The 60,948-nt window shown below is 42.5% G+C and overlaps 1 protein-coding gene across 1 annotated transcript; it reads left to right on the forward strand.

The window, feature by feature from the left end:
• The first annotated feature begins 26,982 nt into the window (after positions 1 to 26,982).
• KDR (kinase insert domain receptor) lies at positions 26,983 to 59,271 on the forward strand. Its single transcript, XM_082050412.1, has 30 exons — positions 26,983 to 27,168; positions 28,465 to 28,555; positions 29,051 to 29,247; positions 30,400 to 30,524; positions 30,852 to 31,020; positions 32,309 to 32,448; positions 32,637 to 32,805; positions 34,201 to 34,312; positions 34,406 to 34,569; positions 35,374 to 35,530; positions 36,772 to 36,892; positions 37,487 to 37,595; positions 38,326 to 38,670; positions 39,594 to 39,740; positions 39,893 to 40,024; positions 41,653 to 41,759; positions 42,159 to 42,294; positions 42,567 to 42,671; positions 43,886 to 43,999; positions 45,198 to 45,286; positions 47,014 to 47,170; positions 48,646 to 48,746; positions 50,069 to 50,191; positions 50,327 to 50,438; positions 50,834 to 50,933; positions 51,050 to 51,155; positions 52,945 to 53,096; positions 56,462 to 56,558; positions 56,675 to 56,763; positions 57,662 to 59,271. Exons 1-30 carry the CDS (start codon positions 27,117 to 27,119, stop codon positions 57,879 to 57,881), a joined length of 4,038 nt encoding a protein of 1,345 aa, XP_081906538.1. The 5' UTR covers positions 26,983 to 27,116; the 3' UTR covers positions 57,882 to 59,271.
• Positions 59,272 to 60,948: the final 1,677 nt, after the last annotated feature.

The following is a 60,948-nucleotide window of genomic DNA, read 5'->3' on the forward strand; positions in this document are numbered from 1 at the left end:
ACATGTGAATTGAAATGAACCTGTCTAGCTCTGTTACCATCCCATTGTTTTAGGAGCAGCTAGGTAAGAAAAGTCTCATTCTCAACTGTCTTTTTTCATTGCCAGATACTTTGCAAGTGAAGGCACTTTTTCAAGTATAACCTGATATAAGTATTTCTTTTCTACTTACTAAGTTAAAAAGAGTCCACCTGTCTATTATGAAGCTGATAAAATTTCACATTTAGTATTACACATGAGTATTATCTGTAAAGAAGGCAGATAGATCAGGAATGCATCCCAAAGAACCATTAAGTCTTTTACTGGCTCTATGCAGAATGAGGAGGTAATAGGGAACTTTTTTATTGGGCAGGAACCTGTTAAACAGGGTGTTGCAAAGTATCTTTTTGTAAGAGCACATACGTTTTCTTGATCGCTTTAGACCAGCTTTCTTGCAGATGCTTTCTCCTACTCTCCTCCATTAGCAAGTGCCGGGTTGGCAAGTGGTGTCGGTTTTTCTTATTTTCTGAAAATCCCCATTGTTCCTGCCAGTCAAATCACCAATCATTTCTTCAATCCATTGGGAGAAAAAACAACCACAACCAAAACAAACAAACAAACAAACAGCTCCCCAAACCCCAAGCAAACAGATGTAGCTTAACAAATTCATGTTATATTGTGTTTTGAAATGAAATGTTCATGTTTTAAAACTGATGTGTCTATTTTTTTTTTTTTTCATTTTTTCCTCTTCAGTTTTGTATGTGAGAGAGAATAAAAGTGTAGTGTTTGTCTTTTTCCATTCATTGTGATTCATGAGCCTCTGATGGGCTGGATTTCATGTTCAACCTGTGATCTCCATAGGTGATCACTTCCCCACAGTTCCTTCATTCTCTTCTGCCTTGATAAAATTAGGCTTTTATGATCTTCTGAACTGACACATATTAAGGATTCTGAATGCTCCTGGTGCCCCAGCCTGCCCAAGCTAACTTGCCCTGCTTCTGGGGAAGTTAAAAGAAAAAAAACGTTGAGAAAACTGTTCTTGATTCTGCTCTTTTTGATTGAAGAAATGAGTAAAGGCCAACCATGGGCTGCTCTGCAGGAGCTGCTGTTGCCCATCTATGTCTCTGCAGTGAACAGGAATGACATGCCCCATTTTGAAGCTGCCACAGGGACAGAGCATAATCCTGTGGTGTGACAGGTCAAAACTCTGCCTTGGCAGCATTTTAGAGTTAAATTTGCTTTGTCTATGTCAGACCTTGCTTGGGAGTACACACGTACCTTGAGTGTGTTGCTGGCAATAGTCAGGGTATCTAGATAACTTTCTCCATCAGGAAAACCTACTGGTTTAAAAAAGTATTGGACTTGTCCTTTATAAAAAATACCAATGGTAGTTTAAGATTGGTGCCAAATGATAATGAACATGAAGGGAGTGTTCAGTCCAGCTACCTGCCAGAGCTGCGATATCTGCAACAGTTCTTCCTAGTGCAAACAGCTGAAATACCTTCTCTGAGACAACTTCTCTCCCTCACAACAGCTGTATGGTCTATAATTCCTTTCTGGATGTGTGAAAGGTTTGTGTGTCTGACTTAGTTCAAGGTCAGTGGATGTTAAAGCTCATTGAGAGGGTGAGGGAGAAACTTTGAGCAATTTTATCTTTCCCACTGTCTTGCTGCTCATTTTTCGTTTGTCTCCATTCTGCAAGGCAGAACCTCTCGGCACCTCCCAGGGAGGTCTGCATCCAGGCCGTCTCCTCTACAGTCCTGATGGCCCACTGGCTTCAAGTGGACAATGAGAGTCATGTTAACTTGCCATTGGGTTGGAGACCAGTGCAATTCATTTTTGTGGTAGTCTCTGCAAAGATGATATAGAAACATCTGAAGTAAATCAGAGTAGCACGATGCACAGAGTCAATGTATACGGTATAATCACTGTGGTTCTCCAAGGTTATCCCATTTACCTAGAATAAACATTTACATCTGAGCAAATAAAGTGCATAATGATGCTAATAATAAATAAATAAAAGGCAGCATGGTTCTGGGCTCCTTGACTTCTATTACAAAGGCTCATTTGAAGTGTATCTCCAAATCAAGATCAATGCACCGAACAAAATCACATCCAGAATCTAAAAGCTTATTATCTGGTTTCAGTGAAGAAAACTTCCTCCTGCTAAGCCTTCACAGAAGCTGCATCCACAAAAACAGAGCTGATTTGAGTGTGCTTTGCATTGGGTCATTCAGAGAGACATTTGCTGCAAGCTGCTCCCAGTTAGTCTTCAAGTCACTTATTTCCATTGCTGAGACACCTTCAGAAAGCTTTTTTAGGTAACAATGCCACTTCCCTGCCCATCTTTAATTGTGATAGTCCTTCTGTTATAGTGTTTACACACTTCATACACTTTGTACTCTGACACTGAATATAATTTTCAAGTCTTTCAAAGATTCGTAGTTGTTAAAGCCAAAAGATCCTGATGACTTTTAAGCTCTGTCCCACTTTACACAATGCAACCATGCATCTAGCTGTAGTGACAGGGTTAGAAACCCCTGCAAATTATAATTCTAGCACCTCATGACTTTACAGAGAATACGCTCACTCACTTCAACCTGACATTCATGGAGACAGAGGTATTATCTTACTCAGCACCTAGGCATGTATTTTATCACCCAAAACCACAGGTGATGCTTTCAGTTTAAAGGAATTAAAGCTCTATGTTAACTTCCAAAGCCTCTTTGAGGATATATAATAGATCATTAGCAATTTAGAGGTGTAAGAAATTTACTGTCATATCACTGTTCTGTCCTATGAGTTAGGCACTTAATGAGCAGCTGGTTCTTCCTGTTGCCACAGATATATTTATCTGTCTGTATCTTTACAGTTAGTTACTTTTAACAGGCATTTCTGATTGAATAATATCAAGATTATTAAAGAAAATCCTTTACAAATTAAAGGTGGCATAATCACTTTGCAAGAACTTGAAATATTAAAAGCTAATTGCTTTTTAGTGCGACAGAAGCTCTTTCCAACTGCATTGATTCTAGGTCTATTCAGATCTGAAGCCCACAGCTCCACACAGCTCTACAAACTTGTCTAGCATTTTTATCTACCTAGTTCAGGGGTGCTTTTTTTTCAAAGCCAAATGGTTCAATCCCTCCAGATTTGGCATTTTTCTGTGTGCAAAGCCAGCAGTGACTCCTGGGACACATGTAGGTGATTTTGTGTTTGCGTGCATCTTAGTGTGTGCACGTACGTATAATATGCATAGGTTATCAGTTAAATATGTATTGACAGACAGTGTAGGCAATAAAAACTAAGACCAGAGCTTAAATCTTGTCCCTGTATTTCTCTTTCCTCTCCTGTGTTCTGGTCCCTGCTAGTAGTTTACTGCAGGAAGTTATATACTAATCAGCCTGTAAAATCCTGCTCTGGGGGAGATGGTGATCCCAGCCACAGGCTGGGGCAGATAGTAGACTTGCCTCACTTGACCAAAAGATAAAAGAGTGCATTTTGTTCCTCATTATTTCGCTGTTTTTGGGAGGCAGGTTCTTTCTCTCTTTTGTTTAAATGACATAAACAACACCAAGTGTCATGACAGGAGTGGGAGACTGTCAATGCAGCCCTATAATTAGAAAATTTCCATGCACGAGGCAAAATGGGTGTCTTCAGGCCACTTCCTGACCCACTCATCCACAGATCAAAAACCCAAGTAAGATACAGATAAGAAAATGCCCAGGAAATGAAACATCCTCCATACTGCTCATTTGGACTGCCTTATTTTTTTGCTGCAGCCAGGGGCTGCCTCATGCTGCAGTTCTGCCCAGGCACGTCATTGTGTCGTCACCGAATTTGAAAGGGTAGCAAAGCAAAAGGCTGCTGTCCTGTTGCAGCCAAGCATTTTTTCTCCCTACTTTTGTTCCACTTTCTTAGCCAGCGTGTAACTCTATGGACACTACATAACACCATGGGAAACAACAGGCTTGTACTCATATCGCAAAGTCCAGCAATGCCTCTCCTCTCCCTCTCCCTCCCCCTCTCCCTCTCCCTCTCCCTCCCCCTCTCCCTCTCCCTCCCCCTCTCCCTCTCCCTCTCCCTCTCCCTCTCCCTCTCCCTCTCCCACTCCCTTTCCCTCTCCCTCTCCTCTCCCTCTCCTCTCCCTCTCCCTCTCCTCTCCCTCTCCCTCTCCTCTCCCTCTCCCTCTCCCTCTCCCTCTCCCTCTCCCTCTCCCTCTCCCTCTCCCTCTCCCTCTCCCTCTCCCTCTCCCTCTCCCACTCCCTCTCCCTCTCCCTCTCCCTCTCCCTCTCCCTCTCCCTCTCCCTCTCCCTCTCCCTCTCCTCTCCCTCTCCCTCTCCCTCTCCCTCTCCCTCTCCCTCTCCCTCTCCCTCTCCCTCTCCTCTCCCGCTCCCGCTCCCGCTCCCTCTCCCTCTCCTCTCCGCTCCTCTCCCTCTCCTCTCCCTCTTCTCACCTCTAACAATTATTCTTCTGCAATTAATAGCAGCAGAAAAATCTGCCAACCAACTCCAATGAAATATTATCCCTGTTTCACTTTTTTATTCAACTATAATACTTGCTTCCTGGCACAATGCCACCAAATAAGCACCTCGCTTTTTGCAAATGCCAGTTCTGTACTCTCCAACCTGTGCCCATATGCTACAAATGTACAGCACTCAAACACAAATAGCAGCCAGCAATATCAATCATGTAGCCACTTTTTTGGTATTAAAGGCAAATTAATACCAGATTCTTTTAAAGTCTGGCTGCTTGGGGCTAGAGGAAGGCAGAGTGGTTCACTGCTGCTGTTTATAGGTACCCAGGGAGGATAGGGCAGGGAAGTTTTACTGGCATTGGCTTCTGATCTGATCTGACTGATGAGCCTGACGTCTTAATGCTTGTGAAAATTGCTAAGGACTCTTCAGTGAGAGTGTGAGGCCAAGACCTGGGTGCTGCAGCTCAGCTGAGTGTATGTACAAACTTCTCACAAGCACGAGAGTTAAGATCATCTGTCAACAGCTCAGTCCCATAATGTGCTGAGAAGTCTGGCCCAGCTCCAAGGCTAATTTTAAGCATATGGTTAGCTTATTTCAGGTCAATGAAAGCAGCAGAGTAAGCTACTGGCTCCAGGAGAAGGATGCTTGGGCACTGGTATGGCTGGACCACGAGGAGGCAGGGACAGTGCCACCCCAAAGTATGAGCTTATGGGGTGGCAACTCAAGCTCAGCCATCACCGTCGCTACACACACAGTCCCAAAGCCCTTCAGCTAGTGCCAGGGTTGCAGGGCTGCTTGTACTGCATAGGATTTCCTGTACAGCATGGTCAAAGCCCATGCACTGTATGACAAGCATATGGGATACATATTTTCCTGTGTTTTTTGCAGTAAACAGCCACAGTACCGGATGCTTGGGAGTCCAGGCTGGTGGTTGGTGGGAAAAAAGGCTATTTCAGACTCGTAGAAAAATTGCACTGCATTTACCTTACCGTGCCTGCCCTGTGCTAATGTGGGTGTGCACAGGCCTGAACAGGTGCAAGTGTGTCTGTTTGAGAGGAAAATACAGTCAGAACCATGACCAGAGTCTCTAAAAGCCTTATATAATTAACCTGGCCAATAGTAACATCTTCACTTCTGCAGTAAACTCTTAACCTTTACCAATGAAAACAGCCAAAGCAATCAAAAAATTTTTTATATTATTGCCTCTTTTTGCTTGCATATGAGTCTGTAATTTTATGCAGATTTCATGTAGATCACATTTTTAGCCGATAAAAAGTGTAAGAGATTTCAGCTGTTACTGTTGCACTTATCTATTGAAATGTTCGTGGAGACGTACAATTATTAGAAAAGTAATTTAGTTTCAGTTTGCAGACTTTCCTCATGAAGATTGTATCTTCAAAGTCGATACACTATGCCCGTCTTCTATCCAAATCACTCATTATCTCAGGGAAGAGCATGTCTATTAGAGAGCAGCACTTACATGCGAAACTCTTGTTATCTGAACACGTTTAGCTCATTAAATTCCATGTCTCCAGCGTCAGCCAGATAAAGAAAGCTACTGTATATTTAGGACACAGCCTGCAGAAAAATTCTTACTAAAACACAGCATCACATTGGACTCTGCTTTATTAGAAATGACTTGTTCTTACCCAGCCTTTTCAGATTCCCACATAATATAGTGATTTTTTTTTTGATTTTTTTTTTTTAGTTTTAGAGTGATGTCTCAACAGCTTTCTATCTAACGTTTGCTTTTCTTCTCCTGACTCATTTACAGAAGATGTAGTCTTTTCCCCTTCCTAGCTGAACAGCAATATTTGTGTGAAATATACCAGAAGGGTACTGGCAAAGGACAGAATGATTTGTGCCCTATACTATGCTGAATCAGCCAACTATTGTGTTTATCAACTCAGTTAATTAAAATGATCCATTTTTGTTAATTTTCCTTTCCTGTGAACTAACCTGAGAAGTATGTTGGTAACACTGAAAATACCCTTCAAGAAGCACCTTGCTCTCTTCACCCAAACACCAAATGAAGGGCTGAGCATCTTGCAAAACTGAAGGGTCCTCCAGACAGTTGCATGGGTTGTGCTGGTTTTGTTGTGGTTTTCTTCCAAGGTGCACTGTAACCCTGCCCGAAGAGGTTTTCTTACATTCTTCTTGCTGCTTTGGATGCTGTGAGTTAAAAAATCAAACCAATCCATACCAATTATAGTCAGAAGACACTGACAGTTAAGAATAAAAAAAAAAAAATGCTTTCTTCAGAGGTGTTTTCTTTAATTTGCAACAAGTAGAAACTCAAGAACTTCTGTTATTGATGAGGAAGCCCAGGAACAATAGTGCATTCCTGTGAGTATCAGTAAAGTGATGACTAAACAGGTGCTACATAGCCTGATGTTAAGCAAGGCCACCTCCAGTGGGCAGGCACTGAAGTTAAGGATGGTTGCTGAGAAAGTTGGTGAAATTATACCCTATTTGTTAAAATTTCCTGCCATATTTCAAGAAGGGGAAAGTGACTACAAATCTTACAAGACACAGTAACTGCTGGTAAAGTGCAGTGAGGTTATTTGGTAATAAATTCTACCCCCACATGGTCCAACCCTCTTGTGCAGCTGTATCGCAGCTGCATTTCAAATTATGGTCAGGAAAAACAACCGTCACCTTCCGCACTGGTCTTGTGGACAGACGGATACACCAGTTTTCTGGTTCACCCACACCCTTTCTTGGCCTACCAGTTCACCTCCTCATATTGTCACATCAGCCATCATATCATCCCAGGCTTCAAGGACATGATTCTGGTTTCCCTACTAGAGGTGCCCTGCACCATGAGCGTGAAAGCATCAGTTGCTTTCACTTAGTAAAATGAATGCAAGATTACGAGGAGTACACCTGGAGAATATAGTCTTGCTAAATGCTTAATGGGCTCATGCCGAAGCTTGAAGGCCTCTTTCTCTCCAGGTGGGAGCAGATATGGATTGTTACTGCAGGATGGAGACAGCGCTGTCGCGTCTCTTGTGCAGAAAGCAAATGTCAAGGCCATGTGAGCTGCTCAGCAAGGATCCAGCTAGCATGAAAAGGAAAGCAGGACCTCTGGGCTGCGGTGTGGGTGGTGTTTGTCAGAAGCGACATGACATGATCTTGGGGAAGCCTGTGTTCGTACACTTCTGGGGAGGATTTTAGTAGAATATGTGTTATAGTAAGAGCCTAGTTAGAATAACTACAGTTAGTTCAGTCAAGGTCAACTGAATGGTGGCAGAAAAGGTGGGATAGTTAAAGTAAGAAAACCCAAGTTTATTTCACCCTTTCAAGACTCGCCTTCTTATCATGACTTTTCTCAGTTTGTGATGATTTCGTTGATGATTAAATCTTTCCTCAGATTCTGGTGATCTCCTTTGGGCCTAGCCCATGCTTCTGGTTCTGCCCAATCTTGCGTGTGCCTGCTCCAGGCACTGTCCTGACATTCCCAGCATGACAGCAAGCAGCTTTTGCTCAGAACAAAGCTGGATGAATTAATTTGAAATAATTGTTCAACTTAGCCTCTTGTTCCCCAGAGAAATGACTGGTAAATAGATTTATTTGTCATAAATTTTTGGCTGAGTAATTTCTGCAGATGACTTTTAGCTGCAGACCATTTGCAAATAGCTTGCAATTAATATTGGAGATTTGAGATTATTTGCTGTAGGTTCCATGAGAAATTTCTGCTCTCTTGGCTGCATGAATATAGCTCCTAGAATCAGGTTTCTTGCAGAAATTCTTTTGTGTATAAAATCCATATTTACTTTCTACAGATTCTTTGTAGTGTGTGGGTGATCCTGCCAGGGGCTTAGCATGCTGTCTCTGCTCCAAAAAAACACTTATACGTGTGCTTAGCTTTAAGGACAAGATTAGTTCCCCAGAAATCAAGCCGAAGTTAATTTGAGCATGTGTAAGAGGAAAAGCAGTGAAGTTGGTTTAGGATTATATGATTGTGAAAAAATGTGCTTCCCTCTTTGTCCTGAAAATGATGCTCAGCACTAGTTGTGCTCCCTGCCTGGCCTCATGCTCGCGGAACCTCTACCCCTGCCCGACCACCTCCTGCCCCGGTGTTGCCTGAAACTTCTCTGCTCAGCACCAAACCCACAGTGGCTCTGGGAAGGCTGTGCTCCCCACTCCCTGAGGCCTCTTCACCTTCTCCAACACTCCCAAAACACTGTGCCCCACTTCTACCCTCAGTCAGCACAAGACAACCATTCTCCTGGTTGTGACAAGCACAGCAATTTTGAGATGTGTGAGACAGAACTTCAGTCTCGTACCAAGTTAAAGGAAAGGGCCCTCTATTTGTAATAGCCTTTTCCTGAGTTTTTTCTTCTCTGGGTGCAGGATCACACCACACAGCAGCCATCTTTTTCATAGCATGAAACTTGACTTTTTCTGGAGCTGTCAGATAAAATTATCAACGCCACAGCCTGTTCTGAAAGGGGCTATGGTTTGTCTTAAGGACAATGACATTATGAAGAGCTTAAGGCCTGAGGCATTCAAGGAGTCGAGATTATCAATTTGAAATGCCAAATATTTACAAAACCTCAATGAGAACTTCTGCAATTCTCTGGAATGAACAAGCCATACCTTTCAGAAATGCTTCTTGCTTTGCAAAAGTCCTGTAGCAGAAAGGAGCCTGTGTAGATGGCAGAGCTCTCCAGGGCCTGCTTCACATTGCAAACACCAGCATTTACTTCTTCTCTCTGTGTTATAGCATAACTAGGGACAAGGGTAATATTTATTGACACTGTTGCCTTATTTCTCATTAATGTTTGAGAATTATTGGGAGAATTTATTACAAAAACGTCATCCCATATACAGGTAACTAAAACTGATTACCTCAGGAAGTCATCTGATGATGGACATTATAAAACCGTATAGGAGCACACTGTGCTCTGAATCCTAGTATAGAAATACCTGGGGTAGGTGTGACCAACCTGGGAAGGAAGGTGCATCTGCAATCTAGCTAGAAGCTCTCTCTGAGGGCGGCACACACAGACATGCTAATCGGGAGGCAGTCTGGAGCATTTTGCATCTTATTTAATCCATCACACAGTCTTGAGATACTGAGTTCCGCCTAACTACCATTTGTGGCTCCCAATTCCAGAGATGTAGGCTGAACACTTGCACAAATTTCTAGAAATCTAACTTCCTACACCTGGGCAAAACTCCCTGCTCCAGTGATTCATTGTTCAGCCATTCTTTGGGGGAATGATGGTCACACATAGTGATGCAGTGCATTCATGGATCTGCTTCCCATTCCCACAGGATAGATGGCCACAAATCCTGCTGTGATGGCTACTGTAGCAAGAGACTGTGTTGGTCCATTTTGGCTGAGTCTGGGAGACCAGATGTCCTGCATTGATGTAGATAGTCCTGATGTGCAGGAACTGTCTTAACCCTTCAACAAAAGGCTTTGCACATCTATCTTGCCTTCATGACTCCCAGAGATGCGGGATTTTCCTGGTCTCTCTCTTTTGAGCTGTAGCCCTGGGAACCCATCATTCATCATGCCACCACAGGGAGGTGGGAAACAGGGGCTGCCCTGCTCCTGCCTAGTGTGCTGGGGTGGAACAACCCAGCAGGGGCACGGCTTGGTGCAGGAGAGATCTCCATTTTTTGTTTGTCCCCTTTTTGGAGAGAAACCTAATCCAACAGCAAAGAAAAACCCTCTTGCTGAGACCTTTAGACTTAGGACTGAGTTAACACTCAAGCAGAACTTAATCTTCCCTTTCCAAATGCGGTCACCTGGATGATGACCGAAAATACTGGTGTTACAACACAGAAAGACTGCCTTTTTCTCTGTTAGAAATCAGAGGGCTTTAGACTTCACACTTCAAGAGTGTTAGCCTACCCCCTTCTGCAATAAGCTATTTCTATTAATAAATACACAAAATTAAGAAAGACCTTGGGGTCCCATCACTCCCCCTCAGTGTGCAACAACAGTTGTGGGTAAGCCCCATGTGAGAAATAAGTCCTCACAGCTGCTATCGTGTTAACTTTAGCTATTTTGTTATTTTGGCTAAGTTGTCAAAACGTTCATTTCCTGATGTCTGGGAAACTGGCTGAGCAGCATCTATAGTGCTGGGCTCTGCTTCTTGCTTGTGAGATAGAGGAGGCTGGATATGAGAATGCAGACGTTCAGCAAGTGGTAATGCAAAGAAAGGACTGCTCTTAATTCCTCAGCAGCAATTTTATCTTATCTGTGCACATTGCTCTTTCCAAATCAAGACCAGCCTTTTCATTATTATAAACAACTGGAGAGTGGGAAAATATTCCCTGAGGCAAGAAGCAGCACTTGAACTAAAGCACTGTAATGGAAGCTGCAGCACACAGCAAAATTAATCACTCCTTAAGACACACTCCTGCTCTCAGTAGAAAAGTCACTTTTGCCCCAAATGATACACAGCCTAATGTCAACTCTGTGAGTCCAGTGACACATAGGAGAAGAACGACATGTTAAGTCTCAGCTTTTAATCATGTAAGGCTCAATCTCACGAGATGCTGCAGCTGAGTGTCCCAGCTGCCGTCCCATAGTGCATGTCAACATAGCACATGTCAGCCTTAAAACACTTTCCCTGTTTGTGGAAGGCACGGAAGCCACAGACATGCCTAAAACTGAGCACACATGCCCGAACCTCTTCAGGAATAGTGAGGGCAGGACCTTGCAAGACCAAGCAGAAACAAACCATGAGTAAATGGACTTGCATGGGATCAGAGCACAACTCTTGTTAGAGGTGATGTCCAAACTCAATTCTCTTCTTTAGGGAAGAGAGTTGCTTATTTAAAAACAAAGCTTTTTGTCAATGAATCCTATTAAATTTTATGACCTCTCACACCTCTTCTTCCTGCACTGTGGTGCTGCTGCTTTTATAAGTTGTTATGAACATCCTCATTGTTACTACTTTTTCTGTGGATCTGCTTGTCGCTAGCTGTTGTATGTGGAGTGCCTGGGTGTTTTGGCATGGCGGTGTATCATTTCACCCAGTATTTTCTCCAGTGAAGTGACTGAGTCTGCCTGTAATCGGAAGACTGTTTGTGAGAGTGTGGTCAAAGTGCACCGCACAGCACAGGATGACAGCCTCAAAGTCAGCCCTGCAGCTGTTGTGCTTCTTTGAAAAGGCCTCAGTCAGCTTTTACAAATTTGCTGATGTTATTTCATTTCCATCAAACACGCCAGGAGCCCCAGAGCTGTTTCTTTGCCCATCTGCTCCAGCCTTCCTTGCATACCTCGCTGAGAGCTTGCTGGAAAGGTTTCCTCTTCATTTCAAAGCCTGCTGGCACTCTGAACCAGGTCACTCTACTGAAGTGCTTGCAAATAGTCAAAACTTAGTAGTAGTCAATCACGTTCTTGAAACGTGATTGTATCAGAGCAGGACTTGGCTTTTTAGTGGTGTATGAACTTATCTTTATCAATAGCTTGCAAAAGAAGAAAGAAAAGCAAAACTTGCATGAAGTCAAGGTTGATGGAAGCTGTTTGCAGAGCAGTTGTCCAGACTCTGTGCCCTCAGGAAGGGAAAAGAGAGCACAAAAAGGGAATCATGAATGTGATTCAGCCTACAAAGGCAAGTGACACTGATGCTTATGACAGTTCTGGAGATGATTTTTTTGGAAAACAGGAAGCTTTGCAGAGAACATAAACCACTAGACTCAGCTGAGATAGCAGCAATACGGTGCAATTATATGATTTAGCAAAACTGACCTAACTGCTCACTGTTAACAAGAAGGTGATCTCTGCTTCCCAGTTTTTATCACGCATTCACAACTCTTTAGCAATTGCATGATTATGGGTTGCATTGGTCCGTTGAGCTGATCTGATGGAAAACTGTTTCTTGGAAGTGGGTTTGTTTTCTGCCAGGTGAGATCAATGGACCGATTCCCTCTAACTGTGCAGTTACGGCTATAGAGAGACAATTTATGCTTGGGGCTGTAGGAAGGTATTTATCCCTTTCATTTCAGTCTGGATCATGCTGGAATAGGTGAAATATTCAGTTTCATTTTCAGAGGCCATGTCTGAGCCATCAGCTGGCCGCTGGTGGTCAGATTTGCCCTAAAGTCAGGACTGGGAAGACCAGCGTTGAGGGCAGGAGGGAGCTGTGTTTCTTCTAGGGCTGTAGCACTAATGCTAGCCCTAAAAAAGCAACAGAGATGCATGTCTGAGGCTAGCGGGGAGGCTGGGACCATCTTTCTCAGAAGCAGTTTCATCTCACCCCACTTGTGAAGCCACAAGATCAGGGCTTGAACCTGCTGCTGCTTGTGAGAAATGTAGGTGAAAGCATCTGTGTCCAGTTGAGATGAATACTACTAGTAAAACACAATTCCTAAATCAATGTTGTTCTATTAGTGTCAGTACATGTATGTCATGGTGAATGATTCAATCACAAGATTTTGAAACCTGACCATCTAGCAGATTTGGCTATTACTGCAGCTACACAGTCAAAAATCTGTTTAGCTGCCAAATACATAATTTCACACTCATTGGCAGTTCCCTTTTCCAGAGCAGGGAGCACAGTTACACTTTTTACACAGAAGGAAGATGAAGGGCCAAGCCATGGCATCAACAGCACACCTGTGAGTGAATGCAGAGGTCTTGTGTCCATGTTGGCAGTAACTGATTTTTGACTATTTTTTGTTGGCAAATGATGAGCATGACCTGGTTTCAGCAACATATAAGAAAGTGGCAGGGGAAGCTCTAAAACCACTTCTGTGTTGAGTGATCCTTCATCTTTCTCCAGGGGTGTTTATCTGGATGTGACAACCATATGGCTAGAGGGTCTTTGGAAAGACCTCAGGAGCAGGATACATACCTGGTAAAACATGGTGGATTTAGGTGTCCAGGTCCCTATCTGTTCAGTCTTCTCTTTTCCTGAAGGCTCTTGCCCTTACCAAACTATGGCAGTTTATAGTCTTTTCGCAAAATAGGCACTCATTCTGAGATATTATGCTGGATTGTAAACCACAAGGATTTAAAAGCTGTCACAGGAGCTGGTGAGATGTCCTACAACAAAATCAGCAGCTTCTGAGAAACAGGTGGCAGAAATCACTAGTTTTTCCAGCCTGTGAAGCAAACCTTATTTCAAAGAAAAAACACCATTTCCCTGTCTTCTTAAACAGTAACTTTTATTTTAAAACAAGAGACTATTCAAATAAATTTGCATATCTGTGGACTTATTTCCCCCAAGTAAAGGTACTGAAAGAAGCTTGTTAAAAAGGAATTAGGTGTTTAGAGATATACAGGTTCCTCTCATGCTTTTTTCTCTTAGTGAATACTTGGGCAGCAGACAAAATGAAGGAAGGAATAACTTTAAAATTTGGGGAAAAAAAAGGGGCTTTGTGCATAATTTCTGCCCAGACTGAGCATCAGGAATGTACAGAACCATTGAAAAAAAAAAAGGTAAGATTTCAGCTTGTTTCACCATCAAAAGAATTTAGCTCCAAAATGCAATAGACTGGCAACTCTTAATGAAAATCCAGCTGTAGGAAATTTGTATGAGTCTTCCTGGATTTTTCTTTCTTTGTTCAGAGTTGATAAGTTCCGAAATTTCACCATAATTTATGTTTTCACTTTCCCCTTACTTAATCTTTAGTCTTAAAAGCCCAGTATGCTTTAGGTGATAATGGAGAAATGTATTGTAATATTCATTGGGCCGGGATATTGAACAGTCACTTATTTAAAATATGGTATAGGAAGTACAAACTGGTGTAACTCTGCATTCAAAATAAAGGCTCTGCTTCCTGGCAGTTTATTTCCCATCATTTTGTTTTATCTAGGTCAGGGTGTGCTTGCCACTTTCACTGGAAATCCATGTTCGGCTCTGAGTTTTAAGAAAGGATTCAAGAAGTAAAAATCAAATGGAAATATCCCCTGTAATGAAGGGGGCTATCAGAGCCTTTTGCTACAAGATCCCTTTTATGTGTGAAATATTTATTAGTCCTTGCCTGTTCATTATTTGAAGGGATATCTGAACTGGTGTATCCTTAGGGAATCATGAGAGGAGCAGAAAGAATGTTTACAGTGAAAATGGTGCCTAATCTCCACGAATGACAGGAAAAGATTAAGCAAACTACAGATAAACCATCTTATCATTCAAAAGTATACACGTTGAATGCATTGTAAAATAAATACACAGCTGCACTTTAAATCCTTTGTGCATCAAAGGACCAGAAGCACAAAAAGGACTTACCTCAAACAGGATTTATGTGGACCCTCCACCCAAAACTAAGATTTAAAAGAATTTCCACTGAACAAATAGCTCAGTCTAGCATCTGAGTTTGCTTGGAGGTCCCTGTTGGACCTGGACATCAAACCTGTATGTTGTGCTGCCCCAACAGCCAGAGTGATGCTGGCTTTAGCACCTCCATGCCCCTCTCCTCCACTGTGATTCGGAAACCGGGCACAGTGCTTCCTGTTCCTATGCTGGCTTCACTGGGCCATTACATGACTATATAGCCTTTATTTTAGGAAAGGCTGTTCATGATAGCTCATTTTATATATAACACAGTAGTCAACTCACATATCCAATAAGTGGGTAGCTTGGGTTTTATGCCCTTTCTGTTTAATATAATTAAAAACTGTAGTTGCTGACATTGCATGATGGCTGTCAGACTCCAACTGGACCTTTGAAAAACCTAAATATTTAGACAACACAACGTCTTGATTGACAAATGGCATTTTGAGAAGTGTTTCATAGATGGAAAATTATCTGTGCCTATAAGACTTTTATTGATAAGGTGAGAACTCATGAGATATTTTTCTCACTAACATGTTCAGAAGATAATCTAAGTGTTCAGATGCTTTGTCATTGTCCCACCATACAATTCTCTCTCATAACTAGAGCATTTTTCTACCCCTAAAGTTAATGTAACAAACCCAGAGATTTCCAGCCTTCATAAAATTTCATTTTGCAGAGACTTTCCTGGCATCTGACACCGAGATGAAAACTCTTCCTCATGCAGTCCATTACAATTCCTCTGGGGCTTGAAGGCTGCATTTCCAAAGTGCCATATGGCTACCACTAAAGTAAATGGCAGTGACTGAACTAAAGACAGGAGCAGTTTCATCTACTCCTGGAAGAGGACAACATACAAAACATTCCGTGGGATGGATAAAGTGTGGAGCTGCCTGATCTGCTGTTGTGCCATGTCACCTTCTAAAGTAAATTCCTTCCAGGTTAAGGCTGTCACCAAATATTATCTCCAAAATTCCATACAGATTTTCCTGTATCAGAAACTCACCTATCTGTCACTGGGTATTGATGTTTGTAAGAAAATGAGTTTTCTGTTCCTACTGCATAAAAAGCCCTGCCACACTAACAGTGGAAGATTGAATCTTTCTCGTCTCCAACTGATAAAAGTAATGACTTTAGGTAGATGCTTGATAAAACCCAACCATTAAGAATTAAATCTGACCTGTTCATACTGAAGAAATCTAGATTAACTCTACTGGTGGAAATAACCTCACCAAATATTCAAACCAATTGTAACTGAACTTCTGCCCTGAGAACACAACCTTTTAAGTTCTGGTTTTTCTTTTTACAAAAACAACAGGTTTCTACAGGCAATGCAAACACTTCATGATAGATGAAAGTCAGTGTCCTTCTTTGCATAGGTCCCTTCTCACATATAACAGTGACTGTTGCTTTTTAAGAAAATAAGTCGAGTGACAGTTTTTTTACTAGCTGGTGGAAGTGTCTGTGTGGGGACTCCAGATACTGCAACCAGAGGATGATATTTCAGATGAAGAATTACTTGACATTTCTTCCTTCATCAGTCTGAGGCAAATTCATTATTGACTTCAGAGAAATTAAGGGTTACTGAATTTGGGTTACTGTCAAAAGGAAAATTTCTTCACGGAAAGGGTTGTCAGGCATTGGAACAGGCTGCCCAGGGATATGGTTGGGTCGCCATCCCTGGAGGTGTTTGAAAGACATACAGATGAGGCTCTTAGGGATATGGTTTAGTAACAATGTGAAGTTAATGGTTGGACTTGACGACCTTGAGAGTCTCTTCCAACCAAAATGATTCTATGATTCCTTTTTACTGTTTAGCTATCCCTGCTGCACATCAGAGTGAAGAAACACTGCTTTGTTTTCCAATTGCAAGGATGGTTTGAACCTAAATATGTTCCCATCACACAGCTATCACCCAGGCTGATTAAAATAATGAACCCTGGACCCGAGGAAGGTACAGGATGTGGTTGTGCTAGCAGGTGGCAAGTCCTTTCAGCATAGGAGCCAAGGGTCAGGAAACACGTGGAGCTAAAGGGGCGGAAGAGAAAGTAGTAAGCCCGTACTCGATTTTCCTGGTGACAGGCACATCCAAGAGGAAGGCTGGAGGCTACAGAAAGTGACTTTCGCTGACTGCACCCAGCGAGCGTGGTAAACCTCCCTACTTACCTTTGTTCTCCTGGTTGGTTGGGGCCAGCTCGGTAGGTCAAAAGAATCAAGGAAAAATACCAGAATGCAAAGTTCTTTAACAGCTTTTAATCAGGACATGTCATTTTTTTTCACCTACTAGCTAGAAATGATACACCTATATTTTCCCACTTGTTTCCTTTAATAACTGGGTAATGTTATTATACATTAGTAGGTGTGTTATTCTCCTAGCGTATTTTGACATTCATACCATGGATTTGCCTGAAATATTTTTGCACCAGTTCAATCAAAATATTTTCACAGGTTCACATGGAAAAAAATCTAGTGTATGAAACATTGACAGGAGGGTTACAAATGCACAGTTAAACTGTGTGAATAAAGTAAGTGGCTTTATGGGTGAGGCAGGGGGTAATGAATGAAGAGACAGAGAGTATTATTCAATATAGTGAATGTTCATACATCTGTGGATGTTCAAGAGCTTCATTCTTCACTGAATCCGGTTACTACATTTTCTGGGTTAAAAAAAAAAAAAATAGTGAGATTTTTAAGAATTTAGAAATTGCCTAGATGATATGCCTAGATGATAACCCTTTATAAAACAAATATTCCTATATTTCTAAGTCATCTAAAATGAAGTAGGTCTTGTTGGCAGGTATCAGTGACCCTGAGTTCAATGCCTTCCTTCCTTGAAGTGCTCAGTTACCTTTTTCTTGGCACACAACAGTTAGCAGATGTCAAAGAATAAGGAGGTATGTGGTGCCAACATTTCAGTGCTGGCATAGTGTTTCCTGCAATAAAGAGTCTAATTTCAGGCTAGTGGAGAATTCCTGCTGACTCTTGTCCTGTGGCATTTTGTGGAAAAAAGTCCAAAACCATATTATCTGAGGTCCATGACAATCCTATAAGGCTTTTGCCCTAAATGGCTGCTTGCATAATAAATTCTAAAGGTGATAGTTGTGACTTCTGGAGAAAGCCCTTCCTACTAATTTAAGCCTGGATATTTGGCGTTGTTGTCTACTTTAGCACCTGTGTAGCTTGTGCCATGTAATTCTTGGACTCACAATTTCCATATCGCCTCTTCTCCATTGCCCAGCCTTACTCTGTTTGGTCTCAGCTGGAAATGCTCCAGCTGAAGCATAACCTCTGCAGAGAAAACAACACACTGGAGGACATCCTGGCAGCACTCCACCACGTGGCCTCCTGCGTATCGTTTTTCCTGGTCTGTGGTGGAAGGTCTCGCCTGGAAAATGTGATCCTGAGGATGGAAAGGAACAGACCTGGGTGCTCTCCCAGGCTGCTTCCTTGGCTGCAGGATGGGTCTCTAGGAAACCCTCCAGCCCCTCCCAAGGGTCTGGGCTTTCCTTAGACCTTCCTTGGCCTTGTTAGCTTTAAACAGCCCATTCTGAGTCTGGGCAGGAGGAAAGGAGTGTCCTCAATGCTTGCTATGAGTGTTACAGGGAGGGTCACCTTTTTTATTCGCACAACTGAAAGGATGGGGATGATAATGCATTTCTTGCAAGCACTGAAACAGAAATTCAGTGAAATGAAATAATTTCAAAATGCTTATCAGCCATGTTTGCTGTGTAGTTAATAAATGCTACACTAGTAGAAATCTAAAACTATTCCTGACCTCCCACAAAGTATAGATAAATGTGTATATTTACATACAGGTATATGTATATATTATAGCCTCCATATATAAGGAGTGTACAGTTATTGTTTGTCTTTTTAGAATAATTTCAACACAGTGCTAAGGTAGCTATTACATAGGATCCTAAAATCCTCCTGGATAACACGGAGGCTCTGAGCCCTTCACAAACTATTTGCTGCCAGGCTCTAACTTCAGTCAGGCTGCTAGTAGACAGGCTTCTTCTAACAGCATTTGCACTTAAATAATGGAGAACATTGCTCCAGTGGTCTCCCTGTATTGCCTGCAGTTTTCAAAGGTCAGACTACATGTCCTAACATTTCCTTTTGGCCTTAATGATTATTCTATAAATTTTGTGCACAGCTTGTTTGGGCGTCCCCCTCCAGAAAACAGAGTGGAATGTATTTTTTAACCTTTGGTTGGTGACAACCTTTGGTGAGACAAAGCCATTGGGGAATACAGCCAGTGCCTGGTCACTTCCTTTTCTTTCCTGTTGATGCTTTTCTTCTGGAAGCCACCCTGCCCTCACATCAGCTACTAAATGTTCAGAAGGTTCATTTAGCTACAGCCACAGCAGAAAACAGCAGGCAGGTGTTATGATATTTGCTATGATGTTTCTGCTTGGATAAGACTTGCCAGAAAACAGTGTAATCAATCAGTCAGCTTGTTCACAAAGGCATACATATAAAATATGTAGAAAACAGATTTCTGGGTTAGGGTTTTTTGTTTTGGGGTGAAGACTCTGGTTGCAAGAACTGAGGGAGTTTGCTTTCACTGACTGCAGAAAGTTGATTTGCATCCTTGTAAACAGAGGAATTAGACCAGCAAATAAGCTGAGATATTTTACCTGTTCCTTTTCAAATCTTTTCAAATTAAGTTGTACCCTGGAAGATGAGTCTGAATAGAAGCAGAACTTGCCACTAGTGGAACAGTTCTTTTATTTGGGACAAACGATGGCCAGTGTCTCATAAAAGTGGACATGAAGTAAAACAAGACAAAGATTAACAGGCAAATAGACAATAATTTGTGGTGAACTTCTATACTTTGTAAGAAAAAGCTTTTGGGACATGAGTGTTAAAAATCAACTTCTTTATTACAACTTTAAAGTGATTAATCACATTTAAGTTATCAGCTGTGCAAATAAATTTTGACTGTACCATACTTGAAACAAAGCTTCCTCCATGCTGAGATAAAAATAGTTCTTCAGAGAGACTGTGAGAGCCAGGTCAGTAGCTGTCTGTAGCAGCCCTTAGCCCTTGCTGTGCCCTTTCCTGGATCTTACAGTTCTTCATGTTCTTATGTCCCTCCATTGTGGGGACCCTGCATAGTGTCCCACAAGATTCTTCAGTTACCATCCAGTTCTCCTGGCTGTGAAAATATTTGTGAAGAAAATTATTTACCTGGAAGGAACCAGTTTGAATGTTTCCCCAACTGCTGTTTAAATGGACTGGCAAGCATTAGTTGAGAAAGGAGTCACTTGCTATCAACACATGCTCTGTAACTGTTATTTGCACTGATTTGGGAAAGTCGATTTTACATCATTTCAAACCATCACCATAAAGCACTTCTTGTACTTTGGCAACTATTGATACACTTCAGAAGTCCCTATCAGCTTGTGCCCTGAAGTCTCTCCCAGGAGTTCCTAGCTGGGACCAGGGCTGTGTGAATAATGGTTTGAAGCTGGTGAGATTCTTTTGGTTTAGTTGCTGAACACAAAAAATGACAACAAATCCACACTCTCTAAGATACCTTCCAAAAAAAAAAAAGAAGTGGAAAAGGTATCGGCTCAACCTGAGCATATTATTTCTCCCTGCTGAAAAAAAATACTGAGGTGGTGTTGTTGTAGTCTGGACGAGATGTTACACTTGAGCCAAGAAAGAAATGCTTAATTTTTGAGCTGTGTTATTAAAGAACAGGAAAACATAAATTGTATTCTTATCAATCATGAATATGTGGGACTTGAATAAACCTGAGAAGACTATCTAATACCTGCCTCTATTGTAAACCAGAATTAAATTTAATCCCTGACAGAGATCTGTCATACCCAATCTTAAATACCTCAATTGATGCCAGTCCCAGACTCCCAAGACAACTTTATTCAATGCTTAACTGCCCTGAGAGTCAGAAAATGTTCCACATTATCTGAGATAAATCTCCTGTCCAGAAAATTAGACTGATTATTTCCTCTCTTACCCTTGATGGCTACAAGGATAATTGATCAGGGACCTCGAGCCTTTCCCCACTGGAAGGCTGTTATCACACCTGTCTGTCTGATCTCTTCCTCTAGATTGAACAGTCTCAAGTCTTTCAGCTTTTCTTTGTAGGCTGGATTTTCACAATTTCTGACAAGGCTTTGCTCTCCTTTGAGTAGCCTCCAGTTTCAACTTCTATAAAGTGCTGGCAGTTTTTTCCAGTTGGTGTGACCTGTAAATTTTAGGCTGGATTCCTAGGGAAACAGGATTTACCTAATCACATTTTATGCCTGTCTGTTTATTTTTTCTGTCTTCTTGACTCATAATTTTTTAACCCTTCTGCCAGTTTCAAGCAAACATGCCAGTGGTCAAATATCTCTAAGATATTGAGTCCATATATGTATTTCATTTAAAAAATGGTAGGATGTAGGAGAGACATCTTATTAGAGCTCTCACCAGTGAAAGTCCGCAGTGTGATAAAATCCTTAGCAGACAGTAAGGCACCTCCATGACAGAAAGGTGCTGCAAACAACCCAAAAACCTTCAGATGGAGATTGTTCCTTATGACATATGGGGGACACAACACCCCCAGGAGCTGGGGTGCATTGCTTCTACTAATGCAACAACTTGTAAGAATACGTTAGCTAGGCTGTCTCCCTGTCAGATATGTTCATAATTTTGATTTCTTTCATATCAAACCAATAACATATATTTTGGCAGACTGTTTCCCAAGCAATTAGACTTCTACCACAGTAGAAATTCACCTGTAGGAGGCCTGGCTTCAAGTCAGTATAAAACATAAGGCACCACATTATAACGGATGGGCATTTCAGGTTTCCTCATGGCACTGTTCCATGCTGAACAAAATCCTTAAATATTTGCAGGTGCGAGGACCAGAATCCAGGTCTGTCCTCCAGGACCCTATTTGTGAATTGTGTGATTCCTGCTCACTTGTTCTCCTTCTTCAGTGAATATTAAGTGAATCCACATAAAAAGGCAGCTGTGTGGACAAAATGACTGAGGATGCTGTTTTCCAAACCAGCAGCATGGAGGTGAGGGTACTCTTGTGAGATGCAGATCTCTTTACAGGAGGGAAGGAGGGAATGCAGTGAGATCGTGCAGAGCTAGTGAGCTATTGGGGAAAAAGGATTCTGTCCTTCTCCAGCAGTTCTGTTAGCCTAGGCTTTGAGATTTTTGTCACAGACTATCAACTTTCAGCCCGCTCTTCTGTGTAAGAATCTGTCCCTGTCACCCATCAGTTGCCAATTCATTAGCCTGACTGACCACACATCCAGGGGCTCAGATACTGAATTGCCCTCTGCTTCCTGCTCAGAAAGTGACGCTTCAGAGCTGCTTCCTGCTGCAAGTGGGAGAGAAATTTCCAGAGACTTCAGCCATAGAAACAAGTAAAGGCATTTTTTCCATTCCCCACAAACCCTTGGCCCTCACAAAGGGTTTGGTGGGGAAAACCAGCTTGGTGGGGAAAAAAATGAACAGCTCCTTGAATGAAGGGTGCATAAGACACTCTTGTCCTGGCATGAGCAGTTATACAGCAATTTAGGACGTGATGGGGACAAGCAAATAAACAGTGAAAGAAACTGAATTTTTTAAAGGTGTGTCCCTAAAATTCCACATGCCTCCAGTCATAATTAGGTGCCTAGGAATGGGGAGATGTATCCAAGGCAAGTTAGACTAGTTTGAGCCTTGAGAGCAACGAACCTGCTCCTCCAGTTCTGTTACCATCAACATCCAGTCAAGCTAGAATAAAGCTGCTTTGGGGATGTCCACACAGGCTGATCTCACATCTCCTGTTTATAGCTGGACATAACCAAATACAAGTGACATGCTCACAGATTCCAACAAAGGTGTCAACATTTTTTGTCATACTCTGAAAACAGGGTAATTCAAACCTCTACCTTTAGGCAAGTCTGTCTGAAAATGAGTGGGTTTATGCTTTCTCATTCCTACTTCCATGCCCATTCTCACCTGGGACAGTTATAATTTAATTTCTAGCTGGCACATTAGATTTTGTCCTTTGCAATGTCACTTGCAAACCAGCATGTTTTCTGGGGTCTGCACATGGAGTATGTGTCATGCTAAATGCATTTCTGCTTTTGCATGTGGTTTATATGAAAAATGATGGCATTCAATATTAAATGGATGCCTTCTCATTTTCTTCTTGTAGCAGCATCTTGAATATACCTCACATCTGCCTTGGCAAGGTATATGGGTGTACTGCTGAAACATACCTGATGAAAGCCACAGCAAAGCCATACTGCCTGGCTCCAGTGATTGTTGCAAGGATACAGGTTGTTCCAACAGTGCAATCTGCAGTGCAGACAGAGCTGAAGGTAGCTTCCATCCTTGCATTAGATTCTGAGGTGCTTGCAGCCTGAGATGGGGCACAGAGGTGTGACAGCTAGCTGGTCTGGCTGCTGCATCTCAGATGTATTCTGCATGGGACACTGACCACTTGCAAACTTTTCCAGCTACAAGAGCAAGGAAGCACGTAATCAGTGTGAGCCCTTATCTCCCTCCAGGTTTTTCTTTGAATAATTAGGCAAACAAAAGGCAGCCTGTCTGCTCCTGGGGCCGCAGTTGCTCTGGCCGGGCTTCTCGGGATGCGCTGACGGAGGCAGCGAGCCTGGGGGAATCGTGACAGGTCGTGGAGGAGAGCGGAGGCGGGGGGTGTCCGGTTCCTCTGCTGCTTCTTTGTGTCTTGTTTTTAATGAGCTTTTGGCGACCAGAGGAGCAGATGCATAAACAAAAGCTTGTGGGCCCTGTTTGGCCAAGCTGAGTCTTCGTGCCCCATCAGACCATTCCCAGGGACCGTCCTCAGACACAGTTTTTCTCACATGCAAACTGCAGTAGAAAGGGGCTGCAGGGAAGAGGGGAAATAACTGCAGAAACACACTGATTTCAAGGTGAGAGCTGCTCAGTGAGGGGCTCTGGGAGATGCTGTGTGAGCAGGGAAATGATCTGATGAGACATGGAGTGATGCACATGGTCTGATTGCACCCCATCTGTCAGCTACCAGATCTCCTGCAAATCTCTGGGTCTGGTCTCACACTGGGCTGAGGTCTGTGCAGTGTGGCACGAGGGCTGAACATTCATGGAGCTCCTTCCAGACCCCCATTTCTTTACTGGTACTGTCTGGCCAAGGCAGGGGCAGTCATTTCTGAACTAAGCCAGATTTGAAATGTCTTGATGATATGACCTGTCATTTAAAGCAGAGTGCTGAGACAGAGGGTGTAATAGCCTCAGCAGCCATTTCATGTTATTTTCAGGACCCTGGGAAGTTTCCCACATTGAAACTTGTTTCACTCAATTACATGAATATATTTGGCTTCTCTTGCTGTCTCCCCATGGTTCAGCACAGATAGTCTCTGGTGCAAGCTGGGCTGTGTCAGATTCTCCTCAAGGGTGAAGGATGGCACAAAGGTTGTGCAGAGACTACAGCCTAAAAGGCTGGATAAGACAGCTGCCATCACTTGTATCACTGGGGTTCTGGTTTTGTAACCGGATCTCTGTTGTCTCTTAGCTATCACAGTAACAGTGTATTTAGATGAATCTTTCATTTGGACTTTAAGGGACTGTCTTCTGTGCTCAGGTCAGTTTTTCTCTCAGAGCTTCTCCATGGCATCTTCCAGTGACAATCCACTTGAAAAATCAACATCAAAGCTCAAAACATAAAAATTAGTGTATCAAAGCACATATTATGCAATACACCATGTGTCAGTGAAGGCATCTCACACCTTTTCCAGCTCTCACTTTCCCCAGATGCCCACAATTTCCAGTGATTCTTTGCTATAGTTTTTACTTGATATTACTAGATTATTAGTCCCACAAGCTCCACGTAGGTAAGTAATTTGATTCAGATGAAAGGCCCTGAATCTGTATAATGACTCTCCAGAGTAAAGTAACTCTTGTGCTTAAATGTTTACAGGGTCAGGGCCACATTCAAGCATCTGGAGTGTAAAGAAGTTATCTTCTAGTTTGCTGATTGGTATCACTAGTGTCCCTAGTACTATAGGGATGGCAGTTCATACAGTGAAACAGCAGTTCCTGTAGCATTATTCTAGTTAACAAGATTATACTGACAGCCAGGCAAAGTACCAGAGGATTGTGTCCCATTTAGGAAGTACAGTCTAAAACTGAGATCTCAAAGGGATCACTCATGGAGATAAAAACACTTTGTGCTTTCAAAATGTGCTCTTCTCTGTGGATGCCCAACATTCACAATGTACAAACTCCTCGTTGGTGGCTACTCAGTTCAGTGTGTGCACTAACCAGCCAGAAGGTTTATGTGTTCGGGGAGTCAGCCCCTCTCCTTTCCTTCTATTTCCTTCCTCATGATGCTGCAGGGGAGAAGGAGGTGGGGAACATGGTAAATGACAAAGGGTCTGAAGGGGTGCTAGCATTCATTTCTCTTTGCTTAGATATGCTCAGGGAAAACAGTGGGTATTTGATCCTATAAAGCTCAGGCACCAAAATAATTTTCAACAATGAAACCAACCCTTCCAAACCACTGACTCAATAGCAACAACTGTGCATGAAAACAGAGCATCAATGGAATTGCAGAGAGCTCTGGTTGAACATCATCTGACTAAATTTTGGGAAAGTCACTTGTTAGAATCAATATAGTGGCATGTTTTCTACAGATTGTATTTTTGAAGCACAGGTAGGAGTGCAGAAAGCACTGAAGTGAGCTACCAGTGATTCCCCTGTATTCTATGGATCCTGTAGCACTTTCGTGTGAACATTTTTCAGCTTACTCCTATAGTTTAATTTGCTTTGTTGAGTGCTTTGGAAGCAAATAGTTCTTGCAGTTTTACCATCCCCTATAAAAATTTTTTTCTTTGTAGTCAACAAAACCAACATCACCACAAATAAAGTTGTCAAAAGTGGCTCTTTAGCAGTAGGTACCCTTGGTTCTCACTAGGCATTTATCACTAACACACAAACCTCATGTGCAGCATACTCTCAGCAAGCATCAGTTGTTTGGTGATCACTGCCAGCTCCCTAAATAATTTAAAAACACCAATGACCTGACCTGCAATATGATGGAGGTGGGGGTATTAAGGTGGACTACCAATTTTCTGGTTTAAAAGCTCAAAAGAATGGCAAGAATACATTTCATTTGCATGGTGCCAACTTGCTGTTTCTTGAACCACATGAGTCTTCTTTAACTTTGCGTGGACTTTATTGGACTTCTGGGAAAAATTAGCATAGAAATTTGGCTTCTCCCACTCACTGTATCTTTCTTTGAGCAACAGAGGTGTAATTTCAAAGCAAATTACACTCATCCCCCGGTACAGTAAAATGGCTGAAACTGCATAGCATGTGAAAGAAAATCACTGCTTCATTAACTTAGTCATTTGTGTACACGCTCACACGCAGATTAGCAGGGAAAGAGAAAAATGAAGCATGTAGAATTACATATATGTATATGCATGCAGTTATGTACATAGCTATGTGTTTCTATCTACCTGATTATCTACCTACTTATCTATGTATCTGTCTACCCAGATGTATTTACTACCTGCAGAGGGTTTATGGTCACGTGTGTAGGTAAAGCAGTAAAAACCACACGCTTATTTTTCCCAAAGGACTACCTCACAAACTTCCAACAGTCACCGGTTTATAATTTTGATTAAAAGGTACATTAGTAGTTGAGGGTACGTTTTTGGAAGAAATCAAACCTTTGCTGTCAGAGGGGAATGGGCACTGCCAGTGGGCAGCATGCCACAGAGGGTGGGATGGGGCTGGCTCTCACAGGCAGCTCTTGAATCCAGTTAGATGGAATGTGGCCAGTTGGGCTGGGGGGTACATTCAACACGATTCGGGGACTCCCACCTTGTGAACTCAGCACTGATACCACCAGACACTTCAAATCCGGCAGGATGAAGCTGCTGTCGGCATGAAGATGTCTGTGTCTCTCTGCATGTACCCTATAGGGCAGGTATTTGGGGTCATTTCTGTTGAGGGGACTCTAAGAAGCCCCAAACACGCACGACGAAATGCCACGCGAGGTTGAATTTCACTGCTGACTGCCGCTCTGGCTGTGGCCCTCCTGTCACCGGGCAGGGGGGGCACGTCCCGGGGTTGCCCCCCAAACCAGAGCAGCCCCGCCGCGATCCGCCGCCGGGCCGTGGGGCGGGGCCTAGGCGGGGTGGGCGGGGCCTCAGAGGCAAGGCTCGCCCCCACCGGCACAAGAGGGGCGGTGCTGCTCGCCGGGGTCCCGCATCCCCGCCGGGCAGTGCGGCGCGGCTCGGCTCGGCTCGGCTCGGCTCGGCTCGGCTCAGCTCAGCTCAGCTCGGCTCGGCTCGGGGCGGCGCGGTGTTGCTCGCCTCGGCTCTGCTCGGCTGTCGCCCCGACGACGCCGTCGGGCAGAGGGTTCGCTTCGCGCCCCGTAGCACCCGGCGGCCGCGGGATGGAGCTCGGTGCGGCGCGGCTGCTGGCGGTCCTGCTGTGCCTGGCTCCCGGTAAGCCCTGGGGGAGCCCCGGGTCCGCCCTGTCGGGGATCCGCCGGGGTCCGGCAGCCCCACGGGGCCCCGAGGAGAAGGGACGCGGGGATGATCTGGTGTCAGGAACGACGCGGGTGGGGGTTTCCTTCGGGGTTGTCAGGGCTGGTAGAGCGGGTGAGGCAGCGCGAGCCCCCGCTGCGGGCATCCTCTCCTCTCCTCTCCTCTCCTCTCCTCTCCTCTCCTCTCCTCTCCTCTCCTCTCCTCTCCTCTCCTCTCCTCTCCTCTCCTCTCCTCTCCTCTCCTCTCCTCTCCGGACGGTGCTGGCCTGTCGGGGAGGGCTGCCTGCCTCGGCACAGTGTCCTGCTCGCTTGGCTCCAGCATCAGCCGTCGTTTCCGAGAGCAAAATGTCCCTGGAGCCAAATGCGGGAAGCCCGTCATCAGCGAAGAACCTGCTCAGAATGACAGTGACTAAAGCGTGGGGAAATACTAAGGAAACAGGGAAGGTCCCTGTTTGGCCTCACTTTCTTGTTGCCTGTCGTAGCTGTCCGAGCTGTCCCAGTCGGGGCTGCTGGTTCGCCCCGGTGAGGCAGGATTCCTGATGGTGATGGGAGCAGCCAGGGCAGACAGAAAATCTCTCCCATCGTCCTTGTAAATGTTGCACAAGCTGGGCTGTTGCCTCAGAGCAAGCGCTGACACCCAGATCACAGCCCTCAGGAAGGTGGGTGGCTCAGGGTGGGCACAATGCAACCCCTCTCATGAGTAAAATCTGGTAGAAATGCATTGTTGCTTAACTGCTTAGGAGGAAAGAGATAACCTTAGAAAATCATGGGGTACAATAAATTAATGGGATCTTGAATTTGTAAACAAACTGTGTAAAATAGTTTCTTCATGTAATTAATTGATCAGCAGTCTTGAAGAACATAAGTGTATTGAATTTGTTATAAGAAAACTTGGTAGTCCTTTTCCCCAGGGAGTGAGATCATCGGATGAAGGTTCACTTGATTTCAATGTCCCACATCCTCTTAGACCTTGAAATTGGCAACACAAGAAAACAGGAACTCCACCCTGGCTGGCTGAATTGTAGTGCTCTGCAGCTAGCTCCTGACCATCTGCCTTTGCTTCCTGTTATGACAGAGTTTTTGAACTTTCTGGGATGTGTGAAAAGTCATTATTTGCCCTTCACTGCTGAATAGGTGATGTGAAAGTGTCCACTTAAAACATGCTGCATATTCCTGTATATGAGGCTTTTCCCATTGAGTAGCATTTACTTTGTTTGTTGCATTGATTTGAGGTTTTTTATATGTGTTTTCATAGGTTTATTTAATTCTCTGGATCAGCCAACCCTTAGCATCCAAAAAGATGTCCTCACAATAACTGCAAATAACACCCTAAATATTACTTGCAGGTAAGGGCAAATCTGTCCAGCATTATTTTGATGGGGGTAATTTATGTAGTGAGTTTTTGTACAGAATTGTGGTTGACTTCATCTCTCCCTTGTCATCGCTTCTGTTTCTCCCTGCTCCCTTAGTCCCCCCCCTCTCTGACCGACTGTAGAAACAATTTTAAAGGGTGGGAGAAGGGAGACCTGGGAAGTACCGGGTCTGGTTGGTCGAGTGTTTGTTGGCTCATCGTCGAGCCTACCGGTGAGCTCTTGACTTTCCCTTTTGGATGCTGTGTCACTTAGACTGAGCAGAAAGTAATTCTCAGGAAGCTTCCTTGCAGATATTAACAACAGGTCAATTTATGTGAATTTATCCTACGTGTCTTGAAGCTCCATGTGCCGGGACGATGCCTTTTCCTCTCCATAGCCATAGAGACTAGCAGGGCTGGGGTTCAACTGTTTGGCATTGACACCAGTGCCTGTTGTATGCTCACACTCCTCTAACGTTTGCTTTTCCAGCGGTCAGAGACCACTGGAGTGGTCCTGGCCAAACAACCAGAGCAGCGCTGAGAAGCGTATCTCTGTGACAGACTGCAGCGATGGCCCCTACTGCAAGACACTAATTCTCCTCAAAGTCATCGGCAATGACACAGGGGACTATAGATGCCTTTACAGGGACAACCAGGCAGCTACAACCATTTATGTCTACGTTCAAGGTAAGGGCTTACAAAGTTCTTAGGTAGGTCTTCCCCTAGCATCAAGAGCAAAAAGGGATATCAGCTATCTCAAAACAGTTTTGACATGAAAATTTCTTAATCCTAAATTTTTTGATCTTGCGAAGCTGTTATTTTTCTTGTTTTACATGTTGAGTCATTACTTGCCAGTATGCTAGTTGCCATCAACAGAAAAGCCTTTGTACCTCTGGGTTTTGAACTAATCTGCAATTTGCAATACCTGGTCTGCTATTCACCTCCATGCAGAACTTAGCGTATGTATCTCTGCTGTGCTCTGAGCCTGTCAGAGCTATTACTCACCTCAGCAGGAGTTTCAGACAGACAGATCTAATCCCTTTTACAATGTGTACTACCTGATACCTACTATTAAAAACAAACAAACAAAAACAAAACAAAAAAACACCAAACCACAACATAAACTTCCATACATCTGCTGGCCATAATAGTAAAATCTTTTTAGGCTTTAAGAGCTAAGTTTTCAAATTCAGGTTGTCAGTTTTATTGGTAGGAATGCAACTGAGCATCGCAGACACCCCTAAGCCTCCAGCGATACACTCAGCTTAGGTAAGCGCATTCATGGAGGCATCTGCCTTTTTGCACTGATGGTTTGATATCCTCTTTCTGGTACACCTTGTTTCCTTTTTATTTTTAACTTACAGTTACCATTTTGAAAAAATGGGATGTTATTATATAGATGGGTTAGCTTGTTTTATAAGATCACAAACTATTTTTTTTTTGTTTGTTTGACTTTGAAAAGGATGCTGCCATTGGGGGAGCCAATATAGCATGTCACTACTTTTAACTGATATTTCCTGTAATACTTATGCAAGGAAAGTCATACTAGGGTAAATCAAATTTTTGTCAGCACAAAGACTGCAGTGGCAGGAAACTATTCTCCAGAGTGCGCAATCCTGCTGATAGCTGTTTTGAGAATAATGATATTGTAAAGCCAGGGAGGGGAGCTGGTAAAAATACGTCCTCCCCTATTTAGTCTCATTGTTTAAGTGTTTTACCACATAGAAAAGAACAAAACTGAGTTGAGAAGATATAGACAGGGAAAGAACAAAATTGGGAACGTTTCCTCTGTAATCACATGACAAATAATATCCATTTACCAATTGAATATTCTTCTAGATTACAGATCTCCATTTGTGACTTCAGTTAGTGATCAGCTTGGCATTGTATACATCACTAAGAATAAAACTGTGGTAGTGCCGTGCCTTGGAACCATCTCAAATCTCAATGTATCGCTACATGCGGTAAGGAAAAAACCAAAATATTACTAGAAAAGTTAATTGAAATCACTGTGACATAAACACTTTGCTTGAAGTATAAATACGTTTTCTTAAAAATTTATTTCCATCCTTGGGAATTTTACAGCCTGTGGTTACAAGGTGAGTGCTGTAACTCTGCTCATCCATGATCCTGTGCTCTCAAAGTGCAGAGTGGTGGCCTATGGAAGGGAGACTGCCTGAGCCAGGAGGTTAAAACTGGGACCCTGTGGTTATGGAAAATGTTGGACTTGAAAATTCAGGGTTGTTTGAATTTTGAAATCTGACTATGTATTTTATCAATGTTTCAAACAGAAATATCCAGAAAAGATATTTGTGCCTGATGGTAAATCGATTTCGTGGAATAATAAAAAAGGCTTCACTATACCCAGTCATTTAATCAACTATGCGGGCATGGTCTTCTGTGAAACTAAAATAGATGATGAAAGCTATCAGTCTGTGATATACATAGTTGCAGTTGTAGGTAAGCCAGATTTTTTTTCTCTATAGACAATGTTGTTTTGCTTGCTACAACATACTGAACCAATTACATTTGGTTGGACTCTAGGTTATTCAATACTGACAATGCAGTTAATGCAAAATGGATGTTGTGATATATATTACTTTTCTTTTAAATGCAATGTATTGTGTTCTTCTTGGTTGATCATTGGGATAAGTGCTTCTATTTTTAGTGTTACATAGATGCCACAGAGTTTTATTCTTTTTTTTTTTTTTTTTTTTCCTGACAATGCAAGCCTTTTTCCTAAAATCACTCTGTTCTGTACTTTATTCATTTATCCAGGATCAAAGTCATAGTTGAGGGGAACTAGAGGCAGGCATCCACCATCGGCAATGGGAGGGAATTGCTCTGAGGGGATACCAAGGGAATGGGGGATCTGAAGGTCACTCTAGGATCTAGGTTGTCTTGTCTCCTTCAGACCTATGTCCTGACTGACAGGGGTTTATGCTGTTCTGGTATGTTTTGTCAGTTGTTCATTAAAACCCAGAAATAACATGATGATTCTGTGGAGGCTCAAGCCTGAGCTGAAACTGTAGCTATTTCTCTTTTGATTCTGAGACTACTTCAAGTGGCCAGTTGGAACCAAGGTGGTCTCACCTTGCTTGTCAGGAAAACACAGCTGCCCCCCACCCTGTACTCCATGCGGCAGGCTCTTGCTTCTCTACCAGAGTCATCAGTCTTCACTCTGATGTGGAGCAAACTGAGAATTTCTGCAGAATTTCTGCATTCAGAATATTCTGGCTTGGAATATTGTAAACATTTTCTTGCACAAATTAAACTTTTAATTTTACCAAACTTTAAACTTTAATTTTACCAAAGCCAGACTGTTGTTCTCAATCCTCACTTAAACCCCCTCCTAATTCCCATTTATTGCCAGGTGTGGGGATGTATCTCTTTTAGTTTCAAGTCTCACAAAGGTAAGAAGAAGGTGTCTAAGGCAGAGGAACTGTGTGGCTCACTGTCTCCTGCCCACTCCCACTGCCAGGGGAGCTCTGATAAAGTGCATACGTTCTGCTGCACCGTGTCTGACGTGGCTCTCCAAAGGGAGATGCTCAAAGCAGGCATATCCCTTCCCTCCAGGCTCCTTTGTACACCCATCATCATACTCCACTGGGGTACTGAGGAGCCTTTTTGCAGCTGGGGTGTTGGTGGGAATTCTGGTGAATTCACCTGGGAAATGTGGTGCTGAGTACAGTAAGAAAACCTCTTCTTCCTTCCATTTTTTTTTGTGTGCGCCTTTTTCTTCCACTAGGATACCGAATTTATGACCTGACGATGAACCCGCACTACCAAGTAGAGCTGGCAGTGGGAGAAAAACTGGTTCTCAATTGCACTGTAAGGACAGAGCTGAATGTGGGGATTGATTTTAAATGGGACTACCCTTCCATCAAGGTAAATTCATAATAACTTAAAGGTGCTAACATCACAACATAAGTTGATTAAGTGTCACTCCCCTCTTTGCGATATTGACAAAGCAGATGATTATATACAAACAAAATGCTAGCATATACAAGTGTGCAAAGTGTGACAGGAGTAATAACAATAAAATCACAAACACCTCTGTCTTTTATCTATTACAGGAAAAACGTGCAACCATAAGGGATTTAAAAACCACCACAGGAGAAGTAAAGAAGTTTGTAAGCACTCTTACCATCGACAGCGTGTCCTTATGTGACAAAGGTCGATACACTTGCGCAGCATCCAGTGGCCGTATGAACATGAAAAACAGCAGTTACTTCATTATCCATGGTATGACATATTCCTCTTCAGTTTGTTTGGTTGCTTCAGATTTGGGATTGATTATTGGGATGCATAAGGCATCTTGGTGATGAAACAAATGACAGAAATGAAGCAAACTGTAGCTACAGTATTTCCCTTGCACTCATTGTAGGATTATTTTTATACCATAAGCTTAGCTAATGATAAGATTTTAAAGAATCCTGTATGTTACTGAAAGCTGTAGAATCCCATAGGAAAATGCCAGTAAAATAAACTGGGGTAAACCTCTGGTCCTCTCTGTGTTGACCTCTTTGAAGTCCTGTAAAGCTGAATTTGTGTAGGTGACATCATATAAGGGTTGCCTGCTCTCACTCCAGATTAACTTTTGCTAGATTCTGGTGGCTCTATGGGACAAGAGTCTGGGTCAGCATGAATGAAGCTAGGAAAATAAAACTTTCAGCTTTTACCTTATGAATAGATGAATCAAATGGAGTTTTGGTCATACAGAAATGATGCAAAGCAAACAGCTTTGGCCAAGTGCATAGATAAGCATGACGGATTCAGCCTTTTCTCAAACCCCTCTTGGGCAGAGCCGCAGTGGCTCCACTGACTTACTTCTAGAAGAAAATTGCCAGCATGAGAGTGGCCCTTTTTTAATCTCTGAGTCAGACAAAGGGGTTTATATTTTCAAGGAGACTGGTTTTCCTGAGGTCTGATATTCCTGGTGCCTAAATATTAATGGCACTTTTTTTTCTTTCTTTTTTTTTCTTTTTATTTTTCTTTTAATATTCAAACTTATTATGTGGCACAGTGATTCAAGGTAGATGCAATTTTCTCCTGGGTTCTTTCAATTTTTCTTCATGAACCAAAAGCAGATGATGTGCTATAGTGAGTGTACCAGATGTTGATACCAGCCTAAATCTTAGCCAAAGCCTAATCACTGTCAGTCTGAATGCAAATTTATGACTTATAACAAGTAATGTAGATCATATAAAAGTATTCTGTGACTGCAACAGTTCAAACACATACTTGAGAAGAGACTGAAAGCATCTAACTTTATCACATTGTAGTTTTGAATACTATTATTCTCTGGAATTAGTAGATCAAGCCAGTTTTATGATATTTGTTGATTTATATATGTGTATAGATTTGACAGTTGGTGCACCATCCTGAGAGCTGAGTCTTATCTGCTTGCCAGAGCTCTCCCGTGGTGGGACTGGTCTGATTCTCTGTGAAACAGAAAGAACTGGGTTTTCATGGGGGGGTCCAGAGCCCACCAGCTCTCTCCAGTTTGGAGCCAACAGTGGTGTCGTGTCCTCTTTGTCATCCACTATTAAGTGCTACTGACCGGAGACCACTTATGCTTTCGTTCACACGGAAAGACAATTTTATTTATTTATTTATTTATTTATTTATTTATTTCAGAAAGTCCTTTTATTCACCTGGAGAGAATGGAGAATGTGGTTGAGACAAGGTTAGGTGATACAGTCAAAATTCCCGTCAAGTTTAAAGGATATCCTCCACCAGAGGCAAAATGGTGAGAATCAGGACACAACGTGTTTGAAAAACTGAGCTCTTCTTAGTCAGGGTAAACCTCTAAAGTATTCAAAGTGGTCTATATTTTCTTCAGGTATAAAAATGGAAAAGCCATCAATGCAAATCATACAGTTAAACTTGGCTACACATTGGTGATCACAGAAGCAACTGAAAAGGATGCTGGGAATTACACTGTTGTCCTTACAAACCCTACTAACAAGCTGCAGAAGAGATATACCTTTACCTTGCTTGTGAATGGTAAGAGGAATACAGAGATACTTGTCTTTCATGTGTAGATGTGGTTTATTACTGTTTTTAGGCTTAAATTCATCCCAGAGCTATAAAGATGTAAGTTGGGGTGGTGGCCAGGAGGAGAGCACTTGAACCTGGGCCCTGGGAGGGCAGAGGCAACCTCTCTCCTGGTTCCAGGACGTGCTGGTCAAGAGGCTGCAGGCTCCTGGTGTTGTTGTTGTGATGATACTTTGTGTGTTTTTTGTTTTCTGTATATTATTTCTTTGCCTCTGTATCCTGCTCTTTTCCTGCCTTCCTTGCTGGCTGTGCTGCCAGAGTCCTCCCCCACCCTGCTCCATCCTGGCTCTGTCCCACCTCACCCATCCTTCCTGCCCCAAGCTGGCTGTCCCTCCTCTTCTGCTCTGCCTTCTGCAACCCTCCTCCTTCTCTTCCTCCTTCTCTCTACTCCCCAGGAAACAGCCGAACACCCGTGCTTTGAAGATAGGTCTTGGAAAGGGCAGCCAGGCTACATGAAGTGGGGAATAATATGAATTTAATGACTGGGGATGGTAGTAGGAGTTTGAGGGCTGCATTTTAAACCAGAGGCTAATGAAGGGAGATATTATAGTAGTAAGCATTGTGCCTTGAGGGCCTGATGCTCAAGGTTCTGGGCAGGTTCTCTTCCCAACATGTCCTTATTCCTTTGAAGTGCTCTGCATTACGCTCAGAAGTGCAGCACAGTGCGAATTAGTCACTGTGGCTATAACGCGTGTAGCTGGTGCCATGGGGGAGCTGTTAGCAGGTGGTGTGACCTGCTTCTCTCTCTTCCAGTCCCCCCACAGATCGGCGAGAATGCACTGCTGGCCCCCGTTGACTCCTACAAGTACGGCTCAACGCAGACGCTCACCTGCACTGTCTACGCTGTCCCACCACCTGCCGCCATCCTCTGGCACTGGCAGCTGGAGGAGGAGTGCACCTTCAGCCCCCAGTGAGTGCTGAGCCCCTGCCATCTTCTGCAGCTTATGTAGCTCTTGAGGATTGTTTGCGTTGGAGGGGATTTTTTGTATGCATCCCTTGTCCAGGCTCATTACTGAGCCAATGACTGAACCCAATGACTGATGAAGAAAAGATTGTTATAGTTGATAGTCTGATCACTACAGGCAGGATTTGCTGAGGTCATCATCATCGGTGGTGAGTTGCAGAGGCAAGGGCCACCCGCAATGAGGAGCCAACAGTGCCCGCCTGTTGCCATTGTGCCTTAGAATCATGTGTCTGAGGGTGTTGAATGTGACACTGATATTAAGATCAAGGTTATAGATTTTGACATAAGTCCTTTGTAGAGAATAAAAATAATATTGTTTAATCTATCACTAAAATTAATTGTATCTTAACACCTTTCAAATTTTCTTGAAGGGCATCTTGGCTTGCGTGAGGTTTCAAAGGCAGATATCTGCCTGCCCTCCCCTCTGACCTCCTCGTGGGCCACAGGCCCAAAGCGCCATCCCAAACAGAGGAAACTTACTGTTTATGCTAATTATGGATCTTGGTGGTGGTTTTTTTCTTATGCTCAAGTGCTGAGTGTGACAGTGCTCTTTATCTGTGTGAAAGTGTATCTCAGAGGAAGTGCACTGATTGATGTTGGGGAATGATATAGAGAGTGCCTGACTGAGATTCACGCAGCTTCACTTATCTGAGCCTGCCATAAGCCCAGATTTCCTTTAAAAAAAAAAAAAAGCATTCTTCTTTCCTGTTGTTGTTTTTAAAATGATTTCCACTAGTTTCTTCCTTTGGTGGCTGGTTGCTTCCTATACAATGGCTACTGTCCTCTAGAAATTCTTGTAGAGAGTTTAGTGATTTCTATGTCTCTCTGTCTTCCTTTGAACTAAATTAACTTGAATCATGCATTTATGAATGGAGGTTTGTTCCCAGAATAGCTGCTTCCCTCCAAGCATTCTGACTGAGCTGACACAGGCAGATTAATTAGGAAATTCACCTTTAGGCTTGGGGGTTCCTTATTTTACAGAGCACAAAGGTCTCTGAAGGTTATAGGGTGCAATTTAATAGAAATGTTTCCAGAAACATACTCTTTCCTCCAAGATGTAGGCTGTGTCTAGTGATGCATCTGATTTGTAGATAAATATTTGCCTATTATGAAGAGAACACAAAACCATTCTCCTGAAGGGTGAATAATCATCTTATCTAATGCATACATCTCTACTTATATCTCAGGAAAGTTCGCTCAGGAGCCAATCCATATGCATGCAGGAAATGGAAAGTGATCTCGGAGAGAAAGGGTGGGAATCAGGTTGAAATTAAGCACCGAGTCGTTACTATTGCCGGGAAAACAAAGGTGAGCAGCTTTTCTCTTCTATCAGTTGGGGATAATTTACCCTGTTCAGCAGTCCACAATCTGGAAATCTATCTCTAGAGATGAGATGCTTTTCACCTATCACTGAACTTGGGGCCCTTCTCTCAGCTAGTTGTGCACACTCGTACTGAAGCAAATCGTCAGAGATACACTCTTTCCAGTCCTTTAGACACTGACCCAAAGTGTCCAAAGTGCACTTAGATTTCAGTGCTCACCTTTTAGTGGTCTGAAGTCAGGACAGTTAATCTTGACATCTAACTGTAATAAGGAGAAGCTGAAGAGACTGAAGAGCAGAAGAAATTGTGGGTGCAGCATTTATTAACACATACACTGAAGTGTGCTTTCTTGCAGGCTGTTGTTTCATGTTTTCATTTGCCTGATTGCTACAACCTTAAGGAAAAAAATTAAATGTCAGGAGGGGATTGGGCTCTCACCGTGACATGGATCTGTGCTTTGGAGGGATTTTTGGTTGTGCAGATACCCACAGAGTGCTTTGTTGAGCTGTTAGGGTGGTCAGGCTCATATATGTACTTTAGCACTGATGTGTTATGAAATTGCTTGGTTGTTCTTTTGTAGACTGTGAGCACCCTTGTGATTCAATCAGCGAATGTATCTGCTTTGTATAGATGTATGGCTACAAACAGAGCTGGGTCAAGTGAGAGAGTTATCTCCTTCCATGTGACCAGTAAGTATACTCTGTTGAGGACAGCTATATTGATGTTATTTCATCTGTTTTGCTAATGATGGGCACTTCAACACTTGTCTCATTCCTGTCCTTTATAAAATCCTTTAATCCTTTAGGATCTTAGGTTTACCTAAGGTTTTCCTAAGGCAGCCTTTAAAGTCATCACCTAACTTCAGCCAAGTGATTAGTTCTGCTGACATCAGTGGAGTGGCAGTCCCATGAAAATGGCACAAAATAGGCACTGTTGTCCTGAGAGCGATTGCTATTGGGCTTTTGCAGTCACTTATAAGAGCTTCAGAGAAATTATGGTGGTGTCACAAAATGAGTAAAGATGTACTGCAAAAGCTAAAAATCATGTTTTTGAAAACAGTGGCAGATTCTGTCTCTTGAAAATTAATCTACATATTCACATGCTGAACTGTTATTTTAATCCAAATCTGAAAATGAACTATAAGATAATGCTTAGAGTCATCTTAGGTTACTGTAGGTTTCTACAGGTAGAGGACCTGTGTTCAGTACACAGGCCTTCATTTGATCCATTTTAAATGTATTGCTTTTAATGAGATTGTACCGTTTAGGTGATTGATTTTTTTTCAGTGTTTTGTTTCCCTGTTTACCACTGGATAAGATGAGGATAAGGCTATGTTTATAAAATGGCTTTTTCAAGTTAATGGTGGAAAAATAATGTACAACCTTAGAGGAGTTTCTTCTATTTTTTCTTAACTTGCAGGGGGTCTTGAAATTAATCTCCAGCCTCGGAGTCAACTCACAGAGAAGGATAACATGTCCTTGCAGTGCACGGCAGACAAGTTCACCTTTGAGAAGCTGTCATGGTACAAAATCAGTGCTCACGCTTCGCAGACTCCCTTTGGAGGGCTGCCCATGCCTGTTTGCAAGAACCTCAATGCTCTCCAAAAGCTGAATGCAACAGTTTCAAATACCAATGGTGAAAATGTCACCTTAGAGCTCATCCTCCGTAACATCTCCCTCCAAGATGGAGGGGACTATGTTTGCATTGCTCAGGACAAAAAGGCTAAAACACAACACTGCCTGGTGAAACACCTCACTGTGCAAGGTATGGATCTCTTGCTGTCAACCAAAACGGGTGATTAAGTATAAAAATAACTGTAGTAGTGACAGGTTTTGGTATCTTCAGGCATTGCATGTGTTGGCTTAATGGTGCACGCAGTTTGTTAAATATGTTTACATCATTTGTTGTAATGTGCAGGTCTGGGGCTTGTCCAGGCAGCAGGGACTTACCATTTCATCACTGCAAGTGAGGAAACACTGACCAAGCCGCTGTGCTGTGTAAGACATGAGTTTGGCTTTTGCACAAATAGCGGCATATGTTTAGCTCAATAGCTTCTCAGTTTTACTTTTCAAACACGTTTTTCCCCTAGTTGTATACACATGTGTATTTGTGACACTAGTGCTACTGCTTTGTGTCACTGACTCTTGAGTTTGAAGTGGTGTCTATAATTTAAAACTTCTATGAAGTGATGCTGGTGTTTGGGCACAAGCAATGCAAGCTGGTAATCAGTATTTCACACAAATAGTGATGACTTTGCTTTGGGGCCTAGATGTCTAGGCTGATTAGGCAGATTTGGGAAAACACCTATGCATGTTCATGGTCTGTCTTGAATTAATGTCTGATGGACTGGTGATATGAGACTTCTCATAATGACCCTGGAAATAGAAATGTGAGGGAAGCAATTTCTCATTTATGCCCTCTTCCCTCAGCAGCCTGATCAGGTACAAATTAAACCATCTAAAGCAGGTTACATCAATACTGTTAAAATTTTTTTGGCTATTCTAATTTTTCAGTGTCATGTGGAAGTATAACTATGACCTTAACATGAATCCTGTGGCTATTGGTGTTATAAAAGGATTTGAGACTGTTAGTGGGCAGAACATGTAGAGTATCATCAAGTGCTATTGCTGCAAAAATGGATGTTTTCTTTAATGGTCAGTAATTTTGACGTATTTTCAAACCAACAGAGCCCATGGCACCCACACTTGTAGGAAATCTGGAAAATCAAACAGCAAACATTGGTGAAACCGTTGAAGTGTCATGCACAGCGAATGGCATTCCTCCTCCAAACATCATGTGGTTTAAAAATAATGAAACCCTTGTTGAAGACTCAGGTGAGGATTGCTCCTTTGCTATGAATTTTTATCAGCTTAAGGGATTTTTTTCATGGGACTCACTGCTAATTTTTATCATGAAAGGTTTCATTTCAAATTTTTACACAAAGTGGCATAAAAATAACAGAACTAAGAATCATCATTTTTTCCAGGTATTGTTTTGAAAGATGGAAACAAAACACTCACCATACGTCGAGTGAGGAAAGAAGATGGAGGGCTATACACCTGCCTTGCCTGCAACATCCTTGGATGTAGAAAAGCAGTGGCTTTTTTTTCAGTGGAAGGTCAGTGTTAGCCTCTTTCCAGGTTGTGCATGAATCTTTATAATCACTAAAAGCAAAACCTACTGGCTATCCTGATTGGAGATCTGAAAATACACCATGAGATTTACAAAAAGTCCTGACCATTCCTATCAGGCCCAAATTGGGTGCTGTCATAGCCATTGTAATTCCAGCTGTTGAGGCTGACACTTTCTTCACGATGTTGTTTAGTGCTTTTCAACAAAGGTTGTCTCTGTCTTACTTGTGGTTGCAAAGAAAACTCTGCCAGTCTATATTACATGCAAACCTACACAACAGAGCCTACCTAAACATGCATATATCCTGGGGCATCTCTGTTGTCTTGGTAACATAATTGTCATACTATGTTTTTTAACAGTTGTAACTGTCACAGCATCTAAGAGAATCCGAGTGAAGACTTTGTGCAGTCTGTTGTGATTGTCATCCTGTTTCAGTGGCAGGAAAAGGTAGCAGTTTTGGGTTAGGGGACTCCAGCTATAGTCCACCAAGCTCTGAAAGTAGCATTTGTGAGACCCATCTCTCACTCGTTTTAGTCCTATTCTGGCGCACTGAAATGCGATTTGTAACAATAAACAGTAAATCCTAACAAGAGGTTAGTCTGCAGTCTCAGTAGCTGGAACCATGATGGACTTTCCATCAAGAGTTGCAAGGAAAAACCTTAGGCTAAAAGCCCCTTGCCCTTAATATTAGTGCATTTGCACATTTTAGTGACTGAATCCTTCACAAGCTAGTATCTTATAAGTCTGGGTGATTGTCTGATCTGTTCTGTTAAGGTAATTAAGGCAGTATCCTGTTATTCTTCTAGCTCTTATTAGGATATTAAGGTGTTGGGCAATATGTTTACACAGGCTGGAAATTATCTGCAACTGACATCGATGTAGATTTCAGCTGATATGGTAAATATGGCTAGGACATGTCTGTTAATGTTGGAAATCTGTGTAGGACATACTGTTTCACTCCAAGAAGTGTATAGTGCAGCTCATTTGGGTCATGCAATGGAGTGTGCTGCTGTGTAGGAAAATCTGTATAGTGCAAAGGATGAAATACAGGAGCACAGTGTGGCAAATGGGAGCTGGATAGCTGCTCCTGCACATTGATAAATGTTCAAGTGGTATCTGCTGAAGGCTGTTTTACTGGAAAAGGGATGTTGTAAATAAGACCTTGTAGAACTGCATTTTTTCTTTACTCTAGATGAAGCATGTAAAGAGTCAAGAGAGATTGTTCTCCGGGTCATTCTCACAGCACTTTATTTAATATATGATTTTTCTTTTCAGTTTCTGGAGAGAGAGTAGTTAATTTTGAGTCTTCTAAAACAATTTTTTCTTTTTAAAATATGAGATTTTACTTATTATATTTGTCAAAGGTCCTGATACTATCCTTGGAACAAAGCTGATGCTAAGAAATTGGGTAGTGTGTAAAAGAGCACAAAACTAAGTGTAATATTCTAACATAAAAACTCAAGCTTTTTGTTTTGTTTTGCTTTCGTTTCTGTGCTCCATGTTGCACTTTTGAAACAAACCTTCAGAACAAAGACCTCCATTCTCTGCTTTAATGAATGAACAACACCAATATGCTTCCAACTATCACTTAGATATTCATTTATTTCTTCCCAGGTGCTGAAGAGAAAACAAATCTGGAGCTCATTATTCTTGTTGGCACTGCAGTGATTGCCATGTTCTTCTGGTTGCTTCTTGTAATCATCCTCCGGACCGTTAAGCGGGTAATGAAAAATTCTGGTACTGTCCTATCAGCACTGGTCTTGCATGGCAAATGAGAGCTGACTTGAGGCCTTTTGTGTTGTTTCTTTCCATTGTTCTTAAATCAACAGACACATTTTTTCTGTCCATGCTGCAACATTCTTGCCTGGAACCAGGGGCACAGAAATTTGTTTTTAATTGAACAGGCCCTTGCAAGAGACAAAATGTTTTAGCTGGTTTTGTTTATTAAAAAAAAAAAAGTACAAGTAATTAATGTAATTAATTCATGATGACATGATGTAGAGAAATGGTAGTCTGGCATTTCTGGGAACTAGTGAAACATGACAAAGTGAGAAAATGGCACTTTGCCTGCACATGGCCAGCAAAAAATCTGTGCAACTACAACTAATTCCATTTTCCAGGCCAACGGAGGAGACATGAAGACTGGCTACCTGTCGATCATCATGGATCCTGATGAAGTCCCTATAGATGAGCACTGCGAACGGCTCCCATATGATGCCAGCAAGTGGGAGTTCCCCAGAGATCGGCTAAAGTTAGGTGTGTCTTCACCACATGAGCCCTCTAGCGATGTTGTAGCCAGCCCAGTGCTGGGTGTGGGGTTCAGGTCCTGGCTTGCCATGTGGCTGCCCTGCTGCAGGACCCCCAGGTGGTCTCTCTGGTCCTGTGGGATATAATGCAACCTCTCTCCATTATCGGCCCTCTGTTAATTTCTGACATATAAATTCAGATTACATTTGCTGTTTATTCTGCATGTTTTTTCCACTGTGCCAGGCAAATAAATCACAGTCTGTTCATCTTCTCACTTCAAGGTAAACCTCTTGGGCGTGGAGCTTTTGGCCAGGTCATAGAAGCAGATGCATTTGGGATCGACAAAACTGCTACCTGCAAAACAGTGGCAGTCAAAATGCTTAAAGGTAAAAATGCTGACTGAAACTTCATCTTGAACACACAATATAGGGATAATTGCCAATCCTATAACCAATAGATAGAAAATAATCAAAATGTTTGTAGCAATGATGTATACAAATTTAGCTTAGCAGTTGGAGTCATGAAGCAATGATCAGGGCAAGTAGATGCCTTTATCTCACTGACAATTGGAGCAATGTGACTGTGGTTTCTTAGCCATAGCTTTATAGATCTGCTTGGGTTCAGAACATAAACTTGCTCCTGCTAGCAATTTGCACATGTCCATTTTTGCCTTATGCAGCCTGGTAGGGAGCTTTCTGCAAGTCTCAGACAGCGGCTTAGGCACGCTCCAAAATGAGCAATAGTTTAGAACAGCTTTATCCTCACTTTAAATCACACTGTAGTGCCTCACATTCACCATGGGAAAGCCGAATGCTGTGGTTCCCAGACACACTGTTCCTGAGGAGGATGTAGCTGGGGCAACAAAATGGGGCTCCCAGTAGCCAGGGGCTGTATCCCACCCTGTGGTGTACTGGAGGAAGGGTGGGAAAAATGGAGTATTTCTGACAGTACAGTGTGAGCAGTTGCAAGCACAGCCAAGACCTGTTGCAGGCTCGTTCCAATGTGATGACCATACAGTAATCACAATAAAAATTAGGAAGCCCTGTGCTTCCAGCTCCCTAGTGGTCAGGCAGCCTACAGAGAGCTGCCTCTTCCACCTCTCTCTACCCTCTGCTTTCCTCTTCCCCTTCTGTCTCTGGACACCAGCTGTGTCTCCAGGCTTTTGGTGGGCTTCAGGTTCAGGCATGTTTGGCCCTGGCCCTGTCTCCCCCTGTCCATGGACCCACTGCACCATTAGTGTGGACCCCAGCAAAGGCCATGGGACAATGTTTCCAGCTCTTCTTGCCTGGGAGGGTCAAACAGCAGAGTACAAATTGCTCAAAAGGTCTGTAAGAAATAAGGCGTTTGCTAATCTGGATTGTTTGTGTCCCTGTTCTAATGTACTGCCCTTGGAAAACTTGAAAAGTGTTTAAAAGCAGAAGAAAATCAGCCCTGTCATGCATGTTCTAGCTTTCATGACTGTCCTGCAGCACAGCTGATCCAGGCTACCAACCAACAAGACTTCTCACTAGATGGGGTGGAAAAATAATAGAAGATAATTCATAGGAGGGTAAAACCTTTGTCTGTGATGCTCCTGATCTGTGTTGTTTCAACTCTACAGAGGGTGCAACCCATAGTGAGCACAGAGCACTTATGTCAGAGCTGAAGATCCTCATTCATATTGGCCATCATCTCAATGTTGTCAATTTACTTGGAGCCTGCACAAAGCCAGGAGGTGAGTAACTTCTCAGTGGGTGGAAAGGGGCTAATGAAAAGCCTATTTCTGCTGCAAAGAAGATCGAGTTTCAAAATTAAGGTCTGGAAGAAATTTTTTTAAAAAGAAATCATGACAAGAGTGAGCAGGTCCAGAGGTGGACTAAGGGCTCAGAAGCCCTGAGTTCTACATCCAGCTCCATCCCTTAGTTGTTTTGTCACTGCTTTTTTGAACCTCAGATCCACTTTTATAACGAACACCTCATGTGTAGCAGACTTTGGGTCTGAGTCTAGCACCAGGTTTAACAAGTTGGTCTTACTCTTGTCACCAGCTATAGTGCAATGCAAGCTGTGACTTCCCTTCCTGGCTTTGGGTGGGCTGTGGGTGCCTCTGTGTGTGTGTAGGAGGAGAGATTGCAACTTGGAGTCCAGCTCAGGGTGGATGAACCTATTTTACTTTATAATCAGGGACAGATGTTTTGTTTAACAAATCCAGCACTGCACGCTAATTTGGAAGAAATTCAGTGTAAAGTAACTGAGTAATAATTTTTCAGGGAAGCTGACTTGTTGGCTTATTATGGGATCAGAATTTAATTTGTAAAGTTCTGTGACAAGTGCAGTAGTTGGAGGAAATATAATCCATAAATATTTCTTTCCGTGTTTATGCCATAATAAAATAGATATGGCTGCTATCCATCCTACGATGGAAATTTATCATTGTAGCATATGCCTGTATGAAGAAAACTGAGCATGAAATATCACTTTTGGACTGTATATTCATGCATCTATTTCTGAAACTGGGATTCCTGTTTATAAGTTTTTAGGACTTAAATACATGATTTTTGTGCAGGTAGTTTATTGCAGATGAGTGGTTAATTGCACTGAAGTTCATTCAAATATCTGTGTCGCATCCTTACAATGTCAATTAGCATAGGCAGTTATTGGCACTTTAGGTGTAAGCACAACACTATACATATTCACGTATGAAATTAGGCCTGTGATTTTCAAAAGTGTGTGCTTTATTTTCACTCCCCATACAGCAGAAAATTAATAATTTCCCTGCTTTGATTAGATTTTTTTTTTTTAATTACTGGTATTTTTAAAACCTCTGGATAGTAGAAAGCTTTTCAAAGTACGTGTATGTCTAGTCACAAATTATGCTGTGAGATAAGGTGGGATATAAATGGTCTTTCTAAGGAATTGCTTTATGTGTTACACAGGCCCACTCATGGTGATTGTGGAATATTGCAAGTTCGGAAATCTGTCGGCTTACCTACGGAGCAAGAGGAGTGAATTTGTCCCGTATAAGGTAAGAAGTCAAGGTTAACAGCATAATGTTTGATTCAGTGGGTTTTTTCCACTCACCATGTTTCTGGTTTTAGTGCCGACTGTAGTGGTAATCCTTGGGGACACTGAATATCTAGTCCTTCTCATGGGAATGAGAGATGGCAAAGACATCAGAGGTCATCTGCTCTTTCCCCTGGCCCCTACAATGTAGCTCTTTTGTTATTGTTAGCTTAAAATGTGCAAAGGAACTGGGCTTCCACTATTTCCCTTGGCAGATTATTCTACACTTGGCTGGATCTGTCAGGAAGTTTTTTCTGATTATCAGCCTGAATTTTTTCCTTTCTTAGTTAAGCTCCAGACCACCTTAAATAACTGCACTCCCTGCTTAGTGTATGTATCTGTATCTGTAGGTATCTTCTGTTATGTGATTGTCCTTTCTGCTATTCCCTTGGCTCGTTGATGAACCAGGCTATACATATTTTTTTGGCTGTTAACAATTTTGTATAAGCAATGTTATCTCATGAGTTTATGTTTTGCTTTTCACCTCCCAAGTCCTTTGCAAAGGTGAGCTCCCATCACAACAGCCCTCTTTGTAGCCCAGTTCAAAAGGAGAGTGTGGATGGCAGTTGGCATTTTCAAACTCATTTCTGGTCGCCTGTGCAAGGGGATCTGATTTCTGGAGAAGGCTGGGAGGATCCACACCCTCTAAGGGTCAGATTGCCGGATGAAGGGCATGGCTGTGGGTGCTCAGCAGGGAGCATCATGCTCAGGACCATACACTTTTTCTCCACAGCAGGGAGGGAGGCCCCTGGGTTGTGCTCGGCTGCGCTGGTAGACCTGAACTTCAGTCTTCCTGCAGCTGCTGTGTTTAGATAAGAGCTTCTTCAAATTGCTTGTCAGTTCTCCAGGGAGTTATTTTTCTTTATCCTTGGAGTCATTGTTTACTATTTTGTATTGACAAAGGCAACTCGCTGCATCCTCTTGTGAGGTAAAAAGGATAAACAAATATCTGAGAGGCCTTGAAGGAAGAGGCAGGGTTTCACAAGGGTGCTGACCCTTGCTTACACAAGTGGTGGGGATGGGAATCTGCAACAGAAAAAACAGCTCTGCCAGGAGAGAAAAGTCACCAAACTGAAGCAGGAGAAAATGGAACCATGGTGGAGGAAGCCAGTGGGGCTGGCATCCTCCCTAGAGGTGTTCCGTGGCTTCAGGGAAGAAGGAAGTAAATCAGATTTTGAGGGCTGATAGGGTTTTGCCCAAGGTACAGATTTAGCAGAAGGGTCGTTGCAGCAGTGGGAGGTAAAGCTGTAGCAGTACAGAAAGGCTCAAGAGTATGAGAGAGGGTTTGGCAGCATCCATGAGTGCTTCACAAGTGGTGGGCACCAGGGGGCTGAGAATGCCAGCTAGCCAGCCTGTGTCTATTCCCAAGCATGTGGATATGTTGATGGGGGGGTGGCTGGGAGGACACAGGAGCGGGCTTAAGCTATGCTGTGGAGTGGCAGAGGGTGCTCGAGGCGATCAGCCTACATGGCTGTGGGTTGAGGTTTGCTGGCACTGTCACCAGGCAGGGCTGGGGCCCCAACCAGAGCTGGCTTAGACCTGAGAGGCCAGTCATGCCAATGCTGGACTGCCCTTCCTGCCTTCAGTGGTGACCATGGCACAGACTGCGGAGAGCATCTGTCTCTCCCAAGGAAGCTTCTAGCACACTTTCTGCTTCTGATTTCTCCCACTCTTCCCTCACATTTCTAGACCAAAAGTGCCAGGTTTCGGCAAGGGAAGGAGAACTATGTTGGTGATGTCTCCACGGACCTGAAGCGACGGTTGGACAGCATCACGAGCAGCCAGAGCTCAGCAAGCTCTGGCTTTGTGGAGGAGAGGTCCCTGAGTGATGTGGAAGAGGAGGATGGTAGGTACATGTCTTCTTCTGTCTTTGGTGGGAGCTGATGAGGGACACGGGGGACTGTGTGATTTCCAAAGCTCCATCAAAACTATGTGCGGGGTATTTCCTTGATAACCAAAGTTTCTGAGCTATGGATAATTTAGTTCAGCATCCCAAACCCTTCAGCCCAATCCCAGGTAATGTTCTCTCTGAAAAGGGTGCAGGTTTAGTGCACTGCCTATTGGAGATTTGTCTGTTTAATATCACAGTGTCTTCAGGGAAAATTGCAGAGGACAAACTCTGAAGGCATTGCAGAGAGGGACATGCCAGGATGCTCAGTCAATTTCCTTAGTGTTTACCCAGAAGTTAAATGTCATGAAAGGCCATCTGCTTCACTGCTTATTAGCAGAGAGGTTGATTTGCCTTCCCTCTGTGCAGGTGATCTGTCAGGAACAGGAAACCTGAATTACCGCTCATTCAAAGCCTCCCCTGGATATACAAACCCTCTGCAGTGGCTTCACTGATGCATTTGCTGTGCTCTCCTTTGGCAGAGACAGTACAAAGTGCTTGGTGCTGCCAACATTTTTCAGGGACCACTGCTTTTAGCAAGTGGTGGGATCAGACTGATCAGGAGGGAGGCAGTAGCTCAACTGCCTGTACCTTGAGTTCTACCAAAAATCATTTAATGCAAAGAAAAACATTAATATGTTAACAGGGAGGATGATCCTGTGGTTTCAATTGCAATCATAATAGGTAATGTCAGGCATGCACTTTATGCATTTCCACACCATTTTGGTCCTTTTCAGACCTCTCTGGTGTAGCTGCTGACCCTCCAAGCTGGAATGTTGTAAGAGGTATGCAGATGTAAACCAGACCTTGAAATGAGGGTTTTAGCCACCAGTGTTGTAGTTAGTGGTGGATTTCTTCTTAAAATCAAGACAGGAGAGAAGTCACTGAGTTCTTTATTTCAGCAGGAACTAAATGCCTAGGTATCTTTGTTGGATACTTAAGTAAATTATTCCTCCAGGTCACTAGAGGATGAGGTTAGGCTTCTTCTACTCTAAATTACAGGGCTTTTTGCCCAGTTCAAGTCTTTCTCCCCATGGCATATTCTTCCCCCATGAGGACTAGGTGGAGCCTCACTCTCATCAGTTTCCAAATTCATCTGCTGAAACCACAGCAAGCCTTTCCTGTCCTAGGAACTTGTGATCTGAGTTTTGGTTGTTTTTCTTTTGGGATTGTTTCACAAATCTTTCCACTGGTGGGAACTCTGGAAATAAGCAAAGAGTCTCAGGGTATAACCCATCATCTCAAAGTTTATTTTACACAGGCCTGGTTTGGTGTAAAATGTGTTGTTAGTGATAATTATATAGCCAAAAAAGGGCTCAGTTTGCTCTTCCAGTTCAATGCAGCATAATGTTAAGGTGGACGTTTACCCAAGAAGCAGTTATAGGTGAAATCGTGACAAAGGGCAAGTTTGACTGTCGTCTGATTCTTTGCAGCTGGTTCTGAAGACCTTTGCAAGAACCCTTTGACCATGGAGGACCTCATCTGTTACAGCTTCCAGGTGGCAAGAGGAATGGAGTTCTTGGCTTCACGTAAAGTAAGGAACTTCTCAGGAAGAGTGGCATGTTATTTATTTGACTGTAGGAAATAGCAGTGTAGGTCTATAGAAGGAAATGGCACGTTCATCATTGGACTAGCAGTCAGCCGCAACATTTTTTTTTTCCCTAAGACATATCTGAATCATTAATACTACAGAACAAAACAGCCCATGCATTTATTGACAGAAATGTTAGTGATCTGTATAAGGTTTATGGGTCACTGATTCATAGAAGAATGATTAAGTAGTTGGAGGGAGGGAGCTGACTGATGAGGGCAATTAAAAGAATTAGGGACAAATCCCTAAACTAGAGTAAAGGGGTTTGCCCTGAGGAAGTTGCCTGTAACTTGTGCAGCGGGATTGGAAGAGCAGTGTGAATAAAGATGATGCTCACGTATGAAACTTTGTAGATGACTCATTGGAGAGTCTCTTGCCTAAGACACCTTAGCAGTCAATACCACCTCACCAGCATTTTGGACTTCTAGAGGTCCTTTTCTGTGGTTTGATACTAAATATGTATAGTGCATGTTTCAAAGGATGTAAATTCCAGCAACAGTGGGGAATTGCCTGCGGTTGTACAGAAACAAAAAGTACTTAGAAATGGGAAATGGAAATAGAATCAAGGAATATAACACTTCTCTAGGGTGCAAGCTAGGTGTTCAAGAGCAGACCTTAGAGTATTTTCTGAAAACATGTATGTGTCTACACTTTGTACGTCCTGATTGATGTGTATATGTAAAAGGGTATCTTTCCAGGATCTGTATTTCAAGGCCATACTAGAAGTAAATCTACAAGCACTCTCAGAATCTGGCTTTTTTACTTCAAGCTATTGAGGCTTGAGTTTTGAAGTCTTTAGGTTGTTGGCTAAACTGTCATTCTATATAGGTAAAGGCATGGACTTTTCTGTCTGTAGTCAAGATTAGTTTGTGTTGGAATCAAATCAGCATATGTTTTTCACAGATAGAGAGGAGTACACAGATTTGAGTGAACCTAAGTAAATCTAAAGGTAACCAGATCTGAACTGTTTTGTGTCAGCTTCTTAGGATAATTAATTAGCTAACTTCAAAGGCCCACTCTGCATAGTGGATAAACAAATGTATGTTTGTACTTGGGAACACAAGTCTCCTTGAGCCAAATCAGTTGTGACCATCAAAAAAGCACTTAAAATCAGTAACTGTTGATGCTGAGGTTTTTTTTTTCTTAAAGGTTTTAAGAATTATCTGGCTTTTGAGGGTAGGAGAGCACATATGTGAAAGAGATCAGTCCCGTGGATGGAGCTGTGGTGACAGGCAGAGTATGAAGTTGTTTACTTCTCTTTGCAGTGCATCCACAGGGACCTGGCTGCTCGTAATATCCTCTTGTCAGACAATAACGTCGTCAAAATCTGTGATTTTGGCTTGGCTCGAGACATCTACAAAGACCCAGATTACGTCAGGAAAGGAGATGTAAGTTTCAGATTCTCTGTTTGAGAATTAATAAAAGTCAGGACTTTTTTTTTTTTTTTCCACCAAAAGTGGGTTTATGGAAACTCAGTGTTTTGTTAAACTGTGATACTTTTTTGTTTATGAAAATGCTTTCAGGCCAGACTACCCCTAAAATGGATGGCACCAGAAACCATTTTTGATAGAGTATATACCATTCAGAGTGATGTATGGTCCTTTGGAGTTCTGCTGTGGGAAATATTTTCATTAGGTAAGTAATTTTAGTTTTACTGAGCCACCTTAAATTTTAAACAACAGAATCTGAAGAAAATGGTCAAAGTGTGCTTGGATCCTCTTTAGCATTTTTTTTTCCACTTCTTGAAAATTTCCTGTTTATTTTCTCCATCAAAATAAAATACTGACATTTCCTTAAAAATGCAAATGTAAGAACATGGACTTGAAATGCTTCTTCATCCAATTCAGTTATGTGATTATGTGCCTCATTTACTCAATCAGTTGCCCTTGCTGTCATAAGTATAAATTGTTTGCACATCCAAATATATTGAATTACTTTATTAACTCAGACCACAGCAAATTATTTGTTTGAAAATTAATCCCAAAATTTAGGAGTCTAATGCATTAAAATTACTGTTGTTCTCATTTTAGGCGCATCGCCGTACCCTGGAGTGAAAATTGATGAGGAATTTTGCAGAAGACTGAAAGAAGGAACGAGAATGAGACCACCAGACTATACAACACCAGAAATGTGAGAAACTGTTCTTCCAGCTGCCCACGTTTACCCCACAATAACAGCAGGTGCTCGAGCAAGCAATAGGTGCTGTATTCTTCATGTTGGTATTTTAATGGGCTTTATCCTTCTAGGTACCAAACAATGCTGGATTGCTGGCATGGAGACCCTAAGCAGAGACCGACTTTTTCAGAGCTGGTGGATCACCTGGGGAATCTACTGCAAGCCAACGTCTGTCAGGTACAAGAAATGCATTTTCTGGTTGCTAAAACCACCAGCTGAACCCTTCCTGTCCTGCCAACCACTGCAAAATCTCGTAGTCAGGGAAGGTCCACTGGAGCTGTCAGGAAAGGACAAGACTGGAGAAGTCTGTTGTGGTAACCCAAAGGCATCTGGCCTTATCATCGAGGGCTTCCTATGACACCACTGCTGTGGTTTTTTAGCTGTCTTACTGAGGAGTTGTTGGCACAGGCTCAGTTCCCTGCTCTCCTGGTGATTCCTCTGCCTACTGCAGAGGCATCTGGGCAGGTAGCACCTCTTGATCTTACTGTGCCAAAGATGGCTATCTTACTGTATATAAGGATGTGGGATGCAATGCTTGTAATGACTGTTCTAGAAAACAAGGATTACAGGAATTTCGCTGCCTGCCAGAAGCTCCGTGCATGTAAGACTTGTGCTGTGTACAGGTGTTGTGGTATCAGAGCCCACCGCATCAATAGGGGTACATAGGTCTCCCTCCCAGGTTCTTCCTCTTGTGGCTCCCTCTACATGTAGCATGGAAGTAGACAAGACCAGGGCAATAGATGTGAGCACTCTGGATGAAGGAAGCTGGATTTGGCCACATGCTCTCCTATTATATGAGTTGTCCCTTTCTGGCCTATTGTTAATGATGCAAATTACTTGCCTTTCCAAACTCTTGTGTGTTCTGTGCAAACCAAAACTCAGCATAGTGTTTCTTCATTTCCCTAAAGAGCAGCTGGAATCTTATGTATTAATCACAGAATCATAGACTGGCTGAAGTTGGAAGGGACCTCTGGAGGTCATCTGGTCCTACATCCTGCTCAAGCAGGACCACCAGGACCATCAGTTGTCCAGGACCATATCCAGACAGCTTTTGGATATCTCCAAGTATGGAGACTCCATGACCTTTCTGGGAAACCTGTGCCAGTGCTTGGTCACTGTTCAGGAACAGTAAAAAAGTGTTTCTTTGTGTGTCCAGAACATATTTTGTGTAGAGTTGCCCATAACCTAATATGGTTGGATTGCTAATGATTTAGACCCTCTTGTCACGAACCGTAGTGTACTCTGACTATAAAAGACAAATGTTATTTACTGTCTGATAACTAATAGCTAATTGTGCATGTGGCATGTTGTAAATCAAAAGGGATAGATGGAAAAAAATAGAGAAAAGGTGGAATCTAATAAAGGATTTCTTGTGGGACTATAAATAGGTATGTAGTACTGAAGGATGGATAATCTCTTTTACTCTTTAGAGAAGAAACGTAAACAAGTGGAATTAGTTTTTCAAAATGATATCCTTGTTATTCACATTAAATTAGAGGCCAAACTATTGATCAAAAAAGATTTTTGCCATCTCCATTTCATTATTTTTTTATTTGTTTCTTAATTTAGTCTTTCTGTTTAATACGCTGTAGTCTAATCCAGTCTCAGTTTCAGTTTAAAGTAATTTTTTCCTTGGGTTCATGTTTTTTTTGTCATTTGGATCCAAACATTTCTAAAAACTAGGTATTTATTTCAATGACATCAAGAAAAAGTTTAATTTCTATATTATGTTACAGTATGTAATAAAATTTTCAAATTATTTAAAACTACTTTGCAATGGTTCTTATTAAGTTTCCTTCTTTTAATGTAGCTGCTCCTGTAAATGTGGTATAATGTTCATACTTCAAAAAAGCAACCAAGGTAGCACTGCTGGACTGATGCATTCTCCACGTATGTGTGTATAGCTGTTTATGTCTGTCTGTCTTTAGTAAATCTAATTTTTGTATTTTTTTGCTGCATTCTACAGGATGGTAAAGACTACGTTGTCCTTCCTTTGTCAGTATCGCTGAATATGGAAGAGGATTCGGGTCTCTCTCTCCCAACTTCACCTGCTTCCTGTAGGGAGGAAGAGGAAGTCTGTGATCCTAAATTCCATTATGACAACACAGCAGGAATTAGGTATTTTATATGGTGGACATCCTACTGGGGCCTCTGGTCAGGTTTTGTTCATGCTGGGGGCAGGGAAAATGAAAGGAAGAGACTTCAGCTGCCTGATCCACATTTAACCTCCTCCACAGGAATAAGAAAGAATCTGTAGAGTTTTTATAGGCAAAAACTAGTTTCCTACCTCCCCAAATGCTAGTGATTTTTTTTTTTTCCTATCCATTCAAGATTGGGTATTCTCATTCAAAAAAACCCACAGGAATATTTGTTTTTTAGTTCTTAAGAACCAGAACAAATACAAAGTCTTACTGATCCAATTCAGTTGTCTTCACACTCTTGTATTGCAGGTCTCTAAAATATTAATGGTAATAGATCCATCATTAATAACCTTTTTTGCATTTCCTCTCCTAAATTGAAATGCTGGTAAACAGGTCATGAATTGATAGCCAAAGGGAACGCCACTTAAATAGTGTTGTCATTGTTTTTTGTCCACTGCATGCTCCTGGGCATCCATGATAGACCAACAGTGGTAGATGCTGTTGGGCGTCATGATAGAGGTGACTTCCCCAGGAAGGAGATTGTACTAATGCATTTAAGCAGGGCTTATGTTAGATGTTGTGAGGACCTCATGCGTGGGATTTAAGGGAGATATTTTCTTATCCAGTGCTACCTAAGATCAAATTCAGCCACTTAGATGCCGGGAGCCCCAGGGTGCTTCCTGCAGTCTCAGAACACAGCAAAGGATAGGAAATGGATCCAACCATCAGAGCAGGGATGGACTCTGCTGGCAGTTTTCACATGGTTTCCACAAAGTGAAGTCCTCTCCCTCACTGCTTGTGTTAGATCCACCAAAGACAAACAACGTTCCAAATGATTTTGAGTACCGTGGTGGATCACATTTTTATGTGGCCCTGGAAAAGACTAGTTAGGCACAGTGCATTTTGCATCTCAGTTGAACTTACAGTCCTAGAGTGGGACTCTCAACCCCATGTTTTAGTAGAAGGGCAGCCCAAAATATAAATACTTAATAGGCACAAAAGAATGATTTAACACTGAAAACATCACGACTATTTCCACTTCTAATACCTCCTATATGGCTTTTCCCAGTCCCAACTTCCTGTTACCAACAGAAGTAAAACCCCTGCATCAACCTTTCAAAGAGACTTTGAACCTCTTTTGTCTTACAGTGTGACAGGGCTTGTGAGAAAGCACTTGTGGAAACCATGCTTGGAGAGCATGGAAAAGGGGGAGCTCCAACCATGTTTTGGGGCTTCGTTCTTCTGTTCTGCTACCTGAAAATGATTTTGTGGGCATGGATCTTGCTATACATATAGTGGAGAACACTGATCTGTTCAGTAATGTCTTTTTCAATCTTCACAAAAGTACTGACTATGAGAAAGGGCTGATAAATACAATCTCTGAATCAAAGCTGGAGTAGGAGAAGGAAGCACAGCGAAAACATAGAGAATATTAAAGAATATTTAGATTGCTTAGGTAACTTAAAATCAGCAGGACCTCCTAACATCTGCCATACTCAGCTTAGGCAACAGATATGCAATTTCTGAACCTGGAAATGTTGTCATTAAGAACAGTCACATGAGGCTAAAGAAGATTTAAGAAACTGTAAAGATAATGCTTTTTTTTAGAAAAAATAGAAAAGTAGTAACCCTGAAATCAGGTTAACTTGAATCCTCAGAATGATCCTGGAATAAACAATCAGATAAATAATGGCAAATGCCTATAGGAGGAATAAAGTAACTAAAAATGGCAGGATGAATTTGCCAAGAAAAAAATCATGTCAAACCAATCCAAATGCAAACACGTGTCAGGAAATGCTGTCAGAACATCAGCTGAGCTCTCACCGCCACCAGGCAGGAGTCAGACTCCACATGTGGCCTCTCTTTGCCTGCACGCTATTTATTCCTGGTCCCGTTTGCACAGTAACTTGGCTTAAGCAGGAGGATCTCATGCATTGTTGCCTACGTGGAAAGGATAGACTGACTTGTGTGGGCTGAGCAGAAGTGGGACTCCCATACCTGGAAGACTGTTTAGATCAAGAGGCTGGGATTCCTGGTCCTCAACACCCTAATTACTGTAGTCCTGTCCAGACAGTTCTGCGTCTGTGTGCACAAAGAAATGCAAGCGCAGGGGGAGCTTTCAGACTAAGAGGCCAAGTTGTGGAATGAACTTCTCATCATTCATGGTCAGATAGTCCAGGAGGGTAAAGGGACTAGATTGTCCATTAGATACTTTTGGTCCTGGCAGGGTTGCATGGGGAGTAGAATAGATACCATTGGAGAATAACAGGAACAGAAGACATGGTTGCTACAGAGATCTTGAAAGAACTGTTTTTGTTAAGTTTAGGAGGATAAAATAGAGAGGGAAGATAGTAACATCTTTTAGTATATGAAAAGTTACTCAAAAGAGGATGTTAGTTGATTACTCTTCGTACTCAGCAGTCGGGCAAATTTTATTTGCAGCAAACACTCGGGTTTAATATTTGAAAAACATTCTAAAGTGTCATTGAGCACCCAAGCAGGCTACACAGGGAACCTGTAAAATCCCTGCCAGTTTAAAGAAATGTCTGTTGGAGATAGGCAGGACTCAGCATAGCCGGACTCAAAGCTGGGAAATGGGATGAACGACACTCTTAATTGCCTGTAGCTTTGTGCTTCAGGTGGATGCAGGCTTCTCTTCTAACTCCATGGATTTTTCTTCATTAGCTGTTAGGAACATAAATGTGTCCTGTTTAACTGGGACAACATCCATTTTATTCCATATCCACATAGACAGAAAGCTGTGGGTAGCTGTTTTGTTTGCTGTATTAGTATCTCCGTGAAAGTAAACTTTATTTTTTTGTCCAATATTTTTTATGGATGTCGTCCTGACCAGAGGGCTTCTTTTGGAGAAGTGCCTTCAAGAGAGATGTATCACTCCCTGTCCCGATCCCTGTGGTTTCAGGGCCGCAGTCTGCTGAGTCTGCTGTTGTTGTCCTGGCTCCAGCCAGGGGTCTCAGAAGTGCAGTCCAAAGGAAGAGACACATGTCTGTGCTCCAGGCTCCTCTGTTTATTATACTTCTAAGCAAAGCTTGCAGGAAGCAAAAGCCTCCAGTGTAACTGAGGAAAGGAGCTGTTTTCTCAAAGCCATTTCTTAGAATTTGCTCTGAGATCAATGTTGTCAGGAGCAGAAGGTCAGAAACATGCCACTTTCTAGGCTGTACATCCTTTTCAATAAATGGATATTTTGAGGTTTGCATAATATGTTTTGACAAAAGGATTAACTTCTCTGTAGAGATGAAAGGATTCTGATACCATTGTGCTGTTTGCAGCCAAGTTGCGCATAGTGGACACAAAACTTCTTTTGTTTTCTTTTCTTTTCAGTCAGTACCGACAAGGTAGCAAAAGAAAAAGCCGCCCTGTGAGTGTGAAAACATTTGAAGATGTCCCATTGGTAACCACTGTAAAAGTTGTTCAGGAGGTGAGTTTGCCTGTTGTTTGTATGTCTTTTCCTTCTGTTGATGTCTTTTTTTCCTGTGTGGTTTTTTTTTTTTTTTTAATGTCTTTCAATTTAATACATTTCTAACACCTTTTCAGGAAAACCAGACAGATAGTGGGATGGTTCTTGCATCTGAAGAGCTGAAGACATTGGAAGAGAGTGATAAACAAGTGAAAATACCCTTTAGGTAAGGCTCAGCCTGCACGTAGGATTGAATATGACCTTTCACTTGCAGCATATCAGAAGACGGATTAGTTTAGAAAATTTTTTATACCACAAAATCTTTTCTTACTGTATTTTTAAAAACACAAATAATAATTGTGCGCTGTATGCCTGGCCATCTGCATTTGGTACCAGCAGAGGAAAGATTGGAAGTATCAGCCAGCACCACAGAAAGCACTTGCAGTTATCAGCTGTGAAAGCATCAGTCACCCCTTGAAGAAACTGAGCTGATGCACACAATTGAGCATATTTGTTGTAAAGGCTTGTCTGCAATGACAAAGCTCTTTTTTTCCTTTTTTTTTGTGGGTTTTTTTTGTTGTTGTTTTGTGGGTTTTTTTGGTTTTTTTTTTTTTTTTTTTGGTTTTCTTTTCTAAAGCTGACTCTTGGGTTTTCAGGATATATCTGGGTGTGTTTTCAGAGCATTGTACAGGGGTTTCATTGTGCAGCTTGCAGGAAGAATGGTGCCACTCATGGAGCTGAAACCTCATGTATGCTCTGCAAGAGCTTTTCAGAAGTTTTTTATTCCAGAACAACCTGAGTGCAAATAAAAGTATACAGCTGTTATGATGGCACCACAGCTGAAATGTGTGAAGCTGCTCAAAGTTTTCTCTCCATTTAATCCGCAGTTACAATCTAACTCCTTATATCATCATAAAATTAAAAATGTTTTTAAAGCTTCAGTGAAGCTAGGGTGTATAATCAAATGCATGTTTAACAAGGCTTGAAGCCAGTTTTGCTAAGTGCACTGTTTTGCTTTGGTTGTTGCTGTGATGGGAAGCAGCTGCTGGCAGGCATCGCCCACCTGCCCTCCAGAAGACAGTCCCCACAGCTCTCTCAGTCCCGTTTCTGCTTGTTTTTCACAGCACACTGGTGCCCAGCAAGAGTAACGAGTCCGTCATGTCCGAAACCTCCAACCAGACAAGTGGGTACCAGTCGGGGTACCACTCGGATGACATGGACACCACTGTCTACTCCAGCGAGGAGACTGAACTCTTGTGTGCCCGGGAGGCTTCGCCCCTGCCCTGCCGTGCTCACGGAATTGCCTACGAGGGCCCTGCGCCGCTCCCATCCCCACCGCTCTAGGGCGAAGCTGGTGGTGCCGGGTCCCCCGGGATGTGCCTTCCTAGCTGGTGGTATTCAGGTTTGATGTATAGAAAGACGGCATCTGTCAGACTAAGAACAGACGTTTATTTTTCTTGAAGAGGATGCAGAAGCATCTGGCAGCAAAACAGCTCTTTGCCAGGCTGTGAGGTGCTTTCCCCGAGAGATGCTGGCAGCTGAGGCTGCAAAGCCCTGGTTCCAGTATGTGGGGGCTGTGCTGACCCAATGGCAGAGGCAGTGTGGTGGCCTTTTGGACCTTGGTGACACGCTGAGTGTCTGCTTGATGCAGGCAGCGGCACGGCATTCAGATTGACTATTTCTACTTGTACGAAATGATGGCACTGCCCTGGGTTTTGGTTTTTTTTGTTGGTTTTGGTTTGGTTTTTTTTTACCCTTTGTGGCTGGACTCCAGGAAGGAAACAGCACGGCACTGGCTTCTTGTTTCTCAGAGTTATCCCTTGCTTGCACCTCCACAAACAAAAAAAGGAACCTCCAGCTCAAGGCTCTGGCACTCACCGACAGCCTGAGGCTAAACATAGGCTGGGCTAAATATAGGCGGGGGCAATGGTCTCTGTCCTTGTCAGAGAAAAAAAGTTGCTGTACCAGACCTCATGAGCTGCATTTCCTTGGAAGACTTGCCTGCTGAGGTTAGTTAGCAGGGAGGAGGCAGAGCACCATGCCAAGTGACGGGACATGGGTGCTGGGGACATGCTTCACCTCTGGCAATGGCTCTGTCCCCTGGTCCTCACTGGCACCCTTGACTCATGCCATGTGCCTATCTGCTTCTGAGCTAGCCTGAAATGATTGGAGGAAATAGCCCCTCTGAATCACCACTGGGGCAGCCTCTACAAGAGGTAGGAAAGGCAATGTAACCTACTTTAGGACCATACAATGCCCTGTGGTCCTGATGGGGAATCCTAACAGCACCCCACCTTCTCACCTCATCCCTCCGCCCTCAGATGCAGGTTGGACTCTTTCACTTTGCAAATTCAAAGTCTCTTTGCAATGGCAGAGATCTTGGTTCCTGTAGTCTTGGGAATCTGTGACTGGTTTCATGGCAGCTCCAATCTTCTCTGAGTAGTGAGACTGTGCCTAATTGTTGGACAACTTCTTACCTGTGCTCTTGTAGTCCCAGAGCTCTATTGGTAGACACAATGCAGGCTACAAGATTTTAAAATGTAAAGCTATTTCTACTGAGTTCTTTTTTGTATTTTTATATATATATATTTTTTTTGTTTGTACTTACTATAATGTCAAAGGCTGGGAACCATGAATATAAGGCATATACAGTATTTATAGCCTCTTTATGTAGAAATAAATGTAATATATTAAAATATAAAGATATATATTATATAATGGATATTGTACTATTCACATTTTGTGTCAGTGTTCTGTAGCATTACAAGGGTCACAAAATTTTTAATAGCTAAAAGTTTCCACTTTATTAAAGGGACTGAAAATTTAGAGGTGGGGGCTATGAATAGATCTGTTTGATTTTCTTGCATGTATTTTTCGTATATCCTGTCTATTGACAGGGAAGTTAATCAAGTGACACTTTATGAATCTAGTTATTATTACCATTGTACAGGTCTATGAAGATTTCTCTAAAGAAACTTAATTGCTTTTGGTAGCTGGCAATAAGTGCCTTTAGAAGAGTGGTCAGAGGGATAGACTGCTTGTACAGACTGAATCTCCTCTGAAAGAGCTTATTATGTTCAGTTAGGGAATGGCTGATATAATTGTATTGTGGCTTTTGCCTGGAGAGTAGCAGTTTCCCTTAAAACCTTATTCATCTTTTCCCACTTGTTTTTCTTCCATCTCACCCTTATAGCTAAAATGTTGTCCTTGCTCTTGTGTAGCAATGTCTTCCTTTATTTTAAATCTATACTTAGAGCTCTCACCTTTTCACTCTGTTGTTCCCTTTTTGACCTTCTCTTCTGTACAGTGTAGGCCTTCGTTCTCAGTGCAAGACTGGCCACCATTGGGGTTACCAGGACTTGAAGAATCCTAACAGCTTATACTAAAAAAAAGTGCAAGGGGAGTTAAACCAGAAACTGCAGACTTTAATGCAACTTCTCTTTATGGCAGTTGGAAATGACACATTTATAGGCTATTGCATAGTGAGAGAACTCACCTCGGAAGTAGGAGATCTCACTGCTAAACTCTTCTCAAGCTGAATATGGGACAGATACCTTCTATAAACTATGTACATGCCCCAGCTGCAAGGCTGTGAGGTGTCAAGCTTCAAATGATTCTTTATTTGCCTCTCTGAATCTAAAGCATTTTACAGCTGTGAAAGCAGGAGCTGGGAAATCAGGTAGAAAAATAAGGGAGAGGCTTCCTAGATCTGCCACAAGGGCTTCTAGGAAGGATTTGTATTTTCATGTGTATATTTCCCATTTATCTTGCTTCCCAAGCAGGAGTATATCCAGTAGAGTATGCTCAACAGGCAATACTACATCCCCTCTCCCCAATATTTTTCAGCATATTTAATGAAAGTGTTCTTCTGTGTATTATTACATGACAGACATAAAATACTGACACTGGCAAAATCTTGATGGGTGCCTGGCTGAGCCACATGTCGGAGACTCTTGGTGTAGAGGTAGCGATGGAGATCTGTCATCGATGTCTGTTTGCTCTGGAGCTCCCCAAGGTCTGGGATGTTCAATTTAAAGTTTTAAATTCTGTAGTTTTGTTTCCTCTCCAGCCTAGTGTAATGCACAGTATGTGCCACACACATGTAGTCAGATGTTTCCCTGTGTGTTTGGAGTACCTCTAAAACATCCACCATGAAGTTACAACATAACCATTTCAGTTAATGACTTTTCTCATTTATAATCCTTGTCAGTCAATGAAAATGCCTTGTGAGTCCAAATAATTTTAAAGATGCCTGAAAAATGTGGGAACTATCACACACCTGCTTTAGGAAAGGAAATTATCTTATTTATTAACCCCCCCTCAAAACAACCAACCAACCAACAACAACAACAAAGCACGCACTACCAAACAACACCCAACCAAACAACATATATTTGGTTTCAGGAGCAGG

Source organism: Streptopelia decaocto, assembly GCF_964273445.1.
Source record: "Streptopelia decaocto genome assembly, chromosome: 4".
Classification (NCBI taxonomy): Eukaryota; Metazoa; Chordata; class Aves; order Columbiformes; family Columbidae; genus Streptopelia; species Streptopelia decaocto.

What these genes read in the sequence shown, in the direction of transcription:
- KDR (XM_082050412.1), top strand. Translation starts at nt 27,117, where the DNA reads ATGGAGCTCGGTGCGGCGCGGCTGCTGGCGGTCCTGCTGTGCCTGGCT. An exon ending in GGGACTACCCTTCCATCAAG is followed by an intron (nt 32,449 to 32,636) that starts GTAAATTCATAA and finishes TATCTATTACAG; the next exon opens with GAAAAACGTGCAACCATAAG. An exon ending in AACCCTTGTTGAAGACTCAG is followed by an intron (nt 39,741 to 39,892) that starts GTGAGGATTGCT and finishes CATTTTTTCCAG; the next exon opens with GTATTGTTTTGAAAGATGGA.